Below are 72089 nucleotides of genomic sequence, written 5' to 3'. Positions count from 1 at the left end.
GGTGCTTTCACATATTTCTGTGTGTCTGTTTCTTCTCATGATGCACTAATATTGCCATCTGTCCTCCTTGTTGTGCTTTGCCCTTGTTTATGTCAACAGGCACATTTTCCTGATTGCTGTCTGCCCACTGTACTACTGGCTAAAGCCATTCATAGCCATAAAACATTATACATCACGGATGAAGTCTTTCCACTATATATATATATATATATATATATAGATGAGTCCATGGTTACCCCAGCCTGTGCCATTCTGTGTAAGCTCAGAATACCTTGCCTGAGTTCTCTCCAGTGGAGCCTGAGGAACAATAGTATATTAGTAGTGATTGAGATAAACCCAATTCTTTCCTGTGGGAGAATTGGCCCTTTGTGAAGATGTGATTACACTGTGATATGGTTGGGTGATTTGACTGTTTGTATCTGATCGTTATTCTGCATGTGGCCCTCAGCAGAATATTTTGGATTGCAGTCAGTCTGGATAACGAATCCTCTGTATTGATAACTGTTAATGACCTGTGTGGAACATCACTTGCTCTCTTGGAAGTGACCAGTTCTGCATCTTCCTTGCTGTTCCTTCTTGCTCAGTCTTCAATAAAAGGATTTATGGAATTTGGCCGTCCATGTGTGTCTCCAAATGACATGTCATTAATTAAGGGACAAGCACAGAAATTCCATTGAGGTTGGTGTCCCTAACTGCCTGGACAATTATGGGCCCCTTATCAACAGCAATGTTAAACTCCATTCAGACTTGAATACCATATTCCTGGGTTGTGTTCTATGGAATGTGAACAGCATGTCACTGAGTAAAAAACAGGAGGTAATGTGTCACCTTGTAAAAATGTGCGTTCACCGCTGTAAGCATTATTATTTGTTAGAGTCGGCTCATTAAGAGCTTTCTGTGATGGGGTTATTGCCAGGACTTGTAATAACAGGATCATAATATAAATGCTTGCAATAATTTTTAAAGTGCAGCTCTCAGCAGGGCTGTGTGGGCTACACCGACGCTGTCAGCGCACTGGTTTGTAGCTTTTCTGTTCTATGATTTTGTTTTGCATGAAGACAGAACAGACCTTTAAAGTTGGGGGTCACAGGCTTGAGTTCTGCATCATTATTACATAAAGCAAGGTTATCCAATGTGCGGCTCTGCAGCTATGGTTGAACTACAATGCCTAGCATTACTCAAAAGCCTTTAATAGTTTCTTAAAAGCTGCAGAGTATGCAGCGCTTATACAAGGTGGTATTGACTTATTCTTGTCGTACTATACACACCATTCCAGAAATTACCTTATCATATATATGCTACAGTGGCATCCCCTTCTGTGACAAAAGATAGATAGAGTTCAGCAGAATTTCAGGTATCAGAGATATCAGGGATATTACTAGACGCCTATACAAAGGCTTTTATGGCCTATAGATAATGACCTGTTTCACAAACTTCACCTGAACGAAAGACTCTGGCTAACTGGCTTGGGTCCCTATCCCCATAACGTCCTATCCCCATACAGTATAGCTCCTTCTTATAGCAAGGAGGTAATTGACACCTGTGATACTACAACTCTGTGTTTGCATCTGTTTGTATCTATACAATTGGTTAACACATGTATGGAGCATTAGAGGAGAAGGAAAGGCTAAAACTAAGTAGGTTTTATCAGAAAGGTCTATATAAATACATAAGTAAACCCACAAAGTAATGCTGCTCTGAGTCATCTGTCAAAAGAAACACCACATTTTTTTCCTTCTATTGTGTACACGTGGGCTTCTGTATCAGACTTCCTGTTTTCAGCATAAACCTCCAGGGCTAGGGCTTGAGCATGCTCAGTTTGCTCCTCTCCCCTCCCTTTCCCCATTCCCCCCTCCCTGCTGTAATCTGAGCCTAGAGCTATGAGTGAGCAGGGAGACACTCCGGCAGGAAGTGAGGTCACACCAAGCTAATATGTCAGCTGCTACCCTAAACTAACAGAAAGAGCTTCTAGAGCTGTTTACTCAGGTATGGTACAGTATTATGCAGAATAAATATAGCATTATAGCTTGCACTATTATACAGTAATAAACTGCTTCAGTAGCTTTCCTTCTGCTTTAAGGAACTTCTTAGTTGAGGGAAGTTCAGCAAGTCAGCCTGCATGTCCAGCTTCTTTGGTGAAACACAGCAAGCAGTCTTTTCTTTCCAGCATGAAAATCAGTGTTCTTGAGTAATACCCAATATTTTAAATGTTTTGTTTTGTAGTCTAGTAGAAGTAGCTGCTAGTTAAGAAGGGCATTTAAGCACAACAATCGCCGTATTGGGCAAGTCAGCACTAGAATATTGGACACAGGTAAAACAAAATGGGACAGTGGAAGTAAATTTTGAGAGCAGAACAAAAAGCAGACAAAAGTGCAGAACAAGATAGAAGGGAAACAATAGAAAATCAAAGAGCAGAATAAAAATTAGGAAAGGCAAAGAGAATATAAAGCTATATAATAAGAAAAAACTAAAAAATAAGTAAAATAAGTGTGAATAAGGGGGAAATTAAAATAAATATTTTTTTCATTAGCTTGTTTTCTGATCAGTCTCATTTGCTACTATTAACTTTTGACTCAGGACAAGTCGGGAGCTCTGTAGTTTGGGAAATGTCTGTTTTGCTGTATCCTTTTTATATATGTAGTTTTAAGGATCCAAACTGCCCACCAAAAAGTATTATATTATAATTATTTCGAGTATGTTATAAATATTCTAGAATTAGGTAAATTTAGAAGCCACAGATACTGTAGAAAAATAAATAAATAGATTACGATAGATAGATGGCTAGATAGATAGATAGATAGATAGATAGATAGATAGATAGATAGATAGATAGATAGATAGTAATAGATGTATTCTCTAGGTAGTATATTTGGAATCCAGTTGCTTTTTTCACACTTTACAAACTGTTTGGGCAATGGCACAAATAGCAGTTCCGGGAGTTTTGACCCCCAGGTCAATTACAGTGATGTGAGTGGGCAAAATAAACATCAGAATTATTTGAATAGCAGTCGCTGACAGTTGGAATGTGGTAGTCAGTCTATAAGTGCAACTGTCGCTTGCCATTAAAGTGTACCCACGATTTCAGGCAACTGGCCTTCATATTACTAGGTAGTAATTATGAACACTATTTTTACCCTCCTGTGGAGCTTTTAATTGCATTTAGTGACAAAATGTCTGGAATTGCTATGTGTGCCATTACTTTTAGGCACATAGGTATGGCATTTCAGGTCACATCCATCCTTATTAATATAAGGTACAATGGAAGAGTATTATTATGATGTGAAGTTTTAAGTAAGTGAACTGTACAGACATTTCACAACCAACTAATATGCTTTGCAGTCTGCAATTAACAGGCACAAGTATACTAATGCTGGCCTCAATTAACAAAGCAAAGCAGAAATATACTGGCCTTTAAGATCATCACTTTGTATGCTTAGACCCTAGAGCTCAACCCCAGCCTTTTATACCACGAGGGCTGACTCTGCATCCAAAATGTGATTGCGAATTAGTCAGGTTCTAAATTAATTTTGCATTTTAATTTAATATGTATTTTCTACTGTAGGAAAAGACCCACCTTAAACAGTATCAGGAGCCCCTTTTGAGGTTCTGGCCTAAAGACTACAAACCCCCCTGTGCAGAGGTTATATGATAATACCATACTGCTTTCTACTAAACTCATATACACATATACTTTAATTTTGTACATTGTACTGTTCTATGCCTAACTAAGATGCTCATTTTTATTTAAAGGAACATTTTTTTGTGATCTAAGCCTTAATTGCTTTTTATTGTTATCTTTCTTTGTTTTTCATTTCTGCTTAATTCAATTACAGTCTGTCCTTTTCAGAATGTTGAAAACAATAGAATTGGCAGTTTTTTTCAAACAAAGAGGCTTTGTTGGTGCTGTTTCTTTGTGTGTAGGAAAGATCTGCTATATAACATGGTTCATTTGCTGATTGTGTTCGTCCCTTGTGGATACAAGACACGGTTTGCAGGAAATACTATGTACATATGAAAGGAAATCCTTAAAATGACAGTGTCGATCACTAAATAATTTGCCATTAATAAAGTAAAACACACACAAACTGTAAAAATAAAGTCTTTTTAAAACAATGTGATGTCTATAAATCATGATTCACTATCAATATTGAGTTACTTACTAATAAGTGCATTGCACATCTCACATACCTGTGCTCATTGAGCCTGTATGTTATCTACCCCACTTTGACTGTAGGCTCTATGGGGCAGAGAACTCCTTACTACTGCTTCTCCTCCCACAAGGCACTTAAAGGGATACTGTCATGGGAAAAAAAATTTTTTTCAAAATGAATCAGTTAATAGTGCTGCTCCAGCAGAATTCTGCACTGAAATCCATTTCTCAAAAGAGCAAACAGATTTTTTTATATTCAATTTTGACATGGGGCTAGACATATTGTCGATTTCCCAGCTGCCCCAAGTCATGTGACTTGTGCTCTGATAAACTTCAATCACTCTTTACTGCTGTACTGCAAGTTGGAGTGATATCACCCCCCTCCCTTTCCCCCCAGCAGCCAAACAAAAGAACAATGGGAAGGTAACCAGATAACAGCTTCTTAACACAAGATAACAGCTCCCTGGTAGATCTAAGAACAACACTCAATAGTAAAAACCCATGTCCCACTGAGACACATTCAGTTACATTAAGAATGAAAAACAGCAGCCTGCCAGAAAGCATTTCTCTCCTAAAGTGCAGGCACAAGTCACATGACCAGGGGCAGCCGGGAAATTGACAAAATGTCTAGCCCCATGTCAGATTTCAAAATTGAATATAAAAAAACCTGTTTGCTCTTTTGAGAAATGGATTTCAGTGCAGAATTCTGCTGGAGTAGCACTATTAACTGATGCGTTTTGAAAAAAACATGTTTTCAGGATCCCTTTAAGCTCTGTGTAGTTATTTATTGTGTTTATTTTGTTACTTATCCGCCCTGTGTGTACTTTAATATATTGGACGATAGTACAGCACAGTGTATCCTTACAGCGCTTTATTAAAAAGTACATATAAGTACAAATAAGTACATACTGCAAATTTGAGGAGGTATTTACTCTTTAATAGTTAATTTAATGAATAGTTTTTTCATCCATAGTTTCAACAATATTTAGGAGAGTAAGGACATATTTAGCCCAAATCTCACCCTAACTGACATTCAAGTATTGCTTTCAGGTATATCTAGGAGAGCAATTGCCTTTCACCCGAATTCTCACCGAACAGGCTTTCACACAGAACCCCCTTGCAACTACACAAGGGTCCTCCACAGTTTGGAAAACAATGTTCTAGAGCAGTGATCCCCAACCAGTAGCTTGTGAGCAATATGTTGCTCACCAACTCCTTGGTTATTGCTCCCAGTGACCTCAAAGCAGGAGCTTATTTTTGAATTCTTGGCTTGGAGGCAAATTTTAGTTGCATAAAACAAGATGCACTGACAAGAGGACCTCCTTTAGACTACCAGTCCATATAGGGACTACCAAATAGACACAGGCCTTATTTGGCAGCCCCAGAAAGTTTTTTTCATGCTTGTGTTGCTTCCCAACTCTTTTTATAATTTAATGATGCTTACAGGTTGGGGACCCCTGCTCTAGAGAGTTGAGTTAAAAATAACTTTAAATGGAACTCAGGTGCTAAGCAATAATGGTTAAAACCAGGGATGAGTTCATTGAATCTTCTGAAGGCATGCTTTCTTCATAGAACTTCTCCAGTTGGTGTATTCACAGCATCTACTGTATCTTGAATATGAACTATGTGAATTTAAAAGGTGTTGGATTAAAAAAGCTGGATCTGTATTTTTGGTGCCCCTAGTCTGCAGTGTCTGCTCCCCCCCCCAAGTGCTCACACTTTGTATGGTTCTGGGACTTTACAAATCCGGGCCTGGTCTGACATGGTTAAATAACTGGTATGTAAGTTATGATGTGCGCAGAAGAGAGTACAATACACCACCATCTTTTCTATATATATATATATATATATCTATATATATATCTATATATATATCTATATATATCTATTCTCACAAAACTGGAGCACTCATGCATGAAAAAACAGCTGCCTGGGTGCAGTAATCAAAGATTTTGTAGACCAAAAATACTGTACAAAGATCTATTAAAAGATCTATTTATTTTTTACGACGTTTCGGCTTCTATTACTGAAGCCTTTCTCAAGTGGTGTCACACCACTTGAGAAAGGCTTCAGTAATAGAAGCCGAAACGTCTAAAAAATAAATAGATCTTTTTTGCACCTGTATAAAGTCCTGTGAGTGCGGTTTTTGTACAGTATTTTTGGTCTATATATATCTATATATATATATCTATATATATCTATATATATATAGATATATATATCTATATATATATATATATATATATATATATATATATATATATATATATATATACATACATACATATACATACATACACATTTATACTATATATATATATTTATTGTAGGGATTAGCTCAGCAACAGGATAACGGTGACTCCCTGGATGAGTACACTGATTAAATCAGGCACAGTAGAACAATGGGTTTCTATTTACAGCCCTATTTACACCATTTAGAGCTGGACAAAACAAAAAGGGTTAAAAATAAAACAAAACAGCAAAATAAACCCTTGCCAGCTTGGCAGCTAACTATACATTCAGGGTAGGGACACACTGGGCGATTTGGGGAGATTTAGTCGCCTGGCGACTAATCGCCGCGACTTTCCACGACCAATCTTCCCCGAATGCCTCCCCTCGCTCTGCGCCTGGCTAAAATGAAAAATCGCCTGCGCTAATCACACGCGGCGATTCGTTTTCCGAAGTCGCCCGAAGTTTCCTCGTGAGGCAACTTCGGGCGATTTCGGAAAACGAATCGCCGTGTGTGATTAGCGCCGGCGACTTTTCATTTTATCCAGGCGCAGAGTGAGGGGAGACATTCGGGAAGAAAAGTCGCTGCGATTAGTCGCCAGGCGACTAAATCTCCCCAAATCGCCCAGTGTGTCCCTACCCTCAGGCTTCCCTGACTATCAGACCGGAAACAACCTTGCGTTGCTCTGGTCTCTACGTTAGCAACAGCAGTCTTTACCACACACAAAAGAAAGGTTTGTATTTCACCCAAAACCCCAAAAGTTTATTTACCAAAAAAACTAGTCTTTCACTGAACTCCCCAGCCTGATATCTCAAGTCAGAACTGGTTCCAGGGTGGAGCCCAAACCCTAAACAGGCTGGGAATTCTTATAGCAACCTGGATCAGCAGATTAGATTCTGCTGAGCTTGTTAACTGGTCTGTGAGCTGACTGCATTACCAGAAAATGAGAGCAAACTGCTCAAACCAGGGACAGACATACACACCATCCTGCACAAATCCACAAACTTTTACTGACATGCTGTCACAATATATAGATAGATAGATAGATAGATAGATAGATAGATAGATAGATAGATAGATAGATAGATAGATAGATAGATAGATAATTCCTGCTACAGGCATATGCATATTTTTGAGTTTGTCCAACCTTTACTTCCTATGCTTTTATATCCAGTTGTAAAATGATGTACCTGTAGGCTGTGTCTACACTAGCAGGAAAGAACTGCATGAGAACCAGACATAGTTTAGTTAGCACTATTTATATGATGCTTATATTTGTAGGTGGGGCTCATTAGATGTGGAAACACCTAGGAAGCCCATGAATTCTTGTGCAATTGCTCTGGCCTTGTCTGCTTTACACAAATGGTTTTGACAACATTGTCTTTGTTGGAAGTCATCTTCCCCTAAAGGCATCACAGTGAGTGAACAGAGCTATCCCTCTCATAACAATAGGCATAAAGTCTTTATGCATGGCCCATTTAGCGGGTGGAAAAACTGCACCCTTTGTGTTCTCATGTCAACAGAATGCACACAAATTCCTGGCATTGTCTTAGGGATTGTGTGAAGGTAAGAACTCCAATGCCAAAACACCTAAACACTGGCAAGTGATGAAGAATGGTTTCACCTTAGTGCAACAACACAGCCTTATAGCAAGTGAACCAACACAAGACGAAGGATTTTCTTTCTGTATAGTTTTCTATGCTAATATACAGTACTGTCATGCACTAAAACATGAATTTTTGGGCAGGACTGCCGACAAATTTGTGCTGACATATATTTGGGCAATTTGTGCTGACATATTACAGCTTTCATTAGTTTTATAAACAGGGCCGGAACTAGGGGTAGGCAGAAGAGGCAGCTGTCTAGGGCACAATGATAGAGGTGCACTGGGCAGCTATCTCTAAAATTGTCTTCTGCCTACCCCTAGCCAGATTCACACCAGTACTCCCCTCTGTCGCCCACCCCTCTGTCGCTCTCCCCTCCCTCCGGACACCTTCCCCTCTGTCACGTTCTACTCCCTCCCCTCCATTCTCCTCCCCTCTGTCGCTTCTCCTCCCCTCCATTCACCTCACTCCCCTCTGTTGCCTTCTCCTCCCCTCGATTCTCCTCACTCCCCTCCGTCGCGTTCTCCTCCCATCCGTCGTGTTCTCCTCCCCTCCATCTCTCTTTCCTCCATCAGGTCCGTGCATGCGCATGCGCGGGAGGGCCGGCCGGGTTGCCTTGGGCACCCAGCCAGCCTGGCCTGACCCTGTTTATAAATGAGCCACAATGAGTCCTAATAGAACTTAACTTAGTAAGGCCCAGTCTTGCTACTAGGCTCTGCGAGCCATGGTTTTAATAAAGAAGAAAGTTTTCATATACAGGTATGGGATCTGTTATCCAGAAACCCATTATGCAGAAATTCCGAATTACGGAAAGTCTTCCATAAACTCCATTTTATCCAATTAATTCAAATTTTAAAATTATTCCCTTTTTCTCTGTAATAATAAAACAGTACCTTGTACTTGATCCAGACTAAGATACAATGAATCCTTATTGGAAGCAAAACCAGCCTATTGGGTTTATTTTATGGTTACATGATTTCCTAGTACACGTTTAATTTATATTAAGGCACCCAAGGCCTATGCCTAGGGCAGCAGGTTTTGGGGGCTAATAAAACACCCGAGGCCTGTGCCTAGGGCAGCAGGTTTTGGGGGCTAATAAAACAATCGCCCGGGGGGGTGAGGGGTAGGGGGCCTGGCTGGTTTGCGGAAGTGACATCACAAGCGTGCAATGTCACGCACACGACGTGCTCATGTCACACGCGCTGCGTAGGGGGCGTGTTTAGGTCCAGGTGCCTAGGGCTGCATCGGACCTAAATACAGTCCTACTTAAGAGGCGAACAGAGTGAAGCTGCATCTAAAAAAATGACTTGCCTCCTCTTTGTCACTTCGGTGGTCACACTTCTGCTTTAGGGGAATACTCTGAAAAACACAGTGCAATATCGGTTCCAAAGCTTCCCTGTAGTATACATAGGTGCTACCCAGTGTGCCATGAAGGAAGATGAAGAAAAACTAAAGTTTTCACCAGTCGAGTTGCCACTACACCTCTTTCAAGCCAAAACATATTAAATGTATGTTCTGCATAACTAATTATCAATTTAGATTAAATTGGCAAACATTAGGAACACCTTTGCTAAATGAAAATAATAGGGCTCAGATATTATACAGGTATAGGATCCATTATTCTAAAACCCGTTATGCAGCTCCAAATTATGGGAAGGCACTCTCCTATAGACTCAATTTTAAGCAAGTGATTCAAATTTTTGAAAGGGATGAAATAGTACCTTGTACTTGATCCAAACTCCATATTTGGGGCAAACAATTATATCGGGTTTATTAAATGCTTAATGGATTATAGATCTTATTCCTGTAATTATTTTCAACTTACACAACAAAAGGTAAAAAGGCAAATGACACATAAAGGTAAAAGGTGCAGATAGAACTCTGCAAGATATCTTTTTGGAGCCACATATGAAGGCACCCCCAAAAATATGTAAAAACCACATACTGTATATGGCATTCAGTGTTCTACTTGGCTGTATGGACAAAAAAAAATAGTTTTGTGTGCACTTTTTAGAATTGTGAGCACACTTTAAGAAACTAATGTGCGCACATCAAAATGATGTGGTTTCACAAGAAAATCTTTGTGCTGGCCTCAAAATTTGTGTGCACACACAGCTTTGAAGGAACAGTGAGGTGTTACTAGCTTTGGTTGGACATAGATATTGTACGATTGCTGTCAGGAGCAGAACATTGCTGATATGTTCTTTTACTAATCTGACTGGTAAGACTTTGATCTGAATGGTTAGTGGCGGGTCGGGAGATGGGAATCCTGAGAATCTTGTTGATGCAGTTGGAGGATGTAAGGACAGTGGATCAAATGCCACACAGGCATTCAAATACATATTTTCTGTCCAAAATCCACCCCCACCAGTGGAAGGTGGATTCCATTAAACTGAGTGACAAATGGCCAAAACTGAGTGCTATTCCACCTGCTGGCAGAAAATACACTGTGTGTGCCATAGGCCTCATTAATGCAGGCCACTATGAAAATATAAATTCAGGGCTCAACTAGGGATGCACCAAATCCACTATTTTGGATTTGGTCCAACCCCCGAATCCTTCGTGAAAGATTCAGCCGAATACCGAATCCGAATTTGCATATGCAAATTAGGTCTGGGAAGGGGAAAACATTTTTTACTTCCTTGTTTTGTGACAAAAACTCACGTGTTTTCCCTCCCTGCCCCTAATTTGCATATGCAAATTAGGATTCGGTTCGGCAGGGCAGAAGGATTCGGCCAAATCCTGCTGAAAAAGGCCGGATCCTGGCCGAATCCCGAACAAATCCTGGATTCGGTGCATCCCTAGGCTCAACAGAAACTAATTTAGCCCTGCTTTATTTATCTGACCACCCTGAGTGAGTGCAGCCATGATTGCACATGCTGAGAGAGGAGTAGTGAAGATAAACTTATTTATTTCAGAAACAGTACAGAATTTGTAATTGATTGTATTCAGAAAGTTTCTTATTTCAGTATGCTTATATTACATTTTCATTTTCGTGATAGTTCCTTTTAAATGTACTTTTATTCCATTCAATGGAGAGGGGCAGTTGTGGAGTAACATTAGAAGGTAGACAGGGGAGCAATGGCGGTGGGCAGACAGAGATTGGGTCTGGGTCGGTGGGACCCACTGGGTTTTCCCCGCAAAATTAGCTTATGGTGCAATTATGTTGCAGTCTAAGGAGGTTGTTTGGATGGAAATAGAGTTAAATAACTGTATCAATACACACAACAATTTAGCACCATTCACTTGCAGCTTCGATTATAAATGAGTATTTATGTTAGTGCTCAAATATATATCCCTAAAAACAACTATAATGACCAGACTTGCAGCTGGGGAATAAACCACTGTGCAAAATGAGTTCTGGAAACAGCCAAAGGGTTAATATTGCTGCGGGTCCAGTGAGGTTTGGTAGCCAAACTGAACACATGTGGGTATGGGCTGTGAAGAGCCACATGCCACCTGTTATACAACCACGTGGGACAGAAATGAACTGCTTGCTTCCTGCAGATGTAAAACAATGAGATTTGAACTGGCAACCAGCAATGAAGAGCTACAGAATTATCCCAAAACTTAGATGTATCCCAAGTCTGTTTTTTAAAGAAAAAGTTAAGATTAAATATAAACTGCTTCAAAGTACATATTATACTTTACAAATGCTGGTTAAACTATTGGTGTTTTCTTTTCTTTATATAGCACGTACTTATGACACTGCACTTCACTGAGGATGTTTAAAGGAGAACTAAAGCTTAACTAAAGAAGAAGCTAGAAATGTTGTACGTTATGTTTTGAGCTTCTGTACCAGCCCAAGGCAACCACAGCCCTTTAGCAGTAATGCTCTATGTCTACAAAGATGCCCCAGTAGCTCCCCATCTTCTTCTCTGCTGATTCACTGCACATGTTCTGTGCTGCTGTCACTTACTGAGCTTAGGGACCCACTCACAATATACAGAACACATAGAATATAAATGTCACAATATAAGGCTGATTAGTAATTAATACAGATAATTACTACATGGCAGCACAGAAACCAGCACAACTAGCAACAGAATTGAATAATTATCCCTGTAGCATCAGCTTATATTACATACAAACCTCATTTTCTGCTGGATAATTTGTAACAACCCCTAAGCTTAGCTTCTCAACAGCTGCTCAGAGCCCACTGATGGTTTGGGTGTTGCACACACTTTCCAAGATGGTAACCCCCTGTGACAAGTTTGAAGTCCTGGATCATTGTCGCTATTGAGAAGCTGACAATTTAGGCTGGTGCAATAAATTCATAATATAAAATATGGCATTTTTAGCAATATTCTTTTTTACGGTTTAGTTCTCCTTTAATCATGCACAACTGTAGCTGCCCCACAGTCACAAAAACGAAGGCCCATTTTACGAGAAGCTAATGAACCTGCCCGAATGTTTTATAAATGCAGAAAGAAACCAGATTACCCAGGTAAGAATCATGTAGACATGCGTAAGGCTTACAATTTGTGCAGGCACTGGCTTGAGTGGCATACCTCCCAGGTAACTCTGTTGAAATGTGGTAGTCCTGATTTACAGACTCAAAGAAGTAGATGTTTTACTGGAAAGTACCTTTGTTAATTCAATGTTAGTCATTTCCCACCCATTCCATTTTCAGGTTGTTTACTGAAGATATCAGCTGATTTTACTTTGTTACAAAATGTAGTCATGTGACAGAAATGACATCAGAACTCACCGTTTATAACTGATGACATCAGTACTCACCGTTTATAAAGGGATACTGTCATGGGAAAAAAAAAATTTTTCAAAATAAATCAGTTAATACTGGTCCAGCAGAATTCTACACTGAAATCCATTTCTCAAAAGAGCAAACTGATTTTTTTATATTCAATTTTGAAATCTGACATGGGGCTAGACATATTGTCAATTTCCCAGCTGCCCCAAGTCATGTGACTTGTGCTCTGATAAACTTCAATCACTCTTTACTGCTGTACTGCAAGTTGGAGTGATATAACTCCCCTCCCTTTTCCCCCCAGCAGCCAAACAAAAGAACAATGGGAAGGTAACCAGATAGCAGCTCCCTAACACAAGATAACAGCTGCCTGGTAGACTTAAGAAAAGCATTCAATAGTAAAAACCCATGACACATTCAGTTACATTGAGAAGGAAAAACAGCAGCCTGCCAGAAAGCATTTCTCTCCTAAAGTGCAGACACAAGTTACATGACTGGGGGCAGCTGGGAAATTGACAAAATGTCTAGCCCCATGACAGATTTCAAAATCGAATATAAAAAAATCTGTTTGCTCTTTTGAGAAATGGATTTTCAGTGCAGAATTCTGCTAGAGTAGCACTATTAACTGATGCTTTTCGAAAAATACATGTTTTCCGATGACAGGATCCCTTAAGGATATAATTTACAGGATATTCATGGCTTTTGTGTATTTTATATATATAATATATATATAATTTTTACATGGAGCAACCCTAAGGCCCTGTGTATATTTTTTTCTTTCACACCAAACGGTTGCTATCACAGTAGTGCAGGATGAAGTTCTGAGCAGAAAAACAACTTTGTGTTTTGTGTACTTACCACTCAAATGTTGTTCCATAGGGGATGACTTTGCAGATGCCTTCTGCTTGCAAACAGATAAACCAATAAGGGAGGGGTATGAATAGCTTAACCCCTTTCCTGCCATGCATGCAATCTTTGTGTCTGCTAAACAATATGACATATTAACTCTTTAATCCTCGTTTTCTATAAAGATTCATTTTATGGTGAGATCACGAGCTGTAATGCAAAGAATCTGATCATAATTTAAGCATGGCAACTGACCACTGGTATTAATGGAAAGACTTGTGGCCTCAACCTACAGTTCTTGCCCAATCCATCTATTACTTTCATAGTAAATGTGTAATTATCAAGTAGAAGAGGACAAGGTGCCCACTCATACCTCATCTTATTTCACAAGGCAGACTAGTCCCATAGAGAATCACTGAAATAAATCAAGGCAATATCCTCTGCCTCAGGCATGACAAGAGAATGTTATTCCGCTCATTGATTCTCTTAATCTTTTATAGGTCATGTAGAGCTAATCCCCACTTGGAAGTCACAACCCTGAATCACCCTTTAGGGTTTTATGCAACGCTACAGGAACTGTTGGTAACAAATTAACATCAAGACCATTACAGTATATTTGCCATGAAATGATTGCAAAGAAACCAATTATATACATGCTGCCTTAAGCTGGCCACAGACGCAAAGATCCGATCGTACGAATCAATGTGCGATCGGACTTTCCCATCTCCCGACCTGCCACTAACCATTAAGATCAAAGTCTTACCATTCAGATCAAATAAAGTAGTTAAAGAACAGATCAGCCGATGTTCTGCCCGACAGCAATCGTACGAAAGTTATGTCCGACAAAGCTAGTGACAGTCTCCATCTGAAAATCGTACGATCGGCAATACACGCAGAGATATTATCGGCAGCCGACAGAAATTTTCTAACCTGTTCCGATCGACCAAGCTCTGCAGGATGAAAAATGTCAGGACTCTCCACACGCGGTCCGAAAATCGTACGAATCCTCGATTCGTACGATCGGATCTTTGCGTCTATGGCCAGCTTTAGGGATTGTATTTTGTGTTCCCTTTGGTATTCAGCAACAGGTGAATAGATCCATAGGTCTGCAATTCAGATATATAGTCCCACCATTGTCCATCTGCCTCCATTACGGCCCAAGCGTTAGCCTTTTCGATGTTTAGCGATCTTTCTTCATCTTTACACACTAGTAAGTAGAGCCTCTTCCTCCACCAAATTGTGCTCTCATTTTAGGTACGGAAGCCATCCATGAGCTTCATAGATGCAATGCAAGCATTCCAAAACAGAGATTGCAGAGATTGACTCGGATCGCTTTGGCTTTCCAAAGTCTACTAATCTACCACTAATCTTCCGAAATATTAGCGTCTCTGCCCTTAGTCGCCCGATGAAGAATCGATTTGTCACTGGGCGACTAATCTCCTGAAATAGTAGCGTTTGTCTCTGCCCTAACCCACTAGGAAACGGTAATGTTTTCAACCAGTAATCGGTGGCTGTTTCTTTCTCTATTGCTGTAGTTGGGTGGAAAGGAAACCATAGAAATTTTGGGAGCAATTAAAGCTCCATTTAGGTCAGTGCGGTCCCATGAACCACACTTGATATGATTATCTTATTTTCTATCTTTATTTTGGAGACATCTCTCTGTAATCAAAATGGCAGGTGGCAATAAGCAAGGAAGCAATGATCTGCACATATATACGACCCCTGCATTGCTGCTTTTTATAAAACAAATCTCTCCGTCTAACGTTTTGCCTGTGAATAAACCAAAAACAAACAAAATTACCCAGCAGCCCTCCTTGGCCACTTTATAATCTAGATAATCACCCTTATTTATTTTTATCCTGCTGAAAGACACAATTTATCAAATCACCGCGATCAGCTTCCCTAAACTACAATTCCCAGCATGCTCGGGTAAACTTCTGAGGATTGTTCAGAGCAACAATAGCACTGGGACGTCTGCCGTTTAGAAGCCCCTGACGCAAGGGAAGCAGCCGATGGCTGAGAATTCCTAAACCCCCCTTCAGTGGCTGCCTAGGAGATAACATGGCAATTGTTTTGATTCTGCCTGGCTAGGTCTGATCGCGGATGTGCTCGGGTGGATGAGCTCGACGCTCTGCTGCTCATGCCTGCCTCATTTTCAAGTTTTCAGGCAATGGTAACAAAGAGTGGCTCTAGTAGTGAGCTGAGAATAGTGAGCCAGTCGTTTCCTGTGGTCAGGTAAGTCCCTTGCACAAGGGTCACCCCTAATGTCCTCCCACTTTCCTGATCCCCCCAAGACTGTGATGTGTGCTGATCCCCAGGCTCTCATGGTCCCACACAATGCACTCATTTCCTGCAGCATGCTCTGCTTGGTGGGGGGGGGGAGGGTAGTGTCTGCTGAATTTATTGGATAATATTCCATTTATTTACCTGCTTTTGCACTCTGATTTCTGACCTTATACTCAGCACTGTTGGGGAGCTGTAGGGGATATAACAGTGCGACAGATTTCCAAATGCACAATTGTTTTCAACTTACAGAACAAAGTAGCTCATCCAAGTGCATCTGATTTTATTGTATTAATATATGAATTATATATATATATATATATATATATATATATATATATGTGTGTGCTTGTTTTGCTTAATCACTGTTTGTTTAATTCCATGCTAGGAATAGCAATAGTATATGCATGAAAAATAACTTGATAAATGAAATATATGCCCCACTTGGAGTTCCTATAAATAGATACTGGGCACAGATTTTGAGGGACAATCCTTGCTTCAGTTTGTTGTAGTTAAGCATTGCTATAATATGGGGGCCCACCAACTGTTGTGGAAAATAAAATGCCCTGCGTTCCATGGCAGTCAGAGGCTATAAGGGGGTGCATAGTTTTGTAGTCAAATACCAACATGTTGGTAATTTCTGATCAATGCAACAGTTGAATGGCTACTTGTTGATTTTCTAATGAAGTTTGTAATTGTAATGTGCCTGCTCTTGCAATGCTGGGTTCTGATTATTAGTGTATGCAGTGAGTAGTAGTGTATGCAGTGTGTAGCAGTGAATGCAGTGTGTATGCAATTAGTAGCAGTGTATGCAATGTGTAGTAGTGAACATGTGCAGTTCAAGTGAACAAGGGGAGCCTTGTGTCTGTTTTGGAAGTTCAAGCATCCCTGCTCTCCTGCTTAATTCTACTTTCCTGTGCAGCAGGATAAGGGTGAGTGAGGGATAATGTGCAATGCTATTCTATAAGACCTTTAATGCACAAATTACACAGAAAGAGGGGATGTCGGATACTTTTTTGATGTTAGGGGGCCTTTCTTTATCATAGCCATCCATTTTGCGGTACTTGGTGTAAAACTTTGCCATTGCCAGAGAAGCCATTTGGATGTAACTGGTAGAAAAAGTGTAGGGGGGGTAGGGCCCCCATTGTTCTATAGAGCCAGCTTCCTGGGTCAGACAGCCTCCTGGGGCCACATGCCCGCTCAGTGGGACAGTCACTATGAAAAGCCCTAAGTGTCAGCTGTATGCTAATGAAGGGGAGAGTATTGTCTGTTGCTGCTGCAGGGAGGAGACATTCCTCTGGGCTACCAGATCAGTCCTACTCATATCAGTGATGCTTGCTGGCTGCTCCCAGTGCTGGTTGGGTGAGGCCTGGCCTACATGTGCAGCCTGGGAGAGGGAAGTGCAGCACAGAGTACAATGCTGCAGTGGGATGTCCAGTAATGGTAGGAACAATGTAGCACAGGCTTAGCCACATTGGAAACTGATGGTGCACAACATTGTGTAGGGGTCACTGTGAATATGGCACAAATGTACATCAGGGATATCCAAGCTGCGGCCCTCCAGCTACATCAGTAGGATGATGGGAATGGCTGTTAGCAAGAGGGCCACGTGGGGGAAATCACTTTTGTATCTGCTGAAAAATGTTCATGTTTGTTTCAGAATATAATATGTTACTTGTACTTGTGATGGTGGATGCCAGGGCAAATGGTCCTTTCAGCCCTACCGTTAAACCAGCCATTTGGGTCTTACCAATGTTTTTGAGTGAGCCAGCTATTCTGAAAGCACTCCTTGCATTTGGTAACATGATATTGATATTATGATATTGATATTATGTCTGAAGTTAGCGTGATGCTATGTGGCGTGATAACATTTCTTGAGAGGTTCCTACATTATTGGCCCCAAGCATTTCCTAATTAGTTATTTACACCGAGACCCATATTGAATTAGATGTCGTTAATTTATACAGGCTATGCATGTTAGAGATGGTAACACTATATGGGGCAAATTCACTAAGCGCCGAAGCGCCGAACGCTAGCGTTAATTCGCTAGCGTTTGGCATTTTCGTTACTGCGCAAATTCACTAACGAACGCTGGCTCAGTTTCGCTAGTGTTACTTCGCACCCTTACGCCTGGCGAATTTTCGCTAGCGACGTAACTACGCAAATTCACTAACGCACGCAGTGTACTGAACGCTACCTTTTACGCTAGACTTCCTTCACCACCTCAGACCTGGCGAAGCGCAATAGAGTAGATAGGGATTGTTTCAAAAACAGTCAAAATTTTTTCTAAGTCCCAAAAAACGCTGGCATGTTTTCTACATTATGGGTGATAGGCTGAAAAAGATCGAAAATTTTTTTGGGGCTCCCCTCCTTCCCCCCTACATTTCCTGACTCATGGCAACTTACCTAGACAGTGGGCACATGTGTAGGGCAAAATAAAATTTTTATTTGATTAATTTAAGGTTTTCTAGGCAATTGTAGTGCTGATACGTATTCCTCCATTGAAATTTGAATTTGGCGCCCTATGCAAATTAGCCTTCGCTAGCGTAACTTCGCTTTACTTAGCGAATCAATGCTAGCGCAACTTCGCAACCTTACGCTACCCCTGTGCGCAACTTCGGATTTTAGTGAATTTGCGAAGCGCTGGCGAAGTGCGGCGAAGCGCGGCGAAGTTGCGCCTGGCGAAACTACGAATGTTAGTGAATATGAATCTTAATATTTCCTCTTTTAGCAATACTCACTAAAGTTAGAATGTTTATTCGTCGTAAGGCCCCCAAGCAATACTGATATTATATTGCATGGTGTATTTGCTTTGCTTTCACTTCCTAATTCTTATCAGTTCCCTTTAGCAGAATCCCTCAGACTTTGCATGTGGGATGGTGTGTAATTCTTTGTGACAGAGGAGTTGCAGTTCTGTTACAACTGTAGGATTGGAGGTTTGGCATTGCCAGGGGCATCTCTTCCCTACGTTTGTTCACAAGTTACCATTTAAAAAAAGTTGATTATTCTAGTCCTGTTGCTGTGCTTAGCTGCCAGAAGTAAATGCTTTCATACTATATGTTATGGGTGCTCTTTTATATAGGAGCAGTGTGTATTTTAACTGTATTGTTCCTAGGATTGAAGGTAAAGCTGTTGTTTCCAGGCAATATTCCAGCTCCCTCCACCCCTTGTTTTTTTGTTATAGAGAACGGTAATCAACCGAATGTGCCAGATTGTTTGGGGAAAAAATCAGGATAGTGCACAGGTTGAATGTCCCTTATTGGGACACACAAATGGCTGCCCAGACAGAAGGAACACCACTAGGGGGATTTTTAGCTCACCAGGTCAGGATTTTTTTTTCTTTTTGTGTGTCATAGATTCATTTTTGCTAAATTTACATGGTAAAGTAGTTGAGGCTAAAAATTACATTCAACAGTCATGTTCATGTTGTTTATCTGGTCTTCAATAGTAGCAACAGGTTGGTTAGCTTTTGTTTTTGGGCCTATGGCTTTTTCTTTTAGTCAATAGACCTACAAAGTGTTTACTTACTTCAGGGCACTTTATGCATACAGTAGAAGACTGCATAATAGACCCAGAGCAATTGATGTGCTAATTATATTCAACTGCTGTATTTTATACATATATGTACATGTATTTTATACATAATACACACACCCAATGTACCCTTCAATATCTTTGTAGACAGGGATGATTGAATGATATTTTCATAGACCGTAAAATATAAGCACAAAGTTTATTGCACATAGAACATTCTTTTGCAGGGATTAAACCATAGGAAATCTCCATCTAGTGGTCACAAACAGAAGGCGTCGTTCTGCTGAAATCAATGAAAAGGTGTTAGGCAGAGCAAGCAATATGGCAGCTGCCATTTATATTTATGAATCACTGGTTTCTGAAGAACTGTCTTTATTATATTAACAAAAGTGTTTACATATTTCACAGGGCTGTGCAGTAGAAGAGGATTATCGTTGATTTAATAGATTACACACAAAAACCAATATGTGCTATTGATTAAACGACCAAGGGATATGGATTGATTTAGTATTAGGAGCAGATGCCATTTTGTATCATTCCAGTAGATCGCAGCAATACTGCTGTGAACAGCAGGTTTAGTGGAGATTTGTATGGCAGCGCCCACTTATATAAATAAACCTAAGTGCAAATCAACAAGGCATACACTTAAAATATAAAATATAAATTAGCAGGGCTGAGCGGATTGTAATTCTTCAAAACAAGAACCTTTCAATTCTATGTGTTTCCCATAGTTCTCATTATAGGAAGATGTGGGAGATGAATAGACACAATATGGATGCCATTGTTTTAATTTTCATTACAAAACAGTCAAAATGCCTTTGTGTCATTAGCCCAAATCATACTAAATGCAATAGTTTTTTTTTCAGTTTAATTAGGTAGTGTTATAAAATGAACAATATTTGCTACATGTCTTTTTACCTATAGCAACCAAGCAGGTATAATAGAAACAGCAATTTAAAAGCAAACTATAGATTGCTATTGGTTATTGGACCTGGGCAGACTATTCCTTTAATTAAACATGGGGCAAGAGTTTTACAATATTAGATGCAGTGCCAATGTTTTCTCCCTTTTAAAGGAGAATGAACACAGCGGAGGCATTTTATTGCCAATAGATTTAACTGCAATAGTGCAAGCTAGAATGTTATATTTATTCTGTTTTACCATACCTGAGTACAAAGCTCTAGAAGCTCTCTGTTTGTTTAGGATAGCAGCTGCAGTATTAGCTTGATGTGACATCACTTCCTGCCAGATTCTCTCTCCATGCTCACTTATAGCTCTGGGCTCAGATTACATCAGAGAAGTGGGAGGGGGAGAGGAGCAAACTGAGCATGCTCAAGCCCTAGCCCTGGAGGTTAAAGATGAAAACAGGAAGTCTGATACAGAAGCCCATGTGTACACAATAGAAGGAAATAAATGCAGTGTTTCTTTTGACATAGCACTCAGAGTAGCATTACTTTGAGGGTTTACTGGTATATTTAGGTGGACCTTTCTGATAAGGTTTACTTAGTTTTAACCTTTCCTTCTCCTATGGTGGCCATATATGGGCAGATTTAAGCTGCCGATTCGAGTTCCTTAAGACCATTCCTATATTTGCATTGTGTTGCCCTGCCTTTGGTGGTTATATCTGAAGAAAGATCTGCTCTTTGGCTATATGTGGATATTGTAGTGTATGGCCACCTTTATTCAATACAAAAACACGGGTAGTGAAAGTTAAACGGAGCTCACCCCTTCCTTGTAGCGTGTTGGCCGCAGCTCTCGCGATACTTCGGCAACTCCAAGCCGGCATCTGTAAGGCAATTCCTGTGTATCGATGTTCATCGCTGGCCCATCCACATCAAGATACGCTACACTTGTACTTTGAGAAAGCGGCTTTATTCAAATTGCAGAAGTGATAACAGGCAGTGGGTAAGTGGTACGAACTAACGCGTTTCGTGCCCTTTCTATTGGCACTTCATCGGCACTCTGATGAAGTGCCAATAGAAAGGGCACGAAACGCGTTAGTTCGTACCACTTACCCACTGCCTGTTATCACTTCTGCAATTTGAATAAAGCCGCTTTCTCAAAGTACAAGTGTAGCGTATCTTGATGTGGATGGGCCAGCGCTGAACAGCGATACACAGGAATTGCCTTATGGCCACCTTTATCCCTTGTTCTGTGCAGCCATTATTTCTAAAGCTGGCCAAATGTTGATCCCACCAAACATGAGGTGGACAATATCGGGCTGATCCGATTGTTTGACTCTTGTGTGAGGCCACCTTTACACAGATACAACAGAACACTGATTTTAATCCTTTGATTTTGTTTCCCCTTAAAGGAACAGTAACATCAAAAAATGAAAATGTTTTAAAAGTAATAAAAATATAATGCAGTAAAACTACTGTTTGCTTCAGAAAAACTACTATTTATATAAATAAGCTGCTGTATAGCCATGGAGGTAGCCATTCAAAGGAGAAAAAGCTTAGGTTATACAGCAGATAAGCTCTGTAGAACATAATAGTGTTATCTGTTATCCACTATTTAACCTGTGCCATATAGCCTTCCGCCATTTCTAAACAGCGGCTTGTTTATATGAAATATAGTATATATAGTTCATTAGTATATAATATATATAGTTTCACCAGTGCAGGGCAACATTACATGACATTTTCATTACTTTAAAACACTTTCATTTTTTTGGTGTTACTGTTCCTTTAATTGATGCCATTGTGTCATAGTCCCTTTCAGGCAAGCTGTGTGTTTTTTTTTTCTTTCCTGCATTTAATAGTTTCCCATAATTTACACCATTTTAATGTGACTCTCTGGGAAAAATAAAATCAGGGTTCTGCTGTAGTAGTCGTAACAAACTGGCAAATCACTTGAGAGACTTTCTGACTCCCCTGTGTGGGTATAAAGAATCATCTGCTGCATGTGAGCTCTGGAGCAGCTTCAGGAACCTCTGCATTTTTTTGTTAGGCTATATTGTTCGAAATCAAACTATGTAAATATGTGTAAAAATATGAAGGGCCTATGATGTTGGAAAATAGGTGCCTGACTTTTCAAGCTTAAACCAGTAGTGCTGTTGGAAATTGTGTTGTATAAACTCATAAAAAAAATGTTTCATGTAGGTAAAAAAAGCTACTAGTTACATGTCTTAACTGCCTTCCATGAAAGAAGCTTCAAGAGCCACAATCTTCGTGGCCTGTTGCAGAGCAGCAGCCCCCCATCAAATATTTACTGTTGGACATCAGGTAGAACTGGCCTGTGGTGATGGCACATATACATCACCTGCACATCAGTCAAAGTGGTGGCCATGCTGAGAGTAGAACATTTAGCACTCTGTTGTGCTCAGTCACTACTTGTAGTTCCTTGCCATGTCCTTAAAGTATTCTGTTGATGTTTTTGATGTTGTTTTTATTTCTAAATTACAATGTTTACACTGCAAATAATTCACACTACAATATAAAATGTAATTCCTGAACCAGCAAGTGTATTTTTTTTAATTTATAATATTGGTGTGTAGGCAGCCATCTCAGGTCATTTTGCCTGGCCATGTGCTTTCAGAAAGAGCCAGCACTTTAGGATGGAACTGCTTTCTGGCAGGCTGTTGTTTCTCATACTAATGTAACTGAATGTGTGGCCGTAGAACCTGGATTTTACTATTGAGTGCTGTTCTTAGATCTACCTTGGAGCTGTTATCTTGTGTTAGGGAGCTGTTATCTGGTTACCTTCCTATTGTTCTATTGTTAGGGGGGGTTGATATCACTCCAACTTGCAGTGCAGCAGTAAAGAGTGACTGAAGTTTATCAGAGCACAAGTCACATGACTGGGGGCAGCTGGGAAACTGACAATGTCTAGCCTCATGTCGGATTTCAAAATTAAATATAAAAAAAATCTGTTTGCTCTTTTGAGACACATATTACAGTGCAGAAGTCTGCTGGACCAGGGTGTATTTTGAAAAAAAAACATGTTTTTCCTTTAACATGAACAATATTGTGTGGCTGAGGTAAGGCAGGAAATTTGTCACAATCCTAGCAATATCTATTGATGACTGCTGTGGGGGGGGCTTTGCTTTTTAATGTTCACAATTGTCTAAATCGGAACAGAAGCAATAAGGCAGGTTGAATGGATATATTAATAGGGAAACATTTAATGTTTACAAGTAAAGTTTATATTTTCTTTAGGAATTCCTAGCTCATTTTGTACCCAGAACATTGCTTGTCTGTTTGTCTGATTACATCTGTGATCACAGGGCTCGTGTGGTGCTCCCCGCTGCAAAGGCCCAATAATAAGGCGTTTGTGTATGGTGGCAGATGTGGATTGTGAGGCTGAAGGTCATTTTGTGAAGGGAATGAGTCAAGCCTCTGACTCCCCAGCTGTTGCTGAAATCTTGCTCCCAGCATGCCCTGCTGCGTGCCGTTGCTGCTGTGCAACAGCCGGGGAGCTGCTGGAGAATGTTCTGCTGCATATGCTGGGTGTCTTCAGCCTGCAGGAAACTTTGTATTGCTCATTTCCTTTCAGGCAATCGTGTGTGTCTTTAATGAATGCCTCCCGCAGTGCCAAGACTTGCCACCTGCCCCGTGTTTTCCCGGCCTAGCTGGTCAAGATGATAGATAGCTGGTGCCAGTGTCAGAGACATAACAAAGGTAGGAAGGCTGGCATGTTTTCCCAGAAAAGATGGTAAACCTGGCAGTGCCTGGTTCCATTGTCACCTACTTTTGCTGAAGCGAAAGTAGGGTACTTTGTCAGTCTGTAAATTATTTTTTCCATACCACGGAGCGGGACCCTAAATGATCATTTTGTGTAGTGTGGTCAAATGATGTTGCCTTTCATCTATTCTCCAGTTCTCAGGGGTGCAGACTTGAGAGTTTTATAGCATTGGCTTGATTGGTCCACTCTTACGTCACACAGAGGGAAGTGGCGAATAAAAAACTTGACATTAGTGGCTCCAGACATCTTTCTTTTTTTAAAATGGATAAAAACATGGTTCAAAACTGGTTACCCAAAGTTATAAATCAATGGCTGCCGATCCAGCCATCATAATCTATTGTTTGGGTTCAGGTGTACCTTACTGTTTTATTACAGGTATGACTGGGACCTGTTATCTACAATTCTTTGGATCAGGGGTTTTCCAGATAATGGATGTTTCTGTAATTTGAAGTCTGCTAGAAAATCATGTAAATTTCAAATAAACTCAATAGGCTGGTTTTGCTTCCAATTAGGAACAATTTGGCTCTAGTACAAGGTACTGTTTTATTATTACAGAGAAAGAGGGCATCATTTTAAAAATGTTTAATTATTTGGATATAATGAAGTCTGTGTAAGATGGCCTTTCCGTAATTTGGGGCTTTCTGGATAACGGGTTTCCGGATAATTGATCACATACCTGTATAAAGGTGGCCATACACTGTAAATCTCGCTTGTTTGGTGAAGTTGCTAAACAAGCTAATCTTTCCCCCAACAGGCCCACCTAGGGTCCCCAGGGCCAAACAATTGCATTACAATGAAGGGGATATGAAAAGTCGCAGCAACGACCGCATCAATGAGCCAATGGTGTCCTAGATCTGATAGAAAAATCAAGCTTGCCCGTTTGAGATCTGGACGATTTTTGGCCAGGTATTGATCAAGGAGGTTTGTCGGAGGGCCCCATACACGTGCATATTAGCTGCTGAATTGGTCTAAAGTATCTGATTTGACAGCTTAAATCTGCCCCTTTATGTCCAGTGGCAGCTAAAACTTTATTTTCAGGTATTGGTACGATTTCCATTTTTCTCCCATATACTTAAGGTATAGAAATCCAAACCCCAGGTCCTGAACATTTTGGAAAACAGGTTATATATATATATATATATATATATATATATATATATATATATATATATATATATATATATATATATATATATATATATATATATATATATATATATATATATATATATATATATATATATATATATATATATATATATATATATATATATATACCAACACATTATACAAACAGAATAAAAACTAGACAAATTATACCCCATAGTTCATATATCATTCTGATGACTATTCCTAATGCAAACAAATGCTAAAAACAAGACACATTATAACTTTGTATCCTCTATATCAAATTACTCAAAATTCATGTGACCTAAGCGATGAATGTTACAAGTGTATCAATCACTTGAGAAAGTATTTATCACAATGTGTCAAACTCCCATAATTTAAATTGCCTGTTAAAACTTAAAATAAATACACAATTTTTATTGGGAGGTTCTATATTCCCACTATCAACGCCTCAAATCCCTCACTAAACTTAACCCATATTAATATACTGACGTTCCCATTGGTCTAATCCTTTTGCGGCACTCCATTATGATGTATGTATTCATCGTGAGATGTTTAATTAGTGATTGTCTGCGATGCTGATCATGTGACATCGTATCAGCTGCTGTTTCCCGCCAGTATGTAAATTTAAGGTAGTTCTGTGATCAATTTGGCACTTTGAGAAAGGCCTTGGGGTAGGCCAAAACATTGGTCTTCTGCAACAAATAAAAAGATTTTTTATAAATTATAAGACCTGAAAGTGTGGATTTTTTGCAGTGAATGGAGACAATTTTTTGACCCTGCACCCAGACATATTTATTATCTTTATCAAGAGTGTCGGCAACTTGTGGAATTACTGTATATATATTTGAGGGGTCCCCAAATGTTTTTTCAGTATACTGATTAGACTCATTTTCCATTTATATAAGCAGCTCCACTATACTGAAAGCAAACCCAACTTGACAAAACTCCCATTATAACTTATAGCTGATATTCTATTACCTTAAAAATTAAAGGGCCATTCTGTTAACTTTCTTGGCTTCTGTTAGGCCTGTGTGTGTACAGGGTACTACAACTGTAAATCATACTGCAGATGAAGCATTGGCAGTGCTTTATTAATGGGCAGAATGACAGCATTCTTCTGTGGGTTTGTACCTCTTTTACACAGAGTTTCAGCACTGTCAGCAATGTGCTCGCTTATCCAAGGTGGGTCATTTCGGCATGCTAGATTAGCAAATGTCATAGTCACTGAGGTTTGTTTAGTGACGATACAAAAAAGTCAACAAACTATTATGAATGGTCACAGACTCTATCCCCCACTGAAACTATGTCACCACCAGGAACGTGACCTAAGTAACCTGTCTTTAACAGGAAACAGTTTCTTGGGACTTGCTCCAACTTGAAAAATATAATATATAAAATATGAAAAAATATCAATGCTGATAATAATAATATTGGCCTGTAGAGCTCTTATGCCACACAGGAGCAGGTATTGCATTTATTTACCTGTTTTTAATTTTTTACTATTTTGTTACCCTTAGGCGAGAAACAAGTCGTTATATCCTTCGGTTTCTCAGGGGCCAAATATTAGCTTGGTAGTTGTTGGGCAGGTGTTTAGTGGGTTTGAATTGTTCTGTCTGCAGCTCTGTATCAGTGTGTGCATTTATATTCCAAACTTATATTTTTGTATTTCTCTATAGCAGTGGTTGTCAGACTTTTTCAGTTCAAGTTCAGGGCACCCTCATAGTCCAAAAAGCTTAGAAAATATTCCCGAACCTTGCCCTAAATGTCCTTCAGGCTATGAGCCCTGCCACTGCTCCAAGCTCGCTAGGGGAACCAGACCCACAATTTGGGGACCACTAAGCCATGCTCTCTCTAATATGCCAGTTGCATCCCCGGGTCCTCCTACAAAAATGATATATTTTATGTGGATTCTATTGCTCTGAATTATAGGCTTCCAAACTGTAAGGCTTGTCCCCTATGACGTTAAAAGTAGGGTATCCAGGCCATTTGGTTGGGATTTGGGTTTATTTGCTCTCCTAAATATATTTGGCTCTATAATGCCTATACTGTTATGAAAAAAAGATATCCTCAATTTAAAACCTTGTTAAGAAGTAGTGGTGTTGGAGTGTGTTTACCTTATACTGGACTACAAGGTGTGTGGGGGGGGGGGGGATGCTACAGCTTAGAAATAACTGGGTGGCTTATTGTCATAAGCAAGACTACAATTATTGCTTTAGGGATCCCCAACCTTTTTTTTACCCATGAGCCACATTTAACTGTAGAAAGCATTGGGGAGCAACACAAGCATGAAAAAAGCTCATAGGGAGTGCCAAATAAGGGCATTAAATGGATATTTGGTAGCACCATGCGGATTGACAGCCTACAAAAGACTCTTTTGGCAGTGCACTTGGTTTTTGTGCCTTAAAAACTTGCCTACAAGCCTAGAATGCCCCTGGGAGCATCAAATAGGTCGGTAAGCAACATGTTCCTCACAAGCCACTGGTTGGGGTTACTACTTTAGAATAGGAAGATCCAGTGCCATACCTGTTGAATTCATTTTAAGGTGTTATGTAATTAACAAGGAAATGCGTTCAACTAAAGACAAAGAGCTTGGCTAAAGATAATGTATTCTATTAGGGTAATGCACTGCCTTTGGGAACGTGATGTATTTAATTTTTGTTTTGTTGCATGCCACATGCTTCTTCAACCTGATGGGACTTTCTTTCCTATTAGACAGAAGCACAACTTGCCATGCAGTGTGCCCATTTTCCATCTCCTTGTGGCATGACATTTGTCCCTTATCATTGCCCATCTATTTTTCATACCCTTTAGCCACTGCATATTTTCTGTGGCATATGGTGTTCTGCACTCCATGTTTTATTTTCATGCCAGAAAAGTGAAACTGGTAGCTCCTTCCCCATCCCTGTATTCATTTACTTGTGGTTGGAGGAGTTTTACTGACATTCGAGCCAGAGACAAGACCACAATAAGAAAACTGCCCTGAGCCCGTGGCAGTGGGAATTGGGCAGTGCCATGTATGGCTTCTAGTTGACAACAATGGGAATTGCTGCAAAGTTTCCTGAGCTTGTGACAATTACTCAAAAATAGTCCTCTCACCTCCCTTAGCATAATCAATTGTCGTGTTTATATGGGTTCCAGATATCGTGTTATTACCTAAAAGGAGAACCCTAAAAATTAACATATTTTATATACTGAACTTGTTGCACCAGCCTAAAGTTTCAGCATCTTAATATCAACAATGATACAGGAGTTCAAGCTTGTCACAGTGGGTCACCATCTTGGAAAGTGTCTGTGACACTCACATGCTCAGTGGGCTCAGAGCAGATTTTGAGAAACTAAGCTTAGGGGTTGTCGCAAATTATCAAGCAGAAAATGAGGTTGTCCTGTAATATAAGCTGATGCTATAAGGCTGATTATTAAATAATGATGCTAGTTGCACTGGTTTTTGTGCTGCCATGTAGTAATTATCTGTATTGATTACTAATTAGCCTTATATTGTGACATTTATATTCTATATGTACTGTATCTTGTGAGCACAACACAGAGTATGTGCAGAAAAGAAGATGGGGAGCTACTGGGGCATCTTTGAAAACACATCTTCCCTGCTAAATGGCTGGGGTTGCATTTGGCTGGTACAGAAGCCCAAAACATAATGTACATCATTTCTAGCTACTTCTTTAGTTAAGTAGGTATCCTTGTGCCTTTTACTCGTCAAGATAAGTCTTAGGTATAACAAGCCAGTAAAGCTATACAATAACCCTTTTAGACAATTATTTGCACCTTTTGTGCTTCTTGCAAGAGTATTATCCTCCATCTCCCCCATCTGAACAAAGAAATATTAATGGAAAAAGTGACAGAAATCATTTTTAGGCTCAAGTCAACACATTATTGCGACAGCGGTGTCGCTTTAATTCATAAACCACTTTAATGAGCCTGTTTAGAGCTAAGTAGAGTTAGCAAAAATGAAAGTCCGTTGCGAAACACTATACCACTTCATTCTGAAACCATGAAATTTGAACTCTCCTATCACCCACGCCCGGGGATCTGGCTTATTATATGCTGTAAAATGCTGCTCAGGATCATTTCACTTGAATACCTTTTGAAAATAAAACTCTCTGGATAGTGAATCAGATGCCCATTTCAGTGCCTCCTACAAAAGCCTTTGTGTGGGTTTCCTTTCTTTCTAGTGATACAAGGGTTTGTTTCTTGCAGGAACCCAGATGTTATGAGGAAGCACCTCTGCTAACAGAAGTATCTGTCCTCTGACTCTCCAATGTCTTCTGTCTGATGAGTTTTAGTTTGCTCCTACTCTCACCTGAGACTAATTTCCTCGATACCATTATACCTGAATGCCAAGCTCCAAATGGTGAGTAGCTGATTTCTATTTTAACTTGATCAATAAAGAGTTGCATTCACTCAAGATAAACTGCATGTAATCAATGTGTTATATTATTTATATATATATATATATATATATATATATATATATATATATATATATATATATATATATATATATATATATGTTTTATTTTATTTTACTATGATGGTCAATAACCAGTAGGTATATAATGCAGGTTATTCTGTGCAGGTAGCCTTATTTATTTGTAATTTTGTATTGATGAATTTTCAAGTGGGTGTAGCCATACTACCATATCCATTTAAATGTATATTTCATCACCATACTTCAATGAAGTACTGCCCCCAATCAGGGCTCATGGCAAGACAGACGTATACTTCAACAAAAGCTATAATGCAGCAGGTATTAAAGTGGGGCATTGCTATTGCCATCTTTCCCTAAAATAGCCAATTTGTATCCCACACTCTTTTCACTTTCTGCTCTTGCTCTTTTTGGAGCCCCAATCTTGTCAAGACCAGAGGAATTTCCACAATTCGTGCCTCTTTACAGATGACCCTGCCCTAGGAGACAATGGCTAGTTCCTCTATTACAGCAGTATAACCGTGCCACCCAGAGATGGTCACTTTATCCACTGGGGCAATTTATAATTGAAATACTTGCCATTATGAATAGTATAAAATGTTGGTTTTTGGAGCCCTAGCAATGACTGCGTTCACTGCACTACTACCCTCTGTACCCCTCGATGGCTGCCTTGGCCCAGAGTAGCAATGAACCAGTAAGGGTGCTGCTCTGTCCCTACAACAGTGAAGGAGTTTTCAAACCACTTTGCTTTGGGGTTATGAATGCTAGCATTTTTTTCTGCTGATTTTTAAATATTAATGGAGATATAGCTTATTGAGGTAATCTTAATGGTATACGTATGTTCCTGAATGTGTCAGTGCTCTGCAGCATGACCTCCTTTGCTGCTCAGCACAGGCTGCATTTTGGTGCTAGCTAACTTTGCAGTTATTAAAGGGATACTGTCATGTGCAAAGTGTTTTTTTTTTCCAAAACACATAAGTTAATAGTGCTGCTGCAGCAGAATTCTGCACTGAAATCCATTTCTCAAAAGAGCAAACAGATTTTTTTAAAATTTGATTTTGAAATCTGACATGGAGCTAGACATATTGTCAGTTTCCCAGCTGCCAAGTGACTTGTGCTTTGATAAACTTTTGCTACTCTTTACTGCTGTACTGCAAGTTGGAGTGATAGCAACGAATGTGTATAGAAAACGGATCCGCACACACACTGGTTAATGCAGTCGGGGAGTATCCCCTTTTATTCAGCCACCAAACATTCAATGTTTCGGGGGGGGAACACCCACCCTTCATCAGGATACTCCCCGACTGCATTAACCAGTGTGTGTGCGGGTCCGTTTTCTAACACATTCGCAGGTAAAATGACATGACATGGCTGCCTACACACCAATATTACAACAAAAAAAAAATACACTTGTTGGTTCAGGAGTGACATTTTATATTGTAGAGTGAATTATATGCAGTGTAAACATTGTAATTTAGAAATAAAAACTACACAATAAAAATCATGACAGAATCCCTTTAAGTACTTGACAATTGCAATAGAGAGGAAGGAAATTATGGGGAGGCAACATGTGCTGAAATGAGCAAGGACAGTGCCCAGGGTGGGACTGTGCTTTCAAGATACCAGATACTAGAAATGTCTGCAGCAGAGAAAAACTAAGATAACAATATATTGGACAGAGACAAAACTGTCACATAAAGTCATGTACTGTATGGGTAGGGCTGCACCTGCCTGTTTTGTGTATCAGTTCTATCAGGATATGGTGGGTTATTAAACTTTACATAAACCTTTGACTAATCAGAAACTACAAGGCAGTTCCTCTTAGCAACCCCCGTGACATCATGCTCTGTCTGCAGAACCCTATTTAATATTAACCTTCTTAAAGGACGGTAAAAGCAATAAATAAAAAGGTTTTAAAGTAAGTCAAATATATTGTTCTGCTGCCCTACACTTGTTAGTTAGGTTTTTGCTTTAGAAAGACTACTATAGTTTATATGAACAAGCTTCTGGGGGCTGTCATTCAAGTTGAAAAAGGAAAAAAGGCACAGGATACACACCCGATAACAGATAAGCTCTTGGGGACCCGTCACCAAAAATAAATATTCCAAATCCTATTTTATCATGTTAGTCAAGCAAAATGAACTTTAATTACACTGCATAAGTTATTTGAATCTTGTTTCCATCAGTCAGTGGACACTGTTATTAAGACAAGCCTTGCATCATCTCAGAATCTTGTTTGTGCACCAGAATGGGGGACCTGATGTCCATCCCCATGCACTGATTACACAATTAAACGGTTTAGAGAACGGGGGAATGTGGGGAGTGTAGTGACATCTAGTAAGTGCTGAATGGAAAGTGAAAGTATGTGCTTGGCAAATTCTGTGTATCGCTATTCAGCGCTGGCCCGTCCACATCAAGACTCGCCACACTTATTCTTTGAAAAAAGCGGCTTTATTCAACTTGCATAAGTGATGACAGGCAGTGGGTAAGTGGTGCGAACTAACGCGTTTCGTGCCCTCTCTATTGGCACTTCATCAGAGTTCTGTTTGAACTCTGATGAAGTGCCAATAGAGAGGGCACGAAACGCGTTAGTTCGCACCACTTACCCACTGCCTGTCATCACTTATGCAAGTTGAATAAAGCCGCTTTTTTCAAAGAATAAGTGTGGCGAGTCTTGATGTGGACGGGCCAGCGCTGAATAGCGATACACAGAATTTGCCTTGTAGACGCCGGCTTGGAGTTGCCGGAGTATCGCGAGAGCTGCGGCCGAGACGCCACAAGGAAGGGTGAGCTCCGTTCTTATCGTTCGCAACCCGTGTTTCTCCTGCATGAAAGTATGTGCTTGCCCATCCTCTATTTGATTGACAGCTAAGATTTTTAAATCTGTTTACAACAGCTATGAATTCTTTAATAAAAAAAAGAATTTGGATTTCATGTTTAATTTAAAATGGACTTTTACTATACAGCTTTTTATGCCTGGGTAACAGGTCAACTTTAATGGAATTAGGGATGCACTGAATCCAGGATTCGGTTCGGGATTCGGCCTTTTTCAGCAGGATTCGGATTCGGCCGAATCCTTCTGCCCGGCCGAACCAAATCTGAAACCTAATTTGCATATTCAAATTATGGGTGGGGAGGGAAATCGTGTGACAGTCACAAAACAAGGAAGTAAAAACATTTTCTCCTTCCCACCCGCAAATTAGGGTTCGGATTCGGTTCGGTATTCGGCCGAATCTTTCACAAAGGATTCGGGGGTTCAGCCGAATCCAAAGAAGTGGATTCGGTGCATCCCGAATGGAATACAATGGTATTCTGCAGAGTGCATCTTTTATATGCAACCTGTGCCTCAAATGGCTGCCCTTCAGGGCCACACAAAAGATTCCAGATATACACAGCTAGAGTGAATAAGGATGGAATTCCAGATACACACTGCTACAGTGGATAAGGATGGAATTCCAGATATACACAGCTAGAGTGGATAAGGGTGGAATTCCAGATATACACCGCTACAGTGGATAAGGATGGAATTCCAGATATACACAGCTACAGTGAATAAGGATGGAATTCCAGATATACACAACTAGAGTGGATAAAGGTGGAATTCCAGATATACACAGCTAGAGTGGATAAGGGTGGAATTCCAGATATACACAGCTACAGTGGATAAGGATGGAATTCCAGATATACACAGCTACAGTGGATAAGGATGGAATTCCAGATATACACCGCTAGAGTGAATAAGGATGGAATTCCAGATACACACAGCTACAGTGGATAAGGATGGAATTCCAGATATACACAGCTACAGTGAATAAGGATGGAATTCCAGATATACACAACTAGAGTGGATAAAGGTGGAATTCCAGATATACACAGCTAGAGTGGATAAGGGTGGAATTCCAGATATACACAGCTACAGTGGATAAGGATGGAATTCCAGATATACACAGCTAGAGTGGATAAGGGTGGAATTCCAGATATACACAGCTAGAGTGGATAAGGGTGGAATTCCAGATATACACAGCTACAGTGGATAAGGATGGAATTCCAGATATACACAGCTACAGTGGATAAGGATGGAATTCCAGATATACACAGCTACAGTGAATAAGGATGGAATTCCAGATATACACAGCTACAGTGAATAAGGATGGAATTCCAGATATACACAACTAGAGTGGATAAAGGTGAAATTCCAGATATACACAGCTACAGTGGATAAGGATGGAATTCCAGATATACACAGCTACAGTGGATAAGGATGGAATTCCAGATATACACAGCTAGAGTGGATAAAGGTGGAATTCCAGATATACACAGCTAGAGTGGATAAGGGTGGAATTCCAGATATACACAGCTACAGTGGATAAGGATGGAATTCCAGATATACACAGCTACAGTGGATAAGGATGGAATTCCAGATATACACCGCTAGAGTGAATAAGGATGGAATTCCAGATACACACAGCTACAGTGGATAAGGATGGCATTCCAGATATACAAAGCTACAGTGGATAAGGATGGAATTCCAGATATACACAGCTAGAGTGGATAAGGGTGGAATTCCAGATATACACAGCTACAGTGGATAAGGATGGAATTCCAGATATACACAGCTACAGTGAATAAGGATGGAATTCCAGATATACACAACTAGAGTGGATAAAGGTGAAATTCCAGATATACACAGCTAGAGTTGATAAAGGTGGAATTCCAGATATACACTGCTACAGTGGATAAGGATGGAATTCCAGATATACACAGCTACAGTGGATAAGGATGGAATTCCAGATATACACCGCTAGAGTGAATAAGGATGGAATTCCAGATACACACAGCTACAGTGGATAAGGATGGCATTCTAGATATACACAGCTACAGTGGATAAGGATGGCATTCCAGATATACAAAGCTACAGTGGATAAGGATGGAATTCCAGATCCACACAGCTACAGTGGATAAGGATGGCATTCCAGATATACAAAGCTACCGTGGATAAGCTTGGAATTCCAGATATACACAGCTAGAGTGGATAAGGATGGAATTCCAGATATACACAGCTAGAGTGGATAAGGATGGAATTCCAGATTCACACAGCTAAAGTGGATAAGGATGGAATTCCAGATATACACCGCTAGAGTGGATAAGCTTGGAATTCCAGATATACACAGCTAGAGTGGATAAGGATGGAATTCCAGATATACACAGCTAGAGTGGATAAGGATGGAATTCCAGATTCACACAGCTAAAGTGGATAAGGATGGAATTCCAGATATACACCGCTAGAGTGGATAAAGGTGGAATTCCAGATATACACAGCTAGAGTGGATAAGGGTGGAATTCCAGATATACACAGCTAGAGTGGATAAGGATGGAATTCCAGATATACACAGCTAGAGTGAATAAGGATGGAATTCCAGATATACACAGCTAGAGTGGATAAGGATGGAATTCCAGATATACACAGCTACAGTGGATAAGGATGGAATTCCAGATATACACAGCTAGAGTGGATAAGGATGGCATTCCAGATATACAAAGCTACAGTGGATAAGGATGGAATTCCAGATATACACAGCTACAGTGGATAAGGATGGCATTCCAGATATACAAAGCTACAGTGGATAAGGATGGCATTCCAGATATACAAAGCTACCGTGGATAAGCTTGGAATTTCAGATATACACAGCTACAGTGGATAAGGTTGGAATTTCAGATATACACAGCTACAGTGGATAAGGGTGGAATTCCACTTTGTTATGGTAGATGAGTATGAGAGATCTACAGTATGCTGTTACAATGGGTAACAACGGTATTCCAGATATTAATTGTTACAATGGATGAGGCCGTGTGTTTTATGGAGGCTAAAGATGGCATTTCACAGATATACTTTGCTGTGTAGAATGGCATTGCTATACTGGTTTACGATAAGGATGGTATTCCAGCTATGCACTGCAAAATAAAGGTGTCCATACACACACAGATAAAGATTACCGACACATGGTTTCCGCCGATCCTGACTGATATCTGTTTACTATGTAGGTTTGAAAATGTCATTTACCCATAAACTATATCAGCCAGTCTATGGCACACTCACAGATGAGCATGGGGAGAAGAAACCCACCACCTCTTAATTTTTTACAATAGAAAGGTGGCCATACTGTATGTAGCCCCTCTTAGGCTATCCTTTTGTTTATCACATGGACTGATGGTAAGGGATGGGATTCCAACTATGCACTGCTATGGAGAATATTGGATGGCATTGTGGCTATGCGCTGTTATGAGAATAAGGATAGCAATCCAGCTGTGCACTACTATAGAGAATAAGGATGGCATACCAGTTATCCACTGTTCTGGGAATAAGGATGGCATAGATGCAATCAGAGATTTCAGAGATGCTGTGTGTAATGGCAGATAAGGACAGTATGCTATGTGCTGGAATGCGAGAAATACACAAATAAATGCGGGCTACAAAGTGATTCTGTAGTAACGCTCTAGTAACCCTTGCCAACCAAACAGCAGTTAAGTTTTATTGGTATAGTACAGTTGGATTAATAAAAGCAAATGTCTGTTTGGTTGCTATGGGTTCCTGGATCTGCAGGAAACTTTTTCCTCTGTTAATGAATAACTTCAGAAGTGCACAGAAAACAGACGCTCCTGATCTCATTAAATAGTTTTTATTCCATTATGCTTCAGGTCATACAAGAAATAGCTGGACATTCCCACTTAACCAGTTTTGGTTTCCATGGCAGAACGCTTAGATTTCAGGGCTATTGTGGCATGTTCCCCAGGGGGCACAGTAGTAATTTGTAATGTGAGTTTAGTAAAAAGTGACTAATAGGACATTGACATGGACGTTTGAGGGAACTGTGTTGTGAGTTGCGGGCTTGAGGTAAGATGGGGCTAACTAAAGGGATACTGTCATGGGAAAACATGTTTTTTTCAAAACACATCAGTTAAAGTGGACCTGTCATCCAGACACAAAAATCTGTATAATAAGTCTTTTTCAAATTAAACATGAAATCCAATTTCTATTTTTTATTAAAGCATTCATAGCTGTTGTAAGCTCATTTAAAAATCTCAGCTGTCAATCAAATATTGTCTGCCCCTCCTCTATGCCAATGGCATAGAGGCGGGGCAGGCAATTACTTTCACTTTCCATTCAGCACTTCCTAGATGTCACTGCTCTCCCCACATTCCCCTGTTCTCTTTACTGTTTAATTGTGTAGCCAGGGCATGGGGATGGACATCAAGTCCCCCATTCTGGTGCACAAACAAGATTCTGAGATGATACAAGGCTTGTCTTAATAACAGTGTCCACAAAATGGCTCCTGCCTGCTTGCTATAATTATGAATTCCCAGATTGAAGGAAAAAAGATTCAAATAATTTATATAGTGTAATTAAAGTTCAGTTTGCTTGATTAATGTGATAAAATAGGATTTGGAATGTTTTTTTTGGGTGACGGGTCCCCTTTAATAGTGCTGCTCCAGCAGAATTCTCCACTGAAATCCATTTCTCAAAAGAGCAAGCAGATTTTTTTATATTTAATTTTGAAATCTGACATGGGCCTAGACATATTGTCAGTTTCCCAGCTGCCCCAAGTCATGTGACTTGTGCTCTGATAAACTTCAATCACTCTTTACTGCTGTACTGCGAGTTGGAGTGATATCACCCCCCTCCCTTCCCTGCCCCCCCAGCAGCCTAACAAAAGAACAATGGGAAGGTAACCAGATAGCAGCTCCCTAACACAAGATAACAGCTGCCTGGTAGATCTAAAAACAACACTCCATAGTAAAAGCCAAGTCCCACTGAGACTGATTCAGTTACATTAAGTAGGAGAAATAACAGCCTGCCAGAAAGTAGTTCCATACTAAAGTGCAGGCACAAGTCACATGACTGGGGCAGCTGGGAAACTGACAATATGTCTGGCCCCATGTCAGATTTCAAAATTGAATATAAAAAAAAATCTGTTTGCTCTTTTGAGAATTGGATTTCATTGCAGAAGTCTGCTGGAGTAGCACTATTAACTGATGTATTTTGAAGAATGACAGTATCCCTTTAAAGGGGTGGTTTACCTTTACCTTCACTTTTAGTATGTTATAGAATGGCTAATTCTAAGCAATTTGTTAATTGGCCTTTGTTTTTTCTTTGGTATTGGTTTTGAATAATTTGCCTTCTTGTTCTGACTCTTTCCAGCTTTCAAATGGGGGTCACTGACCCTATCTAAAGAACTAAAGCTCTGTAAGGCTACGCATGTATTGCTATTGCTACTTTATATTCCTCCTCTTTCTATTCAGGCCTCTACTATTCATATTACAGTCTCTTATTCAAATCAATGCATAGTTGCTAGGATAATTTGGACCCTAGCAGCCAGATTGCTGAAATTACAAGTTGCTGAATAAAAAAAATCTAAATCGCTCAAACAGCAAATGAAAACCAATTGCAATTTCTCTCAGAATATCACTCTCCACATCATAAAAACAGTTCATTAAAGGGCAGCAACCCATTTAACCCACCAGGTGCAATCAGTATCGCATTTTCATTGAAAAGAGGGAAGGCAATTGGAGCCCTGTGTTTCACTGCAACTCCCTGCATCCCTCAGACAGCTAAAAGGCTGTTTCCTATGAATGCCTGACTACTTCTTGTGTGTCTGTGGTCCTGTTCTACACACTGATCATTTCCTATGGTGCATATAAGGATAAAGCTGGCTAAGCAGGAGGCGGTGTTATGATTCAGTTGAAACAGGGAGGATATTCCGTTTATAACAGCTGCTAGTGGCAGGTGTGTGACACACCGGAAATCAATGCTTGAGGTCTGTTTGATGTGCTCTGTTTCTCTAAGACCTAACAAACGAACTGTGGTATATATTTACATAATAGCGGTGTGCAAATGTGGGTGTAATCATGTCTATTTAAGGATAAATTACCAAACATATCATTTAAAGGAAAACTATACCCCCCAAAATTAATACTTACAGATCGTTTATATCAAAATAAGTGACATATTAAAGAATCTTATCAAACTGGAATATATATTTAAGTAATTAACACCTTTCATGTCTCTTGCCTTGAACCACCATTTTGTGATGGTCTGTGTGCTGCCTCAGAGATCACCTGACCAGAAATACTACAACTCTAACTGTAACAGGATGACTTGTGAAAGAAAAAGACACAACTCTGTCTGTTAATTGGCTCATGTGACCTAACATGTATGGTTTGTTTGTGTGCACCGTGAATCATACGATCCCAGGGACGGCCCTTATTTTTTTAAAATGACAATTTTCTATTTATGACTACCCAATGGCACATACTACTAGACAAGTATATTATTATGAAAATGGTTTATTAAGATGAAGCAGGGTTTTAAATATGTGCAGTTTTATGCAATATATTTTTATAGAGATCTACATTGTTTGAGGGTATAGTTTTCCTTTTATAAAACCTATACAGTAGCACCAATATTTTACATTTTTCAGGGGACAATAAAAAATAGTGTAAAATCAGGAAAATGTCGGACCACAAAAACTGTTAAACTTAAAATTGGGTGAGGTAAACTGTATTTACCCTTTCCTTAACTTTTTAATTAGTTCTGTGAAGTTTCTCATTAAGTTCTTCCTTTTGATAAAAGTACTGGTTTTAAAACTACTGTAGTCTGGATTATTGTATTTCATGTGACTTTATTTAACCCTATGTGAATCCTGAGATGACTGAATGCTCTCTTATATAGGTAGCTAGCATGTCAGTCATAAAGCAGGATAGGGCTGTTGTATATTGAGAGTTAAAGGACACCCGTTAGACAAAAAAATTATCCCCAACCAAAGGTGCTGGCAAGGGGCAATTTAAAAAAAAAAAATACTGTTAATGGGAGTGTGGGTACTATTAACCCGCACCTTTGGTTTGGGATAATATTTTTGCCTAAAAGGTGCCCTGCAAGGATAAGACTGGCTCTAAAGCAGGGGTCCCCAACCTTTTTTACCCGTGAGCCACATTCAGAAATAAAGAGTTGAGGAGCAACACAGGCATGCAAAAACTTCCTGGGGTGCCAAATAAGAGCTGTGATTGGCTATTTGGTGGCCCCTATGTGGACTGGCAGCCTACAGGAGACTCTGTTTGGCAGTACACCTGGTTTTTATGCACCAAAACTTGCCTCCAAGCCTGGAATTCAAAATTATAAGCTCCTGCTTTGTGGTCACTGGGAGCAACATCCAAGGGGTTGGTGAGTAACATGTTGCTCGCGAGCTACTGGTTGGGGATCACTGGTCTAAGGTATGGGCAATTTCATTATGTTTGTTGAGGGCAAAAGTGACAAAACCTTTTCAAACCATGTTGGGGTTATTACAATTAATTTTGTTTAGCTTTTTTCTAATTTGTCATTTTTAGTAGAACTCTGTATTTTCCAAAATAACTATACTACTCGGACACATTAAGTGGCCTCATAAGAAACCATTACTGTTTAATGTTGGAGCATATTTTTATTTCCTATAGGGATCTCTGTTTAGCAGTGTTCACATGTACGTAGCACCCAAACTAGAGTGTATTTGTTCTATTTGAGTACCCCACCCTTTCCTGTGCTAGTTACTGACTCTTATGGGGTTTGCTCTGTGTAATTAGTCAGATAAAAGCCTGCCTGTATCTCTATTAGAAGCATAAGGATGCACTCACAGTCTGATTCTTAAGCTGGCCATAGATGTTGAGATTTTTAAAAGATCAGATCCTGATCGTGAGACCACGATCTTCTCAGAACGATCGTACGATCGTACGAATCTACCATCAACTAAAAAGACCAATTTACCAGGAAAACAAAGGGGAGCTGCCTGCTTGGCCCTGCAAACATAGAGAGATTGCACTGGGACCGACAAAGATTTTTTGACCTTACCGATCAATTTCCCGACAGATGTCGGCCGAAAAATCGTAAGATGTACGATCGTTCAAATACCACTAACCGCACGATAATTTCGAAGGATTGGTCGGGCTTCCCTAAAATCGGTCGTTCGGCAAGAAGAATCGTCGCGTCTATGGGGACCTTTAGGGTTGAATGGATGTGCAATATGCTGCAGCTTTAGCAATCCCTGGCACCCACTCATATAAAATAACAGTATACATACAATACAGTATTTTCCCCCAAGTTAATTTCTTCTTAAATGGGTCGTTCATCTTTATGTTAACTCTTAGGGCCCTTACTCACGGGCGTTTGAAGCTGTGCTCCCCTGCAATCCGGTTTTATGCGTTCAGCCGCAGAGGAGCGCAGGAGTAGACGTGATGAATTCTTTACAATGGGGCTGTACTCACACAGACGCGTATAAGCGCCGAACGCAGGAAAAATGCAACATGCTGTGTCCCAACCTGCGTTCGGTGCTTACATGCGTCTGTGTGAGTACAGCCGCATTGTAAAGAATTAATTGCATCTACTCCTGCACTTCCCTGTGGCTGAACGCATAAAACTGGAGCTCAGCTTCAAACGCCCGTGAGTAAGGGCCCTTAGTATGTTGTCGAGTGATATTCTGAGACAATTTTTAATTTTTTATTATTTGGGGGTTTATTAAGCAGCTCTCCAGTTTTTAATTTCAGCAGTCTGGTTGCTAGGGGTCCAGCTAAGTAATGAAGACCAGTTGAATAGGTGCTTACAATTGGCCATTCTATAACATACTAAAGTATACCTCCCAACTGTCCCGTTTTTCGTGGGACAGTCCTGATTTTGACAGCTCAACCCGCAGTCCCGGGTTTGTTGCTGAAATGTCCCGACTTTCTCATTGATCTCTTGCACTGAACAGCCAGAAAAAGATACAATATTTCTTAATTGGCTTTTTGGGCCAGAATAGATACTTAAATACTTTTGTAACTATTTAAGATAAGCAGGTCTCTTGGGAGAACTTAGATTTACAGTTTAAAGGGCAATTCGCCTTCATTAGCAAAACTGTAATAAAACACAACCACGAAAATGTGTTCAAACTTTCATAACTTGCCAAAAGGTGAACGGTGAACCACCCCTTTAAGTCACTTCTGGGAAGGGGCCCCTATGTTCTTTTCTTTTGCTGTTTTTTATTTTATTTTTTAAAATTTTTTAAAATTATCAAGCTAAATGAAGGTCTTTTATAACTTGGCAGATGTACTGGATGAGTGGATTGTGACCCTTGTGATGTAACCCTCTCCGCCCTGTAGGTGGCATCATTGTCTCATCTTTAAAGTCCTGAAGCCATAAACTATTTGCAAGACTGAGCCATGTAGCACCCCATTCAGCTCTCCCTATATACTCGGCAAGAAACGTGCAGGAATAATTCCAATTGTTCTGAAACCTGGAGGTCTATAAATATCCCACCATTGTTACTCACACATGAAAATGTAATATAATAATCACTCACGCCAAATTCAGAAACCAGAGATTATATGTGAGCGGTAAGGTCTATTGTGTTTAGAAAGGAATAGAATGTTCTTGAATTTTATTTTTGATATTTTTAGTTTTTTGTAGTTTAAATAACATTTAGAAAAAAAAAAATTCCCAGAGAATATAATAGTGCAAGTAATATCAATGTAGTGTTAAAAAAAATTCTTAGTGTTTTGTTTTTTCCCTTATAAGGTTCTCTGTAAAACCTTCTCGCATTAAAGGAGAACTAAACCCTAAAAATGAATAGGGCTAAAAATGCCATGTTTTATATACTGAATTTATTGCTCTAGCCTAAAGTTTCAGCTTGTCAATAGCAGCAATGATCCAGGACTTCAAACTTGTCACAGGGGGTCACCATCTTGGAAAGTGTCTGTGACACTCACATGATCAGTGGGCTCTGAGCAGCTGTTGAGATCTTAGGGGTCGTCGCAAATTATCAAGCAGAAAATGAGGTTGGGCTGTCATATAAGCTGATGCTACAGGGCTGATTATTAAATTATGATGTAAATTGCACTGGTTTCTATGCTGCCATGTAGTAATTATCTGTATTAATTACTAATCAGCCTTATACTGTGACATTTATATTCTATGCGTTCTGTATATTTTGAGTGGGTCCCTAAGCTCAGTAAGTGACAGCAGCACAGAGCATGTGCAGTGAATCAGCAGAAAAGAAGATGGGGAGCTACTGGGGCATCTTTGGAGACACAGATCTTTACATCTGCTAAAAGGGCTGTGGTTGCCTTGGGCTGGTACAGAAGCCCAAAACATAATGTTGTAATGGAGTCCGAAATTAGTTTACAAGATGGCGTCCAAGATGGCGGCTCCCTGGTTCCTCACGGACGCAGCCGGATGATGACGACCTCTTCCCGCACTCTGATTGGTCGCCGGCGACGGAATGGACGTCGGCGTCAATAATTGGCGCCGGCGTCAGTCGCACACGTCAGCGCGTCGGTCGCTGACCCCAGCGCGTCCGCACGCACGTTATGACGCCGATGCGTCCAAATTGGCGCCAAATCTGGGACTATATTAAGGAGCTCTGGGAATTCACCTATGCCCAATTATAGGTTTTAGCTTGCTATTCCTGGGTGTGTTCTTGTGATATTCTTGCCTATTTTGTGTACCGACCTCTTGCCTGATTCTTCGACTTCGAACCTCTTCTGCCTGGACTGATATTATTGCCTGTTTGACCATTCTCTCGTCTCATCCCTATTTGTACCGCGAACTTGGACTTTTGCTACCTCCTCCCTTGGTCCTCACTACCTCTGAGGCCTTTTGGCCTTACATTATAATTGGGCCATGGACCCTTCGGAGGAAAATCCAGCGCCGCCTGATGTCGGTGGAGCGCTTCGTGGTCTGGCTTCCCGGATGCAGTCCTATGAGGTACAGCAGTCCCATTTTGGTCAGGCTCTGGAAACAATACTGGCAAAGCTGTCGGCTCTAACACCCGCTGATCCTGAACCTGTACCTGTATCTGTGGCTCCACTCCACGTCTCCGAGCCCCGCATTCCGGCTCCCCCACTCTACAGTGGTGATCCTGCAGCCTGCCCTGGGTTTATCAATCAGTGCGAGGTCCACTTTGCACTCTCACCCAGCCAATTCGTTTCCGAACGTGCCAAGGTGGGCTTCATATTCTCCCGCCTGCAAGGGAAGGCATTGGAGTGGGCTTCACCTCTATGGGAAAAGGAGGATCCTATTATCGACAATGCCAGGTCCTTCGTTCACAAACTTCGTGTGGTCTTTGATGCTCCAGGTCGGGCCACAGCTTCTTCTGCACGCCTGTTCCATCTTCAACAGGGAACTCGCCCTGTCTCGGAGTACGCCATTGTATTCCGCACCCTGGTTGCAGAGACTTCGTGGAATAATGACGGGTATCACGCTGCCTTTTACAACGGCCTGGCGATACGCATAAAAATTGATCTGGTGTCCAGGGAAATTCCATCCCGTTGGGAAGATCTAGTCGCCTTGACCATAAAGGTAGATACTCGGCAGAGGGAGTTTCAAGCTGAACTCAACAGAGAGCGCTCCCCAACCAAGAGATTCCACAGGTTCCAACCTACTCTGGCTCCTCGATTTCAAAGACCCTTCCTTCCCAATCCGGCTTCCACCTTGCCTTCTCCTACTCCTGCGGCTTCCTCTTCTTCTTCCCTGCCTGCGGAAGAGCCTATGCAAATCGGACGGGCCTGTCTGACCGAACAGGAGAAGCTTCGGAGAAGGGCGGCTGGACTTTGCCTCTATTGTGGTGGAAAATCCCACTTCGCCTATGAGTGCCCAGTGAAGCCGGGAAACGCCAACACCTAGGTAAGACTGGGGAGACTTACCTGGGTGGAATTGCTCCTTCTCCCCATTCTTCTGCTCAACGCTTCCTCCTTCCTGTGCAGATTCGTTTTGGAACCCAGACGATTTCTTCTGAAGCTTTCCTTGACTCCGGCGCAGCTGGGAATTTCATGGATAAAGTCTTCGCTGAAAGCCATTCCCCTGCGATCTCTGGCTGTTCCCCTTCGTGCATTGGCGATTGATGATCGTCCATTGTCTTCTGCTACAATTTCCCACTCCACCGATGAACTTTCTGTTATTGTGGGAACCATGCATCTTGAAAGACTGTCCTTCCTTTTAATTGATTGTCCTTCTACTCCCGTTGTGCTTGGCTTGCCCTGGTTGAATATTCATAACCCAGTAATAGACTGGGCTTCGTCTCAGATTTCCCGATGGAGTTCTTTCTGCCAACAAAATTGTTTACCCACCAAATCCATCATTAAAGTTTCATCTGTGTCTTCAAATTCTTCTTTGCCCTTTGTTTATCAAGCCTTTTCTGACGTCTTTAATAAAAAGTCTGCCGAAGTCCTGCCTCCCCATCGTCCCTATGATTGCCCCATCGAACTCCTTCCTGGAACCATGCCTCCCAGGGGTCGCACCTACCCGCTTTCTCCTTCCGAGACCCATGCCATGAAGGAGTACATTCAAGAGAATCTGCAAAGAGGCTTTATTCGTCCTTCCTCTTCCCCGGCTGGAGCCGGCTTCTTCTTTGTAGAGAAAAAAGATGGAGGTTTGCGGCCCTGCATTGATTATAGAGGTTTAAACAAAATTACTATTAAAAACCGTTATCCCCTTCCTCTCATCTCTGAACTGTTCGATCAACTCAAAGGGGCTTGTCTTTTCACCAAGTTGGATCTTCGTGGGGCGTATAATTTAATCCGGGTCAGAGAGGGAGATGAATGGAAGACCGCATTCAACACCCGCGACGGGCATTATGAATACCTTGTAATGCCATTTGGCCTCTGTAACGCCCCCGCGGTCTTCCAAGAATTCGTAAATGACATTTTCAGGGATTTGCTGGGCCAATACGTAGTGGTGTACTTGGACGATATCCTTATTTTTTCCAGGAACCTTGCTGAGCACCGTCTTCAAGTCCAAGAAGTCCTTTCCCGTCTGCGGAGAAATAACTTATTTGCCAAGTTGGAGAAGTGTTCTTTTGAAGTATCGTCCATCTCTTTCCTTGGTTACATTATTTCTCAACAGGGTTTCAGAATGGATCCTGCCAAGATCTCCGCTATCCAGGACTGGCCTCTCCCCACCAGTATCAAAGCTATCCAAAGATTTATTGGCTTCGCTAACTATTATAGACAATTTATCAAGGGGTTCTCATCCAAAATTGCTCCCATTCTTTCTCTTATCCGAAGAGGGGGTAAGCCTCAGCATTGGCCATCTTCAGCTTTGGAAGCATTCAAGGATCTTAAAGCTTCTTTTTCTTCTGCTCCCATTCTCAGACACCCTGAACCTTGCCAGCCATTCTTCATTGAAGTTGATGCCTCAGATGTCGGAGCTGGAGCAATTTTGTCCCAAAGAGCGTCTACTGATGGAAAACTACATCCTTGCGCTTTCTTCTCGAAAAAATTCACCTCTTCTGAACAGAATTATGATGTTGGAAATCGTGAGTTACTGGCCGTTAAACTTGCTCTAGAGGAATGGAGACATTTGCTGGAAGGCTCTTCCGTCCCTGTGACCATCTTTACGGACCATAAAAATCTAGAGTATATCCAGACACTCAAACGCCTCAACCCTCGTCAGGCCAGGTGGGCACTATTCTTCTCTCGTTTTAATTTCATTCTAACTTTTCGTCCTGGTGCTAGAAACAAGAAGGCGGACGCTCTTTCCAGAAGCTTTCTTCTCGAAGATATCTCTTCTGTCGAACCAGAATCCATTGTACCGCCTACAAAGATCATCGCTGCTCTATTTCCTTCCTTGGCCTCCCAGTTATTGTCAGTTCAATCCTCTGCTCCTGTAGGAACCCCTGCTGGTGTTGCTTTTGTCCCTCCTGAACTCCGTCATTCCATTCTGGTTCAGTCCCACAACTCCAAACAGGCCGGGCATCCTGGAATCAGAAAAACCACTGAACTTCTGTCTCGCCTTGTATGGTGGCCTTCCCTAAGAAAGGATGTCAAAGACTTTGTTTCTTCTTGCTCTGTGTGTGCTATATCCAAGTCTGGACGTTCCCCTCCTAAGGGGCTACTCCTACCGTTACCCATCCCTTCTCGCCCATGGACTCATCTATCTATGGACTTCATTGTGGATCTCCCTAACTCCTCTGGTTATACAGTTATTTGGGTGGTAATTGATAGATTCAGTAAAGTCGCACATTTTACTCCTCTTCGGAAACTCCCCTCTGCTCCTGAACTTTCTTCATTATTTATTAAACACATTTTTCGCCTCCACGGTTTCCCTGCTGAAATTGTCTCTGACCGTGGTTCTCAATTTGTTTCCAAGTTTTGGAGGTCCCTGTGTAAAGCCCTTGGTGTTTCTCTTCAATTTTCTTCTTCTTACCATCCACAGTCTAATGGAGCAGCCGAGAGGGTTAACCAGGCCCTGGAACAGTTTCTTCGATGCCATGTATCGTTGTGCCAAGACGATTGGGCGGATCTACTTCCGTGGGCTGAATTCGCACATAACAATGCTTTACACGTTTCTTCTGAAAAATCCCCTTTTTTTTGTATGTATGGTCTTAACCCTTTGGCTTTTCCTCAGGACTTATTACTCACCAATGTCCCTGCCGCCAATGACCAAGCTGCCCACATGTCAGCCATCTGGCACGCCACTGTCGTCAATCTGGAGAAAAGTTCCTTGGTCCAGAAGAAATTCGCCGATCAGAGAAGAATTCCTTCCCCTCCGTATGCACCCGGTGACAAGGTTTGGCTGTCTACATGGAACATTCGTCTCAAAGTCCCCTCTCCTAAACTTGGTCCCAAGTTTATTGGCCCCTTCTCCATCGCTGAGATCATCAATCCGGTGGCGGTCCGATTACAACTTCCCCCGGAAATGCGGATTCCGAACGCCTTCCATGTCTCCTTGCTCAAACCTGCAGGTACTTCTTCTTCTTCTTCCTCCTCAGCTCCTGTCATGGTGGACGGTCATCAGGAATTTGAGGTGAAAAGAATCCTGGATTCCCAGGTTTCGAGGGGTACCCTACAATACCTCATTGAGTGGAAGGGGTTCGGCCCTGAGGAGTGCTCCTGGATAAGAAGTTCGGATGTCCATGCTCCTCTCCTGGTCCGAAAATTTCATCGGCAGTTTCCTTCTAACCCAGGTGGTCCTGAGGCCCCCCCTAGGGAGGGGGTACTGTAATGGAGTCCGAAATTAGTTTACAAGATGGCGTCCAAGATGGCGGCTCCCTGGTTCCTCACGGACGCAGCCGGATGATGACGACCTCTTCCCGCACTCTGATTGGTCGCCGGCGACGGAATGGACGTCGGCGTCAATAATTGGCGCCGGCGTCAGTCGCAAACGTCAGCGCGTCGGTCGCTGACGCCAGCGCGTCCGCGCGCACGTTATGACGCCGATGCGTCCAAATTGGCGCCAAATCTGGGACTATATTAAGGAGCTCTGGGAATTCACCTATGCCCAATTATAGGTTTTAGCTTGCTATTCCTGGGTGTGTTCTTGTGATATTCTTGCCTATTTTGTGTACCGACCTCTTGCCTGATTCTTCGACTTCGAACCTCTTCTGCCTGGACTGATATTATTGCCTGTTTGACCATTCTCTCGTCTCATCCCTATTTGTACCGCAAACTTGGACTTTTGCTACCTCCTCCCTTGGTCCTCACTACCTCTGAGGCCTTTTGGCCTTACAAATGTACAACATTTCAAGCCTTTCCTTGTCCTTTAAGGAGTAGGAATAGCCAATAGAAATCTCTCACCATTAAAGGACCGGGAAGAAGATCAAGTCTAAAAACAATCTAGAATAAAAAATAATAACAACATTACTAAACCACTTCTGCTCGCAGGGTGAAAAATTATGCCTTTAGCTGTTACCTTGGGGCAGAAGGAGTTAAGTAGTTTTTTTTTCTGTGTGAAGCAGAAGGGGTTAAGGTAGACAGTGGTTAATATTTTCTGCTGACAAGTAACCTCAGGGGATATCTGACTGCACATGTGAATATAATTCCTCTAATAAACGTGCTGAGCAGTTGGGGCACAAGGTAACGTTTCCCGCAGTAATCTGGCAGCCATCGAATCACTAGCAAACAGTTTAATTGGGTTTCATAGGCCAGACGGCCATGGCGGAATTTTCTTTTACAGCATTAGGGATGTGATTGGGAATGATTTGTTCCCTTCTAGTTATGACATTCACGTGACTTCAATATGACCCTCAGTGGTTATTAATATCAAGCTTGATATTTCCTTTTTCTCTGTAATAAAAAAAAAAAAAAAAGAAAAAAAGGTTGTCTGTACTTGATCCAAATGAAGATTTAATTAATCCTTATTGGAAGCAAAGCCAGCCTGTTGGGTTTATGTTTACATGATTTTCTAGTAGACTTAATTAAGGTGTGAAGATTCAAAGTACAGAAAAATCCGTTTTCCGGAAAACCTTGTCCTGAGCATTCTGGATAATAGGTCCCATACCTGTACTAAAATACATCCCTCTGGCCCATATGAGGTTCTGTGCTGACCCACAAACCAAGGACACACAGGCATGCTAGGTTATATCAACGAATGAATGAACAGTGAGTTTTGTTTCTTTCTCCTATACTTACACTTAAGCCTGCATCATTTCCTGTCATGTGATCAGAGTGCCACACAGAATATCCCAAAATGTCAGCCCAATGTACAAGATTATTTTAATAGGTTTCGTAGTAGGATATGATTAATATCTGTTGGTTATGATTTCAATAAAATGTATTTCTCCTTTAAATTATGGAGCGGAGGTTTCCTTATCCAATACGAATGCCCCATTGCAACCATCTGTCACTCACAGGTACAGAGTCCGGACAGTGGATCCAGTTGAAAATGCGTCTTTATGTATCAGGTACAGGTATGGGGTCCGTTATCCAGAATGCTCTGGACCTTGGGTTTTCAGGATAACGGATCTTTCCTTAATTTGGATCTTTGTACCTTAAGTCTACCAGAAAATTATGTAAACATTAAATAAACCCAATAGGCTGGTTTTGCCTTCAGGATTATTTACATCTTAGTTTCAATTACAAGGTACTGTTTGGTTATTACAGAGAAAATGGAACTCATTTTTAAATTTTTTTATGGATAAAATGGAGTCTAAGGAATACAACCTTTCCGTTATTTGGAGCTTTCTGGATAACGAGTTTGAGATAACGGATCCCATACCTGTATAGTGAATAAAGTACCCACTGTTATAAAATATAAGGATATCATAGGTCATTGAGGAGTTCAATGAGCATTTAAAAGAACAATGCCCAAGTGCTTTTATACATGTCATGGAACCCTGAAGTTAAAGGGGTTGTTCACCTTTGAGATAACTTTAAATATGATGTAGAGAGTGATATTCTGATATAATTTGCCATTTGTTTTCATGTTTTTATTATTGAAGTTTTATGAGTTATTTAGCTTTTTATTCAGCAGCTCTTCAATTTGCATTTTAAGCAGTCTGGTAACTAGGGCCCAAATTACCCTAGCAACCATGCATTGATTTGAATAAGAGACTGGAATATGAATAGGAGAGGGTCTGAATAGAGGGATCAGTAATAAAAAGTAACGACAATACATTTGTAGCCTTACCGAGCATTTGATTTTTAGAAGGGGGCAGTGACGCCCATTTGAAAGCTGCAAAGAGTTAGAAGAAAAAGACAAATAACTATAGAAAATAAATAATGAAAAGCAATTGAAAATGTGCTTAGAATTGGCCGTTCTATAACATAATAAAACCACCCCTGGACTGGCTGAAGGAGCACCTTGTATTTTACCAGTCTTAGCTCAGTATGATCCGTTACTACTAAGGATGCACCGAATCCAGGATTCGGTACAGGATTCAGCCTTTTTAAGCAGGATTCGGATTCGTCAGAATCCTTCTGCCCGGCCGAATCCAAATCCTAATTTGCATATGTATATTAGAGTCAGGGAGGGAAATAACGTGTTTTTTTTCCCCACAAAACAAGAAAGTAAAAAATGTTTTCCCCTTCCCACCGGATTCGGTTCGGTATTCAGCCAAATCTTTCATAAAGGATTCGGGGGTTCGGCCGAATCCAAAAAAGCGGATTCGGTGCATCCCTAGTTACTACTTGGTGAATTAATCTTTAGGTGTTTTACAAGTGTGACGCTTTGGGGCATAGTATTGGCTTGTACCCCAGGTGCCTATGCCATAACCATTGGGGGTTGGTAGTGGTTTGATCTATGTCCAAGTCTGGGAAAAGTGGATTTGGTTCATCTCTAGTTATTATACATCTGTAGTATTGTAATGAGCTAAAGGAGAGCTTAAACAAAAAGTAAACTCCAAAAGTTGGGCTTGAGCCCTAAAGGCATGAAAACTTCTTGTAGCAAAAAGTTCTATTCATGCAGGTATAGCATACAAATTATTGTAATTTGCATTGAGCGTACCCAGCAGATTATACTGAATTCCTGGGGGCTCCTGAAGACAGTTTTCAATTTTGGGTTAAATCAATAGAACAGTGGCCCTTCACAGGCACAGATATGATAATTAAGGTCACAGCTGCATAATTGCAAATTGCTTGTGTGACCTTGGTTTACAAGTATTTATTTTGGGTTAATAAACCCAAGGTAGAACTCTGGAATTCATGGTTGATTGTATGTGATTGTTATATGCTATGTGTTATAAACAAGGGCAGAGCCAGAAAAGACGTGTAAGTAGTTTCCAGCACATGGCTTTCATACATCCCGAGTCCTGCATGCTCATCATCAGTCCTTAGCTTCCGGTGGAGATCAAAGTGGATTGTTTGCTGAGGGGTCAGCCAAAAACAGCAGCTCGTTGTACCCTGGCGGTCTTGTAAGTGGGTGACTGGCTGAATTCAGAGGGAGTGGAGTGGTTTTGGATCTGCCATGTGAACATCATTAGTGTCTAAGCACCTGCTGTGTGTTTTTGGCTTAATACACTTAACCCCATAAGTGCTGTAGAATGTTTGAGCTGCAGGGGAGTCAACCCCCAATTTATCTTACCAAAGGCCATGAGTGGATATAGGCTGGCCATGTGTACAACTATAATCTTGTAGTTTGAATCACAATTCATGGCAGTGCTACAGTCTTGTGTATTTAAAACTAGTTTTTGATTTTTTGTATGTTCCACTTTCTGTATGTAGCTACCATAGTCCAGTTGGCCATGTCTTCTTAGATGTGAGTGCTGCATTAAAATCGCTCCATGTAAATTCTTACCCCTTCTGATCCATGACATGTCCCGTATTCCCATTGTGGCAGCCTTAGCAGTGAAAGACAATTCTCCCCTGGTATGAGTTCACTGGCGGAGCCTATGTCTAGTGTGCCATGGGTCTAAGAGAGATCGGGGTCTTCAAGTTTCTCTGTGATGCTTAGTCCAGTTGTCACAAGTTTGTAGCTATCACTCCTACTTGCAGTACAGCAGAAAAGAGTGACTGAAGTTTATCAGAGCACAAGTCACATGACTGGGGGAAGCTGGAAAACTGACAATATGTCTAGCCCCATGTCAGATTTAAAAATTAAGTATGAAAAATCTGTTTGCTGTTTTGAGAAACTGATTTCATTGCAGAATTATATTAGAGCAGCACTTTTAACTGATTTTATCCGATGACCGTATCCCTTTAAAGTGGACCCGTCACCCAAAAAAATTATTCCAAATCCTATTTTATCACATTAGTCAAACAAAATGAACTTTAATCACACTATATAAATTATTTGAATCTTGTTTCCTTCAGTCTGGGAATTCAAAATTATAGTAAGCAGGCAGGAGCCATTTTGTGGACACTGTTATTCAGACAAGCCTTGTATCATCTCAGAATCTTGTTTATACACCAGAATGGGGGACCCGATGTCCATCCCCATGTACTGGTTACACAATTAAATGGTAAAGAAAACGGGGGAATATGTGGAGAGCAGTGACATCTAGGAAGTGCTGAATGGAAAGTGAAAGTAATTGTCTGTCCCGCCACTATGCCCATAGCATAGAGGAGGGGCTGACAATATTTGATTGACAGATGAGATTTTTAAATAAGCTTACAACAGCTATGAATGCTTTAATAAAAAATAGAAATTAGATTTCATGTTTAATTTGAAAAGGACTTTTATTATACAGCTTTTTGTGTCTGGGTGACAGGTCCACTTTAAGTATGGTACATGTTCACTTTAGGATCTGCACCTGAGGATGGGAGGCAAGGGTCTCCCAAAATGTTACGGACAGTATCATTTGTAATAAAATATTCAAATAGTATGGATATAATTCCCCATTAAAATGTCTCTAATCTATTGCATGTGAACTTTTACATAGTGGATCGGGCTGTGAGAGCCTTAAAGGAGCACAAAAGTACAAAATGAAGCTTGAGTTGTGTGTGCTATTTTATCTAGGTTTCTCCATTTTTACAATGCTTCTCTGTTTTTCTCAGTTTGCCTGCAATCAGCTAGTTTCTTTCCATTCAATCCAGGTCTTGCTTGAGGTCCCTTACAGGCCTTTGCCCTTCATATGTGATAATTTTTCTATCATTCTGCGCGGTCAAGGAAGGAGTAAAAAAAAAATTGGCACATGCGCAACAGCAGATGGCGCTTGGGGGAACTGACAGCAAGCAGGAACAAAATAGCGCTGGCAAAGGATTGTAACAGCAAGTGTTTCAGCAGACAATATCTACAATAAGCCTACCAATTATTTAAAAAAAATAATATAGCAGCCCAGTTGGCAGATACTAGGGTAACATATAAGAGGTATATTGTAGAACTATCTTTTCCTTCTCCTTTAAAGCACTCTTCAACAACTGCAGCAGAGTTACAAGTCCGTGACTGTGCAGAAGTTTGTTTCAATCTACATGATAGTGGTGGATCCAGTGATGTGTGTGTGGACTGTGGAATGTCAGGGGAAAGTTGCATGGTGTCAATATGTTGCAATTTCATACATCACCTACACTGGATTATAGAGCCGTATGTGATATATTGAATAAAGTACCCCCCCTTGTAAAATATAAGGATATTATAAGTCACCGAGGAGTTCCACGACCTTCGGCCGAGTGTTTTTATACAGGTCTTGGAACTCCGAGGTTACTTCTAATATTCTCATATTTTCCAACAAGGGATACTTTATTTATTATATAATACACAAGTTTTAGGAGTCATGTGACAAAAATTACATCATTACTCACCGTTTATACATCACTAGACACCATTTATAAGAATATAATTTACAGGATATTCATGGCTCTTGTGTATTAAATATAGATAATTGACACTTTATTTAAACTTATAATAGATACTGTAGTATTTTTCTAATCTGTACCATTTGCCTCTAGATTATAAGCACTCCCCACAGACTGAGCGTGGCAGGAGATCTTCTGATTGGGAGTTCATACACTGCCAATACTTCAGCTATGGTCACCCAGAGCCACATCACAGAGGCCACCACCTGGATTCCAGGGTAATTCACTTTTAATATCACGCTTAGCCCCAAATGCCCCACAGTTTCTCAGATTCTGTTTAATTTTTTTCATCCTTTTCTGCACCCATGTTCCTGCACCTTCTGTTCTATATTCATTATCTTTCAACCCTGACTCTCCATCTTATTTTATTCCTATAGTTCCCTGCTTTGCTATATAACAATCTCCTGATCATTCTAATCCGTTTTTACTGCTCTTTCTGTTCTCTGGCTTTTTTTTTTTTTTATATACCCAGCTTACTACTAATACAACAGGGGGAGCTAGCAGGAGCGTCTGTCTCTGACACTCCACGGGGACCATATCTGACCAATTGTGATTCAAAGCTCCTGCAGAAAGTAATCCTTATAACAAATAATTGTTTTCCTTTTAGGGACAGGAAACGTGCTCGAGAATTTATAGAATCTGACTTTTCGGAAAGGTAGGTGCATGCCTGTTTGTTAATGTGCCAGATAAGTGAAACAAGCTGACAGGGCAGTGTTAATCTAACTGACATTACATTACACGGGTTTGGAGTCTAGTGGAAATCACCCATTATTTGGCAAGGGTTGAAAGCTGAAAGATGAGGACTTACAGACAATAAAAAAAAACCAGAACATAGTGGTTTTGCACCTCTTGTGAACACAAGCCATAAATATGTAGGAGGAGAGCAGGAAACAGTGTCCTGGACAGTGGCTCATGCATTCTGCACGATCCTCTTTTGTATTAAAAAAAACCTACACTGCTCATTGATGTGATACTTCCCTTTTGCAAGGGTAAATGTACCCTATAAAGTTTATATTCAGTTAGTCTTAATTTAAATGGCAGAATTTGGGGATAGTGTTAGACTAATACACTTATTAACAGACCTATTTTCTCTATATGTATTGCATATGGTAAATAAATTCACTTGCAGCTTGCTTCTATTGATTTACCTGACTTAATACGTAGGTTTTATGCAGTCTGTTTGTATTTGTTGTCCCTGGCATAATATTCTCTTTTCCTTTCAGTAAAAGAAGTAAAAGAGGAGAGAAGAGTGGAAAGGGCCTGAGGCATTTCTCCATGAAAGTGTGTGAGAAGGTTCAAACCAAAGGGACCACGTCTTATAACGAAGTAGCAGATGAGCTGGTGGCCGAGTTGGCTAACTCTGTGGGTCACTTGCCCACTGATTCTGTAAGTGAAAGGCCATCTCCCATAGACTCCATTATAATGAAATAATCCAATTTTGAAAAAAATATTTCCTTTTTCTCTGTAATAATAAAACTGTACCTTGTACTTGATCCAAATTAAGATATAATTAATCCTCATTGGAAGCAGAAACAGCCAATTAAATTAATTTAATGTTCACATGATCTTCTAGTAGACGTAAGGTATGAAGATCCCAATTACGGAAAGATCCATTATCTAGAAGACCCCAAGTCTTGAGCATTCTGAATAACAGGCCCCATACCTGTGTATATATATCATTTTCAGGGGGATAATCCTGAGTCCTAGCGTATGAGGAATACATATGTATAATCTCTATATGGTATGTGGGTTTGGTTGTGTTTATAAGACCATTTAAATGTTGGATCCATTATCACCTGTTCATAGCCCAAATGGTAATAGTACTATTCTCATGAGTAAAAAAATGCATGTCTCACCAAGAGTCTGTGCCACTGTTCTTCCAGTCAGATTTTACTGTCCTTCACAATATGATGATACAGCGTGTGTGCCATCCTTATACCCGAGCAGCAGTTCTATTGACAGTACAAATATATATTCTGATAAAATACTTTATTCTTTTGTTGATTTCATTGTCTGTTTCTTGACCTTCAGCTCGGTATTTCAAGCATTTGACAGACTTGTAAATCCCATGGCTTTGTTTCTGTCCAGGCCTATGACCAAAAAAACATCAGGAGGAGGGTATATGATGCCCTGAATGTACTGATGGCAATGAATATTATTTCCAAAGAGAAGAAAGAAATCAAGTGGATCGGGTTACCCTCTAACTCAGTCCAGGAGTGTGAAACTTTGGAGGTAACTTTACCTTTCTTTCTTCCTACCAGTGCATATGTTCCTTTACATTATTACTTTTATACATTATTTTACTTTATACATTATTCTAAAGGGCCGTCACCCGGAGGAAATCTGTGCTACCACAGGTGATAGATCTCCTAAAAAATACAAGCATATGACTATCCAAATGTTAGGATGTTTGTTGAGCACAGGTAGCTCAGATTTCTTATAGGCGACAAATCTTCTTGTGTGCCATTGCCCTAACTGTCCTAAAACCCTGTGATGATGAATATATCAAAATAACTCTATGGAGTTCCACCTTCTATATTGGAGCTGATGTACTGTGTTGAGTGGATAGTTTCAGGCACCTATTATTCCTCTTTAAAGGACCAGTAAGTTCAAAAAAAAAGTTTTAAAAATTCTTAAGTATACCAGGAAAAAAAAAACACCAAGACTAATGAAATTTTAAAATCGCACAGCCTTTATTAAGAAATAACTTACCGAAAACTCGGTTTTCTCTCCTCTTCAGAAAAGACGATCCATCGTGCGGCACTCGATTTCTCCTCCCTGCCTTCCTTATAGGAGATGGCCAGGGAGGAGAACTCGAGCACCGCACAATGGATCGTCGCCATGCCACCTTTTTTGAAGAGGAGAGAAAACCGAGTTTCGGTAAGTTATTTCTTAATAAAGTCTGTTCAATTTTAAAGTTTTAATTAGTCTTGGTGGTTTTTTTTTTTCATGGTATACTAAAGAATTTTTTATGTTACTGGTCCTTTAATCCCACTCAAAGCAGCTGGAGGCACATAAGACACCATGCTTTATATCTTTTCTGCACACCTGAGAGTTTGAATGAAATCTACCACTTTTGTGCAGTGACAAACAGATTGTGTTCATGGCACTGACTGCAGCCATGGCGGATTCAAGCAATATTGGCACTAAGGGACAGATTTACTAAGGTTTGTATGGTAAATTTGAATGTTCTAAATTCACAAATTAGAATTTAAAACCACCAACGCAAATTTTTTAATTTGAATGTGAGATTTATCACACCTCGACCTTGGAAACAGTTCTAATTCGACTATTCTCCAGCTAAAACAAGGGTGCCCAAAAGGTAGGTCGGGATCTACCAGTAGACCTTTAGCTGGTGATTAGTAGATCTCAAGAAACTGTCAACAAACAGCTTGTCTATATCACCCTCCTGTTTAATTCTTTTCATTGAGATATTTATTACAGTTTATTTATTAAAGTTACATAATAAATAGTTTGTTAAACATACCAATATACATTTGTTCATAAATCAGTATAATATTGTAAGTAATGTTTTCAATGGAACAGAATGCTAACAATGTTTTTATCGATGTAGATCATTATGGGGCAACATCACTAAAAGTAGACCCCTCATTAGTAAAGTATGGGCACTCCTGGCCTAAAACCTGCCGAGTTAATGTAGAAGTCAATGACAGAGGTCCCTTGAACTACTTCAAGATGTTAATAATAGTGATGAGCCAAATTTTTGCCAAGTTTCACTTAGAAAATAATGCCCCATAGATTCCAATGAGAGAAAAAAAAATTAGAGTTTTTATTCGGAGGAGAACTCGATTCGAATCCAATTCGAGTTTTTGGGTCGGGACTATTCTATCGAATTTTAGATGTTAGAATATTTTCATAAATAACATTCGAATTGTGAATGACATCTTATTTATTAGAGTTTAAAAATATTCACATTACTCAAAAATTTGACCTTTGATAAATAAACCCCTAAGTGTCTTTATTGCCTTATTCTTTCTTTAGGATGGCTGCTGGGAGGAAAATCTTTATTCAGTGAACATTTATCAAATATTTGTTTTCCATTGGATTTCTGTGTCTGTAGGAAATGGTTGTTAATTGTAGAGGGAGGGAAAGAAAGATAAAACATTAGCTGCTTCACTTCAAATGAATTTTAGCTTTTTGAACATGAAAAGGATGTAACTGACTGTGGGAAGTGAACACCTGACAAATGCATATTTAGCTTTTATTCCTGTAATTAAAATGTGTTCTCTGCAACAGTCAATTACACTCAAGCAAAACAGCAATATATCTTAAAGTGGCAGTTTGATTTGTGAACCCTGCAAAATGTGTTTATTGGAATATTGGAAGCACTTTGAATAACACATTTTTAAAAATCTATGTAAAGATCAGCTTGTGCTGCTGTTCTTTTCCTGCCTAAACCCTGCTGATTTATATTGCATTTGCATTCTTGCCAGACAGCAGGAGAACCTAGGCAAAGTAACATTGTATGAAAAGAGTACTGCGAACCCAAGGCATAACCTTGATCCTCATAAACAGAAGGAATGTAAATCATCAAGGTTCAAACAGGAACAACCAGCTGTGGGACATAATGTGTGGTTTGCCTTTGGTTAAAGATAAAAACTATACCCCTTTTTTAAATATAAGCTCATTCAGTTGGGTATATGTAGAAAAGGTGCATAAACACTGTCTGAACTAAAGAAATAAATGCATACATTTATTTTATTTATTTTTAGCAATCGTACAAAAAACCACAGATTGAATGGAACCCATAATCTGTGTTCACAGATATGATGCAACCCATCATTTACACAGTAACGAAACCCTACCCTTATATTGTTCCATTGTGAAGTGATACATTTTGGGAATTCATCACTTCACAATGGAACAACGTCGGTTTGTATTACATTGTGTTTCTAAGAGATGTTTGGGAAATCTTTGTACAAGTATTATGGTTTCCTTTAAAACTGTGGAATCAGGTATGTTTGCGCAGAAAAAAAGTACTTTATTGCTTGGAAATCCAGTCCAACTGAATGAATGTGAATAATGGGGGGCTTCCATGCTGCCTATCATACTTTATCATTGCTTTTTTAGGGTAAAGTCACATCTTTGCGGCGACCAATCTCCCTGAACGCCTTCCCTCCCTCTTGCACTGGCTAGAATGAAAAATCGACGGCGATTCGTTTTCCGAAGTCGTCTGAAGTTTCTTAGCGAGGAAACTTCGGGCGACCGGAAAACGAATCGCCGTGAAGTCACCAGGTGACTAAATCTCCCTGAAAACGCTCAGTGTGACCTTACCCTTAATGTGCATTCCATGTGGAGAGTGTCTTGGGCTGATGTGTGTTTTTGATTGGTGCAGATAGAGAAACAAAGAAGAATAGAACGCATTAAAGAGAAGAGCGCCCAGCTGCAAGAGCTGCTCCTGCAGGTACAGTCATTGGTTGATTGCTGTAGTCCTGTATCCTAATCAATTTGGCTTGCTCAGGGTTGACTGCTATTGTTCTGGTGCCTTCCAACATGGAGGTCATTGAGACCAACACCAACATTTTTCCTGGCACACTTCTTTACCTGCATTACAAAGACAGTAACGTCGACTCTCCTGTGAGCACAAGTCCAATATCTCTCTTATTCACAATTAAACAATGACCACAGTATTGCATGACAAAGAGCAACAGCCCCTATCGTGGTGTAAAGAGATGCAATGAGAACATAATTTAGCCCATGCCGAGTCATTTTCTGTTGCTTCTGACACTGCAGCGTAAGGACACTCATGCCCATCACCTAGTCAGTCTATTTCTGCTTTATCCTGCTGCTGCTGCTGGTGTTGCTGGGCTGGGTTCATACAGTGCTGCCTAATGTCATTTATAAGGGAATGAGACATCTGTGTGAAGTTCTGAGAAGCATCATGCTTTTCTCTGGCTGCAAATGAACTAACACAAGGACTTCACTAACACAAGGACAGCAGGGGTAGGTAGAACCTACAGTAAGCTCTAGTTTCTTCCATCCCAACAGATACATTGCTGCATGAACTTTGATATTCTTTTATCTTAATAACATGCACACTACATTTCCTATGGTACAGTGTGAGCTGGTTATGCACAAGGGCAGCACTTGCAGCTGCAGGAGTTAGTTTGCCTTAAACTGTCCAATTGGTAATTACAAATGGAACACTGGTCATTGAAAAATACGAAATATATAAAATGACTATGAAAATCTAGGGCATTTCACTTGAAATGAAGGACAGGACAATCGGGTTAATCCCTGCAATAGTTCCACCCACCATTTCCCATTGGATGAGGGGCTACATCCTTCCAACAGATTGGGCACAGGAAGGCTGCAGCAAGTTTATGTGTATCACTCATTAGCTAAACATTTTTAGGAAAAAGTAATAACACATTAATATTTCATTATAAATGAAGAGCAGGTTGACGGTATATGCCTGCGTCGCATTGTCCCTTTAACCTCCTAGCAAGTAACGCTACCGTTAGTCAATCTATAACACATAATGTGTATATTATTTATTTTAGCAATCCTCTCCTGTGCTTGGTGCCTGTAAATATTCCTACGTTCTGTTTCTGATTTCCATGCTTTAATACAAAGATCCTCTAATGATCTCAAACGTTTCAACACTGGGCCTCCTGTGTACACTTTGCTCGCCCATAGTTATCATGTGAACAGCCGGTCACAGGGCCACCACTTCAGACAATGAATGTTGGAATTTGTAATGGTAAAAAGAGTGAGCTTCTGGACAATGGGGTGCTTTGTTGCATGAATCAGATATAAAGCAATGCCTGGTCCCTTGGAAGCAGCAGCAGTTCCCAGAGGCACATGGGTAAGGGAAAATCTGTTGAAATATCTGCCATTCTGCAGCCACCTACTTATAACAATTTTACAAACTCCCTAAAAATATTTGTTTAGGGGCAGTGAAACATGAGGCAAATGTGTTCTGTAAGGGCTGGACTCAGAAAGTGAGTGCATGTTGTTAGTGCTATGGCGCAGGAGCCTTGGACCTCCTGTAATGCCCTTCTGTAAATGCCAGACCAGCAGGAGAATTGAATAGTCACTAATGACTTACAGTAGACTGGAGCAATACTCTTTCATGCTGGTAGTCAATTGACATTGCTCATATATTTGGTGCCCTGTTCTGGCTGCAATGGGTAATGGAGCTCTCCAGCAGGCAGCAAGACTTAAAGGAAAACTTTACCGCCAAAATGAATATTTAAGCAACAGTTTATATCAAATTAAGTGGCATATGAAAGAATCTTACCAAACTGGTATATATACTTAAGTAAATATTGCCCTTTTACATCTCTTGCCTTGAACCACCATTTACTGATGGTCTGTGTGCTGCCTCAGAGATCACCTGACCAGAAATACTACAACTCTAACTGTAACAGGAAGAAGTGTGGAAGCAAAAGACAGAACTCTGTCTGTTAATTGGCTCATGTGATCAAACAAGTATGGTTTGTTTGGCATGTGTGTGTGCACAGTGAATCGTATGACAAACAAGGGAAAGTTGTGCTCACCACTATTTTTTAAAACCATTAGGCGGGGGTGCAATGAGGCTGTGACCACAAAATACATATAGACAAATACAAGAGTCCTCTGCACTCAACCCATTATCAATATGTTTAAGACAAGAGACATTTTGTGCATACTGTTACTGAAAAATGCCTTACCCTTTAAACAAAACAGGGATTGTTTGTCCATATATTGCAATATATTTAAGCTGGCCAACTACGTCAAAGTCATCCCATATCTGGCCAGTCCTACGCTTAATTTTAATTGATTCATTAAAGGATAAGTAAACCTTTAAAATCAGTGATTGTAAAACTGATGAGGGGGTTATTCTAAGCACTTTTGTCATTTACACTCATTATTTATTTTGTTTTAATTCCAAGATATTAAGGGATACATGTGCTGTTAATATGAATGAATTTTGTTACAACAGCGCCACCTGCTGGTCAGTTTCCCACCAGTCTGACCAGCAAGTAGTCAAGGAAGTTGTCAGGAGAAAGAAAGAGGCTGATGTTCTTCTGCTTAGGAAAGATGTGAGAAAGGTTTCTAATTTTATTCCTAAGCAGAAGAACATCAGCCTCTTTCTTTCTCCTGACAACTTCCTTGACTACTTGGTGGTCAGACTGGTGGGAAACTGACCAGCAGGTGGTGCTGTTGTAACAAAATTCATTCATATTAACAGTACATGTATCCCTTAATATCTTGGAATAAAAAATAAATAAACAATGAATGTACATTGCAAAAGTGCTTAGAATAGCCCCCTCATCAATTTTACATTCACTTATTTTAAAGGTTTACTTATCCTTTAAGAATTCTATTGCTTCATTATACATTTTACAAAGGGACTAAGTTTTACCTGCAATTTACTAGCTGCTTTCAAAGTAAACTCCCAAACTTGGCTGCCCTTTTATTAGACACCAGTGGGATCACCTGACTATAGCTGGGAAGGGTGGGAGCTACAACATGGAGCTGGTCACTGCTCCTGTATAAACAGTGAATCGTATGATCCCAGGGAGCGGCCATTCTTTTTTAAATCTATTGGCAATCTATTTAGGAGTACCTAATGGCACATACTACTAAAAAAGTGAAGCAGGGTTTTACATATGAGCTGTTTTATGCAATATCTTTTTTTATAGCTGGCACCTGACTGCTTCCTTTAGTTCAAGGGTCCCCACACAAGCATGCAAAAAGTTTCTGGGGTGCCATATATGAGCTGTGATTGGCTATTAATAGCCCTATGTGGACTGGCAGCCTACAGGAGCCTCTGATTCGCAGTACTCCGTTTTTATGCAACTAAAGTATACCTTCAAGCAGGGAATTCAAAAATAAGCACCTGATTTGAGGCAACTGGGAGCAACATCCAAAGGGTTGGTGAGCAACATGTTACTTGCAAGCCACTGGTTGGGGATTGCTGCTTAATGATATCTGCAGTAGCATCCCTTTGTCATTCCAGACCTGACTCATTGATCTTGCAGTGTCCCGTTCATTACGCCTGTTCAGTTAAATGATTTGGAATGACTGAATTGCAGGTTTCAGACATGGGGGAAGAAGATAAAATTACAAGGGCTAGGAAATAATCTCATTACACACGGAGCAATCACTGAATCTCGGCTCCTCGCTCAGGGCTTTCAATTACAGATACATTATTTTTGAGCTTTATGGAATTGGCCTCAACACTTGCTTTTGTTTGATTTGGTTGCAGTAAGGAACAGTTCTTTTGTGCAATGGATCAACCATATGGCATGTAATTAAAGGAAAACTATACCCCCAAAATGAACACTTAAGTAACAGATTATCATATCATATTAAGTGGCATATTAAAGAATTTTACCAAACTGGTCTATATATTTAAATAAATGTTGCCCTTTTAAATCTCTTGCCTTAAACCCCCATTTCGTGATGGTCTGTGTGCTGCCTCAGAGATCACCTGACCAGAAATACTACAACTCTAACTGTAACAGGAAGAAGTGTGGAAGCAAAATATACAACTCTTGTCTGTTGGCTTACGTGACCTTTCATGTATAGTTTGCTGGTATGTTTGTGTGCACAGTGAATCATATGATCCCAGGGGGTGGCCCTTATTTTTTAAAATGGCAATTTTCTATTGATGAATAACCAACGGCACATACTACTAAAAAAGTATATTATTATGAAAATGGTTTATTTACATGAAGCAGGGTTTTATGTGATATCTTTTTATAGAGACCTACATTGTTTGGGGGGTATAGTTTTCCCTGTAATGCTTTGCCTTGCATGTAAAGATTTGATAATCTGGGTTGACTTTATTTTAACTTGTCCTATGGGGCATTCAATGAATTTACAGATGCACCCAATCCAGGACTTGGTTCAGGACTTTTCTGCATCCCAGCATTTGTATACATTATGTATAGTTGTGCTGCTTCCGAGCAGCTTCTTCATCAACATGCATTGCTCAGATGTACCCTGCTCAGGTTCTTTCTGGCTGCTTTCTGATGACATCTCAATCCCCTAACTGATTTTCAAACAATTTTAGCAGTTAGCAACATTCATCAATTTTTTTCCTTTTAAAGGGGACCCATCGCCCAAGAAAATTATTCAAAATCCTATTTTATCACATTAGTCAAGCAAAATGAACTTTGATTACACTGTATAAATTATTTGAATCTTGTTTCCTTCAGTCTGGGAATTCAAAATGATAGCAAGCAGGCAGGAGCCATTTTGTGGACACTGTTATTCAGACAAGCCTTGTATCATCCCAGAATCTTGTTTGTGCACCAGAATGGGGGACCTGATGTCCATCCCCATGCCCTGGTTACACAATTAAATGGTTAAGAGAATGGGGGAATGTGTGGAGAGCAGTGACATCTAGGAAGTGCTGAATGGAAAGTGAAAGTAATTGTCTGCCCCGCCTCTATGCCCATGGCATAGAGGAGGGGCAGACAATATTTGATTGACATCTGAGATTTTTAAATGAGCTTACAACAGCCATGAATGCTTTAATATAAAAAAAAATTGGATTTCATGTTTAATTTGAAAAGGACTTTTATTATACAGATTTTTGTGTCTGGGTGACAGGTCCACTTTAACTTGACTCCAGGCAAGTACTAGCACTTGTTACCAATATTTCTTATTTTTGCTTCCTCCAGCAAATTGCTTTTAAGCACCTTGTTCAGAGGAATAAACAAAACGAGCAGCAAAGCCGTTGCCTCCCTGCTGGAAATTCCACCATTAAATTACCCTTTATCATCGTAAACACCAGTAAAAGGACTGTTATTGACTGCAGCATATCCAGTGACAAGTGAGTGACACAGTGGGACATCAGGGCCTGCAATGGGCTTTTCCTTTATTGAGACTGCCCAAACCTGTCTTCTACTTGCTTAAGACATGTGCCATTGTGTATCTATGAGTCTTCATCTTTGTCACCTGCAGGTTTGAATACCTTTTTAATTTTGACAATGCTTTTGAAATCCATGATGACATTGAAGTCTTGAAAAGAATGGGAATGTCATTTGGGCTAGAGTCTGGAAAGTGCACATCAGAGAACCTAAGGCTCGCCAAGTCCTTTGTACCCAGAGCCCTTGAAGGATACGTCACAGGTAATCATCTGACCAAATGCAGATAACGTTTAATTAACAATTAATCTTCAGTGTATGGATTGTGCTCCAGTAGGCTATACAGCGGCTTGTTTGCTACAAACTATTGCTGTGTTTCTGATGCAAACACACCAGTTTTAACAGAGCAGGGCAAAACTACATAATATAGTCATTCCTTTAAAACACTTTTAATTTTTGGTAGACAACGGTTTCATCACTGCAGGATTTTCTAACATTAACAGATTATTTAGTAAAGTGACTGAGAGAGAGAGGGTTTGTAGGGAGATGTGTGCCAGTCAAAATGCCTATACCTGCATGCATTCATGAAAGGGAAACCTACTGCCCTTTATTATGGGGATAATTAATCAACACGATGGGAACATTGCGAAGGGAACCCCACCTGTAAAAGGTAATAATTAGAATATCAGTAAGCAGCTGTCATCAATCAAGGGGTGTTTTAATTGCCATGGTTGTTCTTTAGAGAGAACCCCAAAATGTGCCATAAGGCAAACAATTCAACTGCAGTTTTGCAGCAGTTGGAGGTCAAAACTCCAATTACCATATACAGGTTACTTTCCAATAACATGAGTTTGAAGCTCCTCCAGTCACACTGTGTTTTGGGGGATGTTTGATTGCTGCACATTAAGGGTAAGGTCACACGAGGAGATTCGGGGACTATAGAAAACGCATCGCCGCGTGTGCATTAGCGCAGGCGACTTTTCATTCTAGACTATGGGGAAAAACGCTGAGGCAGTTCGGGGAGATAGTCACGCAAAAGACGAGGCAATTAGTCGCCAGGCGACAAAATCTCCCCGAATCTCCTCGTGTGGCCTTACCCTAAACCATAGCCTTCTCGTATCTAGAGTAAGAAAACCTCCTTTGCTAAGCATCCCTTTGATAAACTGCAGGCTCTATTAAACTAGAGCCTCTGTTCATAGTATAAGCTACTGCAGAGGATCACAAAACCTGTTCTTATATGAAGAAGATAAACTTTTCTAAAGGCTGTTGTACTTCGTGTCTAAATGCCCCCAATTGCTGTAAAAATTAGAAAACAAACCCCCAAATCTAACCAGACAAGCAGTAAATGCTGAGTCATTCAGATATTGAGATCCCAGTGTTAATGCATTTCTTAGCCCAATCCTATAGCTAGCACTGGATGCCTTGTTGGTTAGCAATACTACTCTAGAATAAACCTTGTGTGGCTACATCTAGTATATAAAAACTGAGATTATAAAAGGCCTTTATAACCTTCAGAGCTCCAGGCAATGTGATTAATCACTGGCAATATGGCTGTGCGGAGCTGTACATCTGTTACTGTGAGAGTACGGTACTTTGTCATTCTGTGGGCTGCTGGCTGGACAAGTGTGCACAAGGGCAAGCTTTGGGTACACTGGTGTAGAATGTAAAGTGGATGGAAGGCGGCAAATCTGTGGGCCGCGATATTGTCTGCAAAGCAGGATAATGCCGGTGGCAGACTCATTTTGCATATTAAACACAGGCCCAGCTATTCATTCCCTCCTGGGTGACGCTTCTTGTTACTGAAAGGATTTTCCTGTTGATTGCCAAGAACCGTTTCTCTAAATAGGAGGGAAATCCCATTCAAGTTTCCTGCTTATTCTACTATCAAATTGAAAGCCTTAGTAACTAGTGCCGCGCTGGAAGAAATGCATGCGGCTCATCCTTTTTACTTTCCCTCATATTGTGGCCTTTGTCATTCTGTAGAGGTGGGCCCTGCTTGCTTTTTCATTTACAAATAACATTGGTTACCATTATATAGTTGGGGGCACATTTGTTTCTAATGGAAGAATGAGCAAAAGAAGTGTAAGTTTTGTGAACAAAGTCTTTCACTCAATCCCTAATTCTCTGAAAGAGGGCTTGGCAGTCATTGAAAATGTGAAAATAAAACATATAAAGCAGTTCCTTTACATGTTTTACTGAAGGCAGAGTAGTTAAGAAACCAATGAGACAATAAGTGAGACCAGATAGGGGATGAGAGTAGTGAATTAAGAGAGAGTCCGTTTAGGGGCAGTGGATGGAAAGTTGTGGGTGGGGAGGGGCGGTGGATGGAGCACAGAGGGTGGGGAAGGACGGTGGATGTAGAGCAGAGGATGGGGAGGGGCGGTGGATGGAGCGCAGAGGGTGGGAAAGGACGGTGGATGGAGAGCAGAGGATGGGGAGGGGCGGTGGATGGAGCGCAGAGGGTGGGAAAGGACGGTGGATAGAGAGCAGAGGATGGGGAGGGGTGGTGGATGGAGAGCAGAGGATGGGTATGGATGGTGGATGGAGAGCAGAGGGTGGGGAGGGGCACTGGATGGAGAGTGGCGATGGATGGTGGAAGGTGGTGAGGGGTAGTGGATGATAAGAAGACGTTGAGGAGCAGTGGATGACGAAAAGTGGACAATGAGGGTCAGGATACAGAAAGCAGGCCAATAAAGAATAGGAGGTGGGAACAGAGAAGTGGGGTTAAGGAACAGAGGTGGAGGGCAAAGAGGAACAAGAACGAGAGAAGGAAGCCAGTAAGGAACAGTGCAGGAAGGGAGCAGTAAGCAACAATAAATGGGTGGGACAGGGCAGTGAGGAACAGTGGAGTGAGAGGAGGGTAGAGATGGGCAGTGGATGGTTTGGAAGGAAGGGCATGGGAGACCGATATGAGCACATGGTGTGAGGGAGGAAAAAGCTCCAGAAGCACCTCTTGAGAGATATGTTAATCATATGGCTGGAGTAGGAAGTTTGAGTGGAAGTGACTGCACCAATGTGTAAGGTACATGAAGCTAGATGGGGTAGGAAGGGGAGGAGTTCTGAGTGGGCATTAACCATACAGAATGACTTGGGTATGAGGCAAGGTTGAGTTTTTAGGTGCCAGAGAGAGAGACAAAAGCATCAGAAATCTTCGTTTCTGTAAATGATTCCTGTATCTAAGCTAATGGGTTAATTTTTTTTCTTTAGAAATGGCTACGGGAAGCTCATGGGCAGATCAGAGTTTTAATTCCCAGACTATTCCTTCTTCGGGGAATACAGCTTGCACTACCACAAACGCCCAAGCAAGGTAACGTATCTTCCAGGCGGCTGTCAGACTCGTGCTTCTGGCGTTCTCTCACAGACATGTGACATTTCTTTTAAAGAGACCTGTTGTTTTTCTGGCAAGACTGTTGGGGTCATGTTATAAATATATAATGAATGATGTTATTATGTCAATATGTAAATTATGCAAGACAATAGACAGGATAGGACTTTGTTTGAATGAAAAATGATGGCTGAACACAGCAGAGCAGATAGCAAACGTCTGCTTCAAAGAAAATATTTTAATGTGTAGAAACATGTCATGTCAAATAAATTTGTTCTTGCTCATCGTTTCATTTTAAGATTTTGCTCCCATTATTCCCCTCCTGCAGCTTAACCTCGGGCTTATACTTTGACTCCGAGGTGTCCCTAACCACCAGTAGTCACCATTCAAGCTCAGGAACGTCACACTACACAGAGTCACGAGGGCAGACCCCCTGTTGGTTTGATGAAGATGAAGATGAAGAAGATGACTCATCCTCCATGGAGTAGACAGATAGGATTACACATGTGAGGGTCCTTATGCCACTGCTGTTGGAACTTCCATTCCAGCAGGGGGAATAGAATAAAGTGCTGTCCTGGGATTTCTCAACACATAAGATTTATATATAATACTGAACAGAAACTCCGAACCCTTCAATCAACAAGATGTCGTCTCCTCAGATTGGATGTCCCCGTATTAATTGTGTTTTGTTTTTTTTAATTTTTGTTTAAGAAATTTTTCAGACTTGATTCTTTTGGATCAAAAAAAAAGTGACTGAATTTTCTTTCCATTATAAAACTGAGCGGCCCGCCAAGGCCTGCATCAGTAAATACACATAGTCCTGCCAGGGAGGATCCACTGAAAGCTTTAGCCATTGCCAGTAACTTAGGAAGATGTCTTCCCATCTGTGATCAGTGACTGCTGCTATTGTGTGATTGCTGCAATGATTGGGGGAAATCGGGAGAGAAGAACCCTGTTTGTAACCCTGAATGTTACACGTGTTAAACACTGGAAGGTTTCTCTTGGAGAAAGAAGATGGATGTTAGGCAATTCTGTCTTGGAGGGAGCAGTTTGTATTCAACAGAGATACCTTATTTCATTAGTCATAGTATGGGAAATTTAGCCTTACAAGTCACTTGCTCTAGAGCCTCCTTGCTTCAATGAGGGTAGAGCAGGTGTTTTGTGCTTGGCTGGATGTTAAGCCCATTTGTTGCCACTTGACTTCCTGATGGTCCTTGAGTGCTTGGTTGCTACACATGTAGCTACTCAGTGGCCTGCGGCTTTCTTGCCACCTTGTGCTGAAGTCACCTAATGAGCTTGGCGATGAGACTATACACCCAATGAGTCACATTTTGGCTAAATTTCCCTGTGTGATATGAGCAAATCCATGGGTCTTACATTGAGTAAACTCCTGTTGTCGAAATGTAAAGCTATATATATAGATATATTTGTTTGTATAATAAAAATTGTGGCTTGGCTGGATGTTAAGCCCATTTGTTGCCACTTGACTTCTTGATGGTCCTTGAGTGCTTAGTTGCCAAACATCTAGCTACTCAGTGGTCTGCGGCTTTCTAGCCACCTTGTGCTGAAGTCACTTAATGAGCTTGGCGATGAGACTATACACCCAATGAGTCACACTTTGGGCTAATATGAGTGATATGAGTCTTACATTGAGTAAACTCCTGTTGTTAAAATCTAAAGATATATATATATATATATATATATATATATGTATATATATACTGTATATATATATGTATATATATATACTGTATATACATATATATATATATATATATATATATACTGTGTATATATATATATATATATATATATATATATATATATATATATATAATGCACTGGTAAAACTGCTGTGTTTGCTTCAGAAACTACTACTATTATGTGTATATAATAAGCTCCTGTGTAGCCATGGGGGCAGCCATTCAAAGGAGAAAAGGCTCAGGTTACACAGCAGATAAGCTCTGTAGAACACAATGGTGTTATCTGTTATCCACTATTTAACCTGTGCCATATAGACTTTTCTCAATTTCCGCCATTGCTACACAGCAGCTTGTTTATATAAATAAAAAGAGTTTCTGAAGCAAACACATCAGTTTTACCAGTGCAGGGCAACACTACATGATATTTTCATTACTTTTCAACACTTTAATTTTTTTGGTGTTACTGTTCTTTTAAGACAGGAAGTCGGTTTTGTGGGCCACAATTTGGTTTGGGATTAATTAATGTATCTTGTAATTTGTCTATACTGCTTTAAGTAATATAGCTATAAGGGTTGTGCAGCCTAAACAGCCTGGTAACCAATTTTTCGATCACAAATATATTTTTATTAACACAGCTATATGGGGAATTTTATTTATATATACAGGCATTGTTGGATTGCATTCAGTAGGGCATAGGATCACAGATAATTGGGGTCATTTACATTTCCCCAGGCCCAAATGGACAAGAGTTCCTATTAGTGCTCACCCCCCCGGGACAGCTGCACTCTGATCCTTCAAAATCCAACACAAAGGGCCAGGGGCAAAGTTGACCCCCCCCATAGAGCACATTGTAAGGACAGGGCCACATTGAGACCTCTGCCCCTTGTTGATGTCTAGGTTTGCGTGTACGAGTAACCCACAAGTTTGGGGTAATGGAGGGGGAGTGAGAGCAATGCACTTTTTCAGTATTATCCAGCTATTTCCATTTTGTGTCTATTGAGTCCTTGGACAGGTGGAGGAGTCTGTCAGCTTGCAGGTTAAAATTCTGGTTGCCATGTTCACTAACTCTAGTAACCCAAAATAACTTCTGGATTAGGTTTTTTTATTGCTTGCCTTATAGTCGATGGCCTCTTCAATTCAAGTTTAACTACTTCCTGGTTGCTATGGAAAACAAGCCATAGAAACCAGCCAGTAGTTTAAGTAACAGACTGGAGTCCTGCAGAATAACAACCTGAATTCAGATATCATTATTCAGAAACCATGAAAATGAAGGCCAGTTTCAAAGAATACCACTGCCTACCTCATAGTTTTCAGTTGAAGGACAAACGTGTAGCTAGCCAAATAAACTGTATTGTGGAAGCCAAACCTGTGATGGGTGTGTGTTGTGCTGAGTAAATACTGAGCCTGTTGCATATTTGGATCATATAGGAATCGGCAGAGGTATGGAAAAATTATGGTAAATAATGTGTTGTTAGGTTGAAATTGGGAGGTGTGTGGGGGAATGGTTGGGTTGAGGCTGATTGGCTGGGAGGCATATGGGGAATGGTTGGGTTGGAGCTGATTGGCTGCAAGGTCTATGTGGAATTGTTGGGTTAAGGCTGATTGGCTGGGAGGCATTTGGGGAATGGTTGGGTTGAGGCTGATTGGCTGGGAGTCGTATGGGAATTAGTTGGGTTGGGTTGAGGCTGATTGGCTGGGAAGCATATAGGAAATGGTTGGGTTGAGGCTGATTGGCTGGGAGGCATATGGGGAATTAGTTGGGTTGGGGCTGATTGCCTGGGAAGTGTATGGGGAATGGTTGGGTTGAGGCTGATTGGCTGGGAGGTGTATGAGGAATGGTTGAGTTGAGGTTGATTAGCTGGAAGGTGTATGGGGAATGGTTGGGTTGAGGCTGATTGGCTGGAAGACATATGGGGAATGGTTCGGTTGAGGCTGATTGGCTGGGAGACGTATGGGGAATGGTTTGGTTGAGGCTGATTGGCTGGAAGGTGTATAGGGAATGGTGGGTTGAGGCTGATTGGCTGGGAGGTGTATAGGGAATGGTTGGGTTGAGACTGATTGGCTGGGAGACATATGGGGAATGGTTGGGTTGAGGCTGATAGGCTGGGAGACGTATGGGGAATGGTTGGGTTGAGGCTGATGGTTGGAGGGGCTTCTGGATTATGCCACAGTAGTTAGGAGAATGTAAATATATAATATATATAAATGATCTTTATACTTGACTTGATATAGGAGAGGGCACATTTACCTACAGGAATGGAATCCTGCAACAGCTGAATTTTATTTTGTCTTTATTGTTATTTTCTCCCAAGGTTCCCATGGGGGTATAAGAAAGCCCCCCCTCCCCCCTTGTATCAAGTATCCCCTGCAGTGTCAGGGTTGGGTTGAATGGAAAGAACTGCCATACTGAAACACTTCTCTCTCTGCCAATGTAATGTGGCTTTACTAGTTATCTGCGGCCAGTGTGATGAAGAATATTCTTTTTAAGGCCTTTTGGATTAGGGGGTCTCAGAGCTGATTGGAGGGTCAGTGGGGCTGCCGACCCCACAGGATCTCTATGCTGTACATTCTCATCATCTTTTCATACACAGACTTACACTTCATGTAACATACTAAATG

The 72089-nt window shown here is 40.6% G+C and overlaps 1 protein-coding gene across 4 annotated transcripts; it reads left to right on the top strand.

Moving 5' to 3' along the window:
- Window positions 1-15634: 15634 nt before the first annotated feature.
- tfdp2.S (transcription factor Dp-2 S homeolog) lies at window positions 15635-69254 on the top strand. 4 transcript variants are annotated; one of them, NM_001127783.1, is given in 11 exon segments: window positions 15635-15773; window positions 29385-29538; window positions 53710-53834; window positions 54224-54271; window positions 54840-55002; window positions 55705-55848; window positions 58973-59041; window positions 64257-64408; window positions 64540-64706; window positions 67650-67749; window positions 68096-69254. In NM_001127783.1, coding segments are annotated over 10 exon segments (1131 nt in total). In that variant the 5' UTR covers window positions 15635-15773; window positions 29385-29535; the 3' UTR covers window positions 68256-69254.
- The last annotated feature ends 2835 nt before the right edge of the window (window positions 69255-72089 follow it).

This window comes from Xenopus laevis, chromosome 5S (genome assembly GCF_017654675.1).
Source record: "Xenopus laevis strain J_2021 chromosome 5S, Xenopus_laevis_v10.1, whole genome shotgun sequence".
NCBI classification, from domain to species: Eukaryota; Metazoa; Chordata; class Amphibia; order Anura; family Pipidae; genus Xenopus; species Xenopus laevis.
This window is presented reverse-complemented; position numbering and strand designations above follow the sequence as displayed.

Coding starts and splice junctions, on each gene's coding strand:
- tfdp2.S (XM_018264201.2), top strand. Junction 54,272..54,839: donor GAATCTGACTTTTCGGAAAG/GTAGGTGCATGC, acceptor TTTTCCTTTCAG/TAAAAGAAGTAAAAGAGGAG. Junction 59,042..64,256: donor TGCAAGAGCTGCTCCTGCAG/GTACAGTCATTG, acceptor TGCTTCCTCCAG/CAAATTGCTTTTAAGCACCT.